This window comes from Ornithodoros turicata, chromosome 4 (assembly GCF_037126465.1).
Source record: "Ornithodoros turicata isolate Travis chromosome 4, ASM3712646v1, whole genome shotgun sequence".
Taxonomy (NCBI): domain Eukaryota; kingdom Metazoa; phylum Arthropoda; class Arachnida; order Ixodida; family Argasidae; genus Ornithodoros; species Ornithodoros turicata.
Window position 1 is genome coordinate 32128995 of NC_088204.1, and position 72089 is coordinate 32201083.

The 72089-nt window shown below is 46.3% G+C and overlaps 1 protein-coding gene and 1 long non-coding RNA gene across 2 annotated transcripts; both read left to right on the forward strand.

Annotated features, from left to right (window-relative positions):
• The first annotated feature begins 12907 nt into the window (after positions 1-12907).
• LOC135392945 (uncharacterized) lies at positions 12908-13241 on the forward strand. The gene is made up of 3 exons (XR_010422325.1): positions 12908-12997; positions 13077-13135; positions 13213-13241. It is a non-coding gene; the product is annotated as an uncharacterized LOC135392945 (long non-coding RNA).
• A 9661-nt stretch (positions 13242-22902) lies between these two features.
• On the forward strand, positions 22903-46915 carry LOC135392946 (organic cation/carnitine transporter 2-like). Its single transcript, XM_064623582.1, has 10 exons — positions 22903-23380; positions 23773-23876; positions 24999-25153; positions 27919-28087; positions 38143-38314; positions 38955-39070; positions 39130-39350; positions 44173-44357; positions 44615-44754; positions 46712-46915. The coding sequence occupies exons 1-10, from the start codon at positions 23018-23020 to the stop codon at positions 46887-46889; spliced, it is 1803 nt and encodes a 600-aa protein (XP_064479652.1). The 5' UTR covers positions 22903-23017; the 3' UTR covers positions 46890-46915.
• Positions 46916-72089: the final 25174 nt, after the last annotated feature.

Consider the following 72089-nt stretch of genomic DNA (forward strand, 5'->3'; position numbering starts at 1 on the left):
AGCCAGTCGTTCCAAGCACCGTATCCGAGGCCAGCCGCTCCAGGCTCTGATCTCGGTCACACGCGCTCACGGTTTTTGATCTGTCCAAGCCAAGGCCCCTCCCACAGCGCGTGAGGCTAACATCTGACCTAGACACAGGTTTTGCCTGGTGCCATCTATGTGTGGTGGCCGGATTCACCACAACTACCCCCCCCTCTAATAGAAGTCACAATATGTTGAAAAAATACATCAAGAAAATACAAAGTCAATACGTTAACAAGTAATTGCTTGCAAATGCAACTCTGATAGTTTAAAACAAGGAAAAATGTCACACATCCCCAGCAGCTCACACCCTTACAGTTTCATCAGGCATGTCGAGAACCGTATCGTCCATGTGATCGTCAGCCGGGCCTCGAGGTACGGAGGAGCCGGGTGTTGGGAAAGTGGTAGGCACCTGCGGGCGCATGAGGGGAGAGGTTCCCGTTTCCCTCAGAAGGTCAGGACGGTGACGTCGTAGAGTGGCGAGGGCAGCTGAGACGTCAGTGGTTGCACGGGCGGTTGATCGGGAGGCTTCAAGTTTAGACTGATGGAGCTGGCCTTGGCGGTGTGCACGCCGATGTAGCTCTGGTACATCGCACAGGGGACAGAGTTGTCGATCTTCATCTTCGGACAGCGGAATTGGGGGATCGCAGGGGTGTCTCTCCTCCAAGGTCAGTCCACGGAAGGGGGGTTGTACCCTTGACGGGCTTTCTCCACAGACAGGGCGGGGCTGGGAGCTCCATTTCGTTCGTGACACCCAGCCAACCGGTCTTCCTTGCGAGACCACAGTCCAAGTGGCTACCGATCGCCTCGTGGACGTCCCCGAAGTGGCTCCGAGCGGGGAACGGGACCGGCGTGGGGGTCCACCTCCTTCGGGCGAGGACCGTGTCGGAGGGGGAGCCCTCCTGCTGTAGTGCTTCCCACGGGGAGGCATCGTAGTCTGCCAGGGAAGAAAAGGGGAATCCGGTGAGAAAGCAATTTCAAACCGTGAGAACCTGAAAAGGCTCTCCCCCAGAAGATTATAGCTGAAGACTGCGAAACAGAAATCACACTAAGAAAAACCAACTATACAAGAGCACTAGGATTTAGCGACTAGGATAGTGGCAGCTACGTGCGCCGCCTGCGGGGACGCAAACTGTAGCGACTGGGAGCTGGTCCGGAAGCGGAATCCTGGTCCAGGTCCTGGGGAGGAGACGGCTGATGATCGGTCTCCTCTCCGTCGGGGTCACGAAGGTGGTAAGCTTTCAGATCCGAGATGTGTACTGGCCCAGTTTCTTCGCCCGTGTCACAGCGACGAAGCCTGTAAGTGAGGCCGGAGGAGCACGCACTTACCTCGAAGGGGCCGTCCCACCTATCTGCGAGCGAAGCTGCAAAGCCGCGTGACGCATCACTAAGCGGGTGAGTCCGTCGAAGGACAAGGTCACCGACGCTGTAGGTGAGATTCCGTCCTCCACGGTTGTACTGGCGAGCCTGGTCCAACCTTGCGACGTCCAAGTTCTCCCGAGCCGTCCGAGCTGCGACGTCCAGTCGGCTCTGGAGGTCCTCAGCGTACCTTGAATAAGGAGGCTGGGTACTGCCATCCCGGAGGCCCAGAGCATTCTCTACTGGAAAAGGAGCCTCTCGTCCCAAGTTCAGGAACGCCGGGGTGAAGCCTGTAGATCTGTTGACCGTCGTCCGTGTAGCGAACGCCAGCTCAGTCAGGCGAAGATCCCAATCACGGTGGTGCTGACTAGTAAAAGCAACCAACATCATCTTCAGCTTCTGATTAACACGTTCGGTAATATTAGCCTGAGGGTGATACGGGGAAGTCTTCTTGTGCTGAATGCCTAAGACAGCGCAAGAATCTGAGAACACCTTACTTGTAAAGTAGGTTGCGTTTCAGTGATCAGCTGAGCGGGAAACCCGAACCGGCAAAAGGTGTCGAGTAGTCGTTCCCATACTCTTTGGGAAGTCAGCGTCCTGAGAGGAAACAGCTCAACCCACTTTGTGAAATGATCAGTAACCACAAACAGGTACTGGTTACCTCTAGGACTACGAGGAAAAGGTCCCATCACATCACAAGCAACTATCTGCCAGGGCATATTGCTCTGAACCGGCTGTAAGCGCCCGGGGGGTAAACCACAACGAGGTTTTGCTCTCTGGCATATCGGACAAGTACGAACATACTTAGTTACGTCCTGCCTCATTCCTGGCCATGTCGCAACACGACATAACTTTTCATAAGTTTTCCTGCCACTGCTGTGACCTGCCAAGGCCGAGTCATGAAAGTAACGTATGAAAGACTTACGCAGCTTCCGTGGCACTACGACTCTGAATGGGGATGTACCGTCATCGTCATCCGCCTGGGGTATGTACCTGAACAGGATGCCATCCTCGCCCAGCAGATAGGAGTCGTGCCGTCCGCCAGACGTTCCGGTGTCTGCCGAGACCTGCTCAGCTAACCATTGAGACACCCGCTGACAAAGGCCGTCCGCTCTCTGAGCGTGTAGGAGCTGCTCTCTGCTCACGACCGTGCCCCAGGACGAGGATCCGTCCCGTGCCACTTGTGCTGCTGCCAGGAGTTGAGAAGGCGCCTCGGTGCCTACCTCTTCCCCCTCCGGTAGAGGCGCACGGGATAGTGCGTCCGCTACCACGTTCGTGGAGCCCCGCCTGTACTCCACGTTGAAGGAGTAGCCTTGTAGCTTCAGGGCCCACCTGGCGAGACGTCCAGCTGGGTTGTGGAGCCGCTGCAGCCATGAGAGTGCCTGGTGGTCAGTCTGGACGGTGAAAGTGCTGCCATCCAGGTAGAGATCAAACTTCCTGAGAGCGAAGATGATCGCCAGGCACTCCTTTTCCGTGACGGAATAGTTCCGTTCTGCCGGATTCAGCGTGCGACTTGCAAAAGCCACTGGACAGAGAATAGCGTCATGCTCCTGCAAGAGAACTGCGCCAACACCATAATCGCTAGCATCTGTTTGCACAACAAACGGTTTATTTAGGTCGGGCAAATATAGCCTGGCCGTATTAGCAATTGCATGAGATAGAGCTCGGAAGGATTGTTCCTGCTGTTCTCCCCAGTGTCTTTGCGCAACAACTGGCTAAGCGGCTGCGCTAACTGAGCAAAATTAGGAATGAATTGCCGGTAAAAGCCAACCATACCTAGAAAACGCTGCAAGGCTTTTACGTTACCGGGAACCGGAAACTCCATGATCGCCTTTAGCTTGTCATCGCTAGGACTGATGGTGCCTCCGTCCACCACGAAGCCGAGAAGGCTGATCCTAGGCGATGCCAGCTGTACCTTGCGGGGGTTAATGGTTAGCCCCGCCTGCTTCATCCTTGCAAGGACGATTGACTGGTGTTCCAAGTGTTCCTGAAAATTTCTGGAAAACACTACGACATCATCCATGTACGCCATCGCGAAATTGTACTTCGCATCTCCTAATACGGTGTCCATCAACTGCTGGAAACTGGCTGGTGAGTTAGACAGACCGAAAGGCATCCGTACGAACTCGAACAGACCCCTATGACAGGTAAAGGCTGTCTTTGGGACATCCTCCGGGGCAACTTGGATCTGCAAGAACCCTCTGCTACAATCAAGTGTTGAAAACACCGCAGCGTTGCCCAGGGAATACATGATTGATTCGATGGACGGGAAGGGATAAGAGTCCCTTACAGTTACTGCGTTAAGTCGACGATAGTCGACGCATAACCTTGCCGTACCATCACGTTTCGGAGCCAGGACGACAGGAAACGCCCAAGGGCTCTGGGATCTCTGAACTGCACCGGTTTGGAGCATTTCTTCTAGAGCAGCGTCTAACAAAGCACGCTTATGTACGCTAAAAGGTCTTGGATTACAACGCCAGGGCCTAGCGTTACCCGTGTCTATGCTATGCTGTAACAGAGACGTCTTACCGGGGTTTTCCGTAAGGATACCGTCGTACTGCCGCAATACTTGTTGAAGCTGACGGCGCTCCTCCTCAGGACCATGGAATGACCCCAAGACAGTCGGGAGTGCAGACGGTTCGGTGGAGACTGCTGCAGCTTGCTGTGCTGCGCAATCGTCCGCTGCCGTGGCGAAGGGGAAGAACCCTGTCGAGCCGTGGTATACGTATCCTCCATTGGGCAGGTCCAGCGCCAACTTGTGCCGGATGATGAAATCCCTGCCCAGGATAACGGGCACTGCCAAGCCAGGAAGGCGAACGAAGCGCTGCTTTCGCCGTCTCCCATCGAAACGGAGCCACAGCACAACTGCAGATTGTGCTGGAATGACGTCATTGGAAGCAAGACGAAGGGTGACCTCAGTAGTCTGCAGAACTACTTGTCTTTGCAGGCAGTGCTCGTAAACACAGTCGCCGATGAGAGAGAGTGTAGCTCTCGTGTCTGTAAGGGCGATGTAGTTTCTGCCCAAAATGCGAACTGCGATATTTGGTTCTCTGTCCTGAATGCCATTCCGAACAGAGAGAGCAAAAGGAGCTAATGCCTCTCCTTTTGTTGTCTTGCTGCTTGCAGAGCCAGCTTTTGCATGATCGAGGCCGCTGCTAGCGACCGCTCGTTCGCTCTTTCGGCAGATAGCCGACGTCGTTAAGCGAGCGTTCATGGACGTCGGCTGCGGCCGTTTCCCGTTGGCACATTACGGGTATTCGGCCCTCGGTGCGTACAGTCCCGACGGAAATGTTCGGGGCTGCCGCAATTCCAACAACCGGCGCACCTTTGCGGCTGCGGGCGCGGTAGACGCTGCCGTTCCCGCTGCCTGTCCGTAGTTTCGCCAGCTGTGTTGCCGGGTTGACCACGATAATTAGGCAGGACGGGTCTGTCATGGCTCGTTCCTGCGGGGATCGCCCTCTGTCCATGACGGAAGGGATCAATTGCTCGGCGGGATGGCTCCGCATAAGGATTGCGGTGGTGCTCATCCTGTCCCACTGCAGGTAGGCGTTCGACCGAGGCTGCTCCCGCTGACCACGCACAGCGTGGTTCTAACGCCCATTCAGGCGGCGGCGGGGGCCGATATTCGAGTTCGGCTAGGAGATCGCCCTGTATGGTACGAGCCTCCTGCGCCAACGCTTCAAGACTATCAAAGCGATGGGCTCGAAGGTAGGGCCGGAAGCGGGGGTGGCACTGACGGATAGCCCGTGCTACTCGCTGCTGCTCTGTTGCAGTTGGTTCTGCTCTGCTGTACAGCTCTTGCAGGGCCCGTACGAATTCTGCCAACGTCTCATCTGGATGCTGAGTACGTTTGTGCAGCTCCTCCAGGATACGATATTCGTAATCCGGGGGAAGGAATTCGTTTTTAAACCACTGCTTGAAGTCCTGCAAGGACGTGAACCTCGACTGCAGTCGAAGCCAGCAGGCGGCGTCTCCTACCAAAGCAACCTGCAGGATGCGTAGGATCAGGACTTCCTCTGAGACTCCCATTCCGGTCTGATAGGCCGTAAGGTCATCTAAGAAGTCTGCGACTGACTTTCTATCGGTATACCCTGAGAACGTAGGAACAGGGATTGTCAGTCGGACGGGCGCTTGTGCCTGCGGCGGTGAAACCAACCCGGCATCAAGGCGTCGCGTCATCAACGAGCACAGCTCTGTCATACGTGACAGAAGCTCTGCCGTTGCTGTGGTGTCTGACTGCGGCACTGCAGATACCGTAGTCGACGTACCTTCGGATGGAGGCACGGCAGGTGCTTTCACATCGTCGGCCGGTCCTCTCGGCTCCGTAGGCGCCGGGGCGACGTGTACCGGCCGCTCCTCCGAGTGGGACCGTTGGGGTACCGGAGCTTTTGCTCCGCTCCGGAGGTTGTACCCGCGTGGAGGCGTACGGTCCATCCGCTGTACGGGTCAGGCACCGGACACAACTAGAATACTCAGACAAAACGAGCAGCAAAAATGCTGCCCCAACAAAGCGAGATACAAAGAAAAAAATGAAAGAACACGAAGTAATTGAAGTACCACAATCCGGCGGTATAACAGTGAAACAAAACTTGACACACTAAAATGGAACGAAAAAAATAGAACGTGCAACGTCCTCCACCTCATCGAACGAACGACCTCGGGCCCCACGTCTGGGCGCCATTTGTGGGAGCCTATTCCCACTCTCGGGGGCAAAGCCCGTCCATTCGACTCCCGTGGAAAGCGAGGCACAGAGACAAAGTCAAAATACAGGAAGAAACGTGATATTTAATAACTCACATAATCTTTACACCGAGAATGTTCTCCTAAGCCAGTCGTTCCAAGCACCGTATCCGAGGCCAGCCGCTCCAGGCTCTGATCTCGCTCACACGCGCTCACGGTTTTTGATCTGTCCAAGCCAAGGCCCCTCCCACAGCGCGTGAGGCTAACATCTGACCTAGACACAGGTTTTGCCTGGTGCCATCTATGTGTGGTGGCCGGATTCACCACAGCCTTTAACAAATGCTGTGACAGAGGGTTGTGAGATCTTAGCAGATGACAGAGAATTCCATCCTTCGACTGTTCGAGGAAAGAATGAATATTTCAAGAAGTTACTACACTTTAACGCTTTGTGTGTGCGCTAGTGGATACCCGTGTTAATTTGGGTACGTGTGGAGTGGTGTTGTCCTGATGATAGATTCGAAGTTGACCGTTCAGTAATTGAGAAAAGCACTGGAGCGTATGGGGTTTTCTGCACTCTTCAAGCTGTATTAACGCATTCCGTGCTTAGAGGGGGAACTCCGGTGTGACGATGGTACGCCCTGAAAATAAAACGTAACGCTCTCCTTTGAATGGATTCAAGAAGTCGGATATTGTGGTGTAAAGGCCCAAAACAATATCAGTATATTCCAAAATAGGTCGGACTAATGTTCTGAATGCCGTTAACATACCATGTGTCGTACATTCACAAAAATGACGTTTTAGCAGTGCGTCCGTCCTGTTTCGTTCTTAGTGTTTTTAGCTCCGGTTTTAGCAATTTGATGACGTTTTAGAGACCATAATTTCTTGATAGCCATCTTTGTTAAGTATTGGTTCCGTTTATTCCTCCACAGGTCTGACGTAAGTAAGGCGCCCACGTATTTGCACTCCTTTGAGAGATTCATTGAATTAATATAATAATCAAAGGTGACCGTTTTCCGTTTTCGAGTGACACTGATAACCACACGCTTATTTGTGTTAAGACGTAACTGCCATGTCTCACACCAGTCAGACATCTTCTGCAAATAATTATTAAACCTGCATAGCTATAACCATCATTGATATCTCTATACAATACACAGTCATCGGCAATACCCATACTAACGTCATTTATGAAAATTAAAATGAACAACGGACCCAGAACCTGGCCGTGGGGAATACCGGTTCTAACCGAACCGGCCGAAGGACGAATCGGTGTTATTCGCGTGAACAAATTGTTTCCTTTTAAATTTCGTTCTTCCAAGGAGGCGTTGTATTTCTCGGTCGCTTCTTCGATGGTCGGGTGAATACTGGCAAATATACATATGTAGCACGTATAGCCCACCTGCAAAAACCGACTCTTGTGCATTGTCTGCGCGTTTTCTTGAGTTTAGCTGGACATTTTGACACTTTCATAAATGATTTTGCTAAAAGAGCTAGGCGTCTGACGGCCCTCAAATCTGGTTATCAGGCTTCCAAATACTGCCTCGTCATTTGAATTAACACCGATGATCCCTACTTTAGAACGGGAGCAACGGCATGACACAGAACCAGGCAAGACGGATGAGAGTAATTGAAGACTGCTACAATACATTCAGGAAGAGTGAAGAGGAACTATTCCATCACGATGAAGGGATCACTAACTGTCTCGATGGCGCTCAGGTACTTCAGAGCTGACTTTGAGGGCAAGCCGATCAGTCTCTTCATTGGCCAGGCGCTTACATACATTCTCAGCCGATCAGAGCAATAAGGGTAATTAATCCGATGGATTGTAGACTTACTGCACTTTGTGTTTGAGGCTTCACTCAGGCCAGACACTCATTTAACCGACGCCGATGCACTTTCGCGAGTGCCCCATGTGTGTTCACCACAAGCAGTTCAGTCAAATTGTCTCAAGTTATAGAAAGGCACCGATGACCTTCGAAAAGTTTGATAAATATTCCTTGTCCTGAGACCCTACTACAGAAAATACTACACCTATATCACGGCGCTGTCCGTGTCGACTCCACAGATCTAAAGAAAGAGGCGGAGGGAATAGGAAGAACGCAATCATTCCTATAGTGGTCATTGACGAGTGCATAGGATGGTCGCAGCAAAGCCGGGGAATGAAGGCACGAATAACGCCGTAGCATTTATGGGACATGTTCTGTACGCGTTCCGTGAAAGAAAGTGTGGTGTCACACAACGGAGCCATCATTCAGAAGTTAGCGCTTCCAATCATGGGATTTGCTGCGAGGCACCACCTTGAGGACCGGCGACCATATCATCCATCTGGCAATGGGCGAGGAGAACGGGATACCCGGGATCTCAAGCTGTATGAGGCAATGTATCCTGATTTCACGGGTGGATGGATCTGTTGTCTTCAAGCAGCTGTGAATCCCCACAACAGGTCATTCACAGCTGATCTTGGGTGCAGTCCAGAAATGCATGGTGGATCTGTCGGTTGGAATTTAATAGCATGATGGCAGAACGCAGGAAGGGGACACAGAGCAACTTCCTCTAACAATTGGCTTTAGTTTTCACGCAAACAAGAATTCATACATGAGGTCCTTCCTTTACGATTGTACATTGATAGTACGGTCTGTTTCGAAACTCCAGATTTGCTCGAGTACATTAGAGAAATTAGTCAATGGAAGTATGGAAGGCCTTACAATTTCCTCCAGAAACGTGCAGATGCCACAGTTCTCTCAGATCCCTAAAAAATGTGATCTACGACGGTCTTGAGCCCTTTGACACTACATCAGCTTTTTTCCCGAAACCGGGTATTTGGTGTAGCTGACAACCATTTTGGTGTGGTAAGATCACACATCTATATGCTTACTACGTGTGTGACCCATTTTAAATGCCGATAACGTGCTTTAGTCAAGTTTTCTCTTCCTCCGATGAACGCTTTCCCCGAAAAGCAACGAAGCTAGAAGAGTATTCTCCATTTTTCTTGTGCGTGGTCTATGAAACCGATGCCTTGAATTTTACGTGCGAAAAATGCCACTGGGGAAAATTTGTAATGGAAGCTCCGAATATCGTTGCTAAAACTGACTGGAAAATAGTGTCTCGAAAACAGTCGACTGGAACACCGATGACCATACATATTTTCAGGGAGGTGTCCTTCATTTGTCTTACTCATTTTTAGGTACAGCTGTTGACTACATACCGCTATCGTTGTCTTCGTCTTCAACCACCTTCACCCCAATGATCTCTGAAAGGGAATGTTAATTTCCTCTGGTCATGCGTGAAAGACAAAATCGGCAAGCGTTAACCGTTCCCTCATCGAGTTTTCTCACGTGAAACTAATTAACTTAACGTTCTCACAGTAACAGTTCTTGGGGATGAAACCCTTCCACTCGATTGTGAACATCGTCCCAACAACGCAGGATAGAACGGTAACGCAGACAGAAACGGTACATTACCCATAACTTAACTTTACATACCTTAAGTTGGTAACGATAACGGAAACTAATATTCCGTTCGTCCGTTGCCGCAAATAGAAGCGGAAACAAAATGGTCGGCTGGTGTCGAATTCGGGTAACTGCTACGTATTGGTATGCGACAACATGAGTGATTTTTGTTCTTGTTTCATGTTCATGTGCACTCTCTTTTCTTCACTATACAGGATGGTCCACCAACTGTGATATGAGTTCATAGTAAATGTCGTTGCCAATTGTTTTTGTTTTTTTCTGCCAGGAACATTTGTCACATATTGGTACCATTTTTATTTCATTTCATTTGATGGGAATTTAATTTCTTCAAGTGAACGTTTTCTTTGTGGAAATGGGTTCCTCGTAGTCATTTTACTGAGTACAGTACCTGTAACGTTCACATAAATGACGACAATTGGTGAAATAAATTGATCGAAAATCCACGGCGAGTACTTGGCTCCGCGCCTTTTTGTCATCTCTAGTTCTTTTTTACTCCGTGTTAGCGCCGGGAAGCAACTGTGGCTATGAGCGGCGTACAGGCGTGGACAGGTGGAGAGAGGTCAGCAGGAGGAAGTGGGGGACAGAGAAACGGCTCTAGTTTGAGCGGCAAAGTATGACCAACGAAGGTTACATTGATACATGATGAAGGTTACATGTCATATGACGCGGCCACACGTTTTCGGGTGGTACGAATGCGATAATTTCTCACAAGCCAGACTTAATTTCTCCATCTTCGGCCATCCTTTAATGCGAGGTTCTTTTGACCAGCTACACATGTAAAAAAGCTTACCGTTTGGTCGTACCATAACAAGGACACAGATGGCCACTACTAAAAGGACCAGGATGAACATGATCACCATCCCAACCATGCGGAAAGACGATCGCTCCATCTCGTCAGTGTTCATAGAACTGCAAAAGGAAGAGGAATTACGGTATTCATGCGGACAAAATAGTTCTGTCTGAAGCATAATCATCTTGGTTCCTCTGTGGTTCACCCGAGAGAACGTGTAGGAAAGAGAGTAACAGTTCACCTGGTTGCCGAAGCTGCAGAACACACGTGTAGCGCTGCAACTGGCAAATGAGGCAAAACAGTTTTGTTGGTGCTTGACCAGGATAACCAAAAGCTGCTAAGCACTGGGTTACCATTTTGCAGTTTGTCGGCAAGTACTGATGAAGCTTGTGACCGGTATGGTGAAGGCATCGCGATACCTTCCGAAGAAGTGGCATATCGCATGAAGGAATAACTGCCAAAAGAACCAAGAACGTACAGCATCAAGAAATGGCACTCGAAAGAAAAAAAAATACCGAGCTGATAAACGCAGCTCATACAAGGAATAGCTATTGTGAAGCAATGCTGGGGGATGTTGCCCCTTAAACGCTGTAAGTCATTTAGCAAAACAAATTAGTGACACATTTCTGTTGGGAAAGCCAGCCGTACATAGCCAATAAGCCTGCTGGGAATGTGCTTTTGTCAGCTGCCATTCTATTCAGTGGAGCCAGCCCAATACCAACACTGCGTATGCTTCAAGGATAAATGTCAAGGTATGTCCATACTCTGCCCCTAGGAACTAGATGTATCTAGACAAAGTTTAGCGGTTATTTTTACCCTTTACTCCATCTGTGACAACATATTTTTCTACTACCAGCGAGGCTACCTTCTTCCCGCAATAACAGAGGTAAGCGCTGTTAGTATTTGTTCTTTCACGGATTTTGTAGATCATGAAAAGTAGCCCCATTACTAATGTGCTTTCTACCTGCTGCAGGTATGGATACAACACCAAGCCACACTCCTGGTTGAGATGCAGGGCAGGAGAATCAACTTAACTGCTGACGGATGTGATTCACCTGGACATAATGCAAAATACCTTTCCTACAACTTCTACAACTGGGAGTTGAACAAAGTCATCCACACTGTCCAGGTCCAGGTGTGTGGCTGCTTTGTAAATATCTGTCTGGAGTATTTGGTGTGATCAGTAGCTAATGTCAAAAAAATCAACAGTCAAATGAAGTGGCGTCAAGCTACCACATGGAGCTGGAAGCATTGAAACGTGGGCTGGAAGAGCTGAAAGACTTCAATGTTGCGGTAGACACCCTAACAACAGATAGGCATGCCAGTGTGAGAAAATACATGCGCACATCATATCCAACTGTGAAGCATCAGTTTGATGTTTGGCATGTCTCCAAAGGTAGGTGCTTAGGGTACTGGTGTACTGAAATGGTGCTGAGAGATCAGTTTATTTTCTGTTAATTTTGAAATATAGGCATCCGCAAGAAGCTCATGAGTGCGAGCAAGACAAAGGGGTGTGAAGCACTTGAGCTGTGGACAAAGCCTGTTGTCAACCACCTTTACTTCTGTGTCACTCACTGTGAAGGGGACACAGAGCAAGCTCTCTCAATGTGGAAGAGCCTCAACAATCATGTTTGCAATGTCCATGAGGGTCACGAGGGTTCTTATACGCGCTGTTTGCACCCTCTCCTCGACGACACGAAGCGACCATGGCTCATTCCTGGTGAGTATTTTGCTGTCAAATTACTGCGCATTGGCACTATTTATTCCTTTCTGCAGTAGCCATAATATAGTGTATGCTCTTTTGAAGGATCACAGCCGCAGAAAAAGCTAGCCAGTATAACATTGTCAAAGTACCTCCTCAAGGACATCCCGAGCCTTTCCCCTGATGTGCAGACTTCAAGCTTGGAGGCATTCCACAGCCTCCTCATCAGGTTTGCTCCAAAGTCTGTTGGGTATGGCCCCACAACCATGAAGTGCAGGTATGTAGGCATCATCAGAGAATGTTTATTGGTTGTTAATTGGTTGTTAATGTGTAGGACATATCTCGCAATCCTGCATTTCAATGAGAACTCTGCCAGGGCGCATGCTTTCACGGAGGACGGGGAACTACGCTATCTTCTGAAACGGTCCAAGGTGTACTCTGGAGAGTACGTTGCACTGCCCATCAAGGAGGAGCCTACCTTCAGTATGTAAACCATACATAAGTCAGACATCACTATTAGTTAAGTCAGTGCCATAATATCCAGCTTAACTCTTGCATTCTTGTTGCTTTCAGACTATGTGCACAAGCTTCTCAAGAAAGTGGTAGAGCTGTGCGATAGGTGGCCTACGTTTGATGCAGCATGGGCTGCAAACCCTCCTGAGGAGCTCCCCAGCCTGACAAGCAGCCAGCCCCCCATGGATAAGCAGGCACTGATAGAGGCCAGGCAACACCGCTTACGGCCTTGTGCATGCTGCCTGTGCTGCAAAACTCCAGGTATGAGACAAAAACAAGCAACATTGTACTGAATAGGTTAGAGTATATATTTATATATACATCGTACTACTATTGTGCAGGTTTTAACCCTGTATAAAACGTAGGCGGAAACTTGTCCCGGATGGCCCACACTACGCAGGATGGCAGCACACGCCTATCTCCCTCTTCGAGGCGCCCCCAAAGCCACGATGCACATTGTTTGTAGGCAACATGGCGGTATTTCCTGTAATGGAGAAAAAGCCATATCATTAGGTGAACAACAAATTTGTTTCCTTTATAGCAAGGAAAGTGTTTGACGATCACACAAGAAGCAGCACAATTTGAGATAAGACATGTAAGGTGAGTGATTGCTTCGGTAGTCGGATACTCAGTGAAGAGGGAAATTGTACTTCATGCTGACACACTCATTCTTCAAGAACAAACTCAAGAAAAAGAATGCATAGTGACAACTCAAAGAATAAATACAGTCACCAATGAGGAGCAAAGAGCAAACTTTACTCAAAGGTAACTCAATGGCATTTCCTCCCTCAGGCAAATATTGGAAACTGCTAATTTTGTTTTCCACTTTCCTCGAGCGTAAGAGCCCCAGAATTCCAGCAAGGCATCAGTACGAAATTTGTGCCAAATTATTTTGGGGTAGGCACTTTTCAACCACGTTGCTTGTTACACTTCGCCTTCGCAGTGCAACTGTATGTCCGTAGACTTATGATTATCAATACCAGATTTTATCAGGTGTCACTGCAACTAAGGAACAGCATTTCATTGCCTGGAGAAAAGCATACAGCCACCGATGAGGAACAAAGAGCAAACTTTACTCAAAGGTAACTCAATGGCATTTCCTCCCTCAGGCAAATATTGGAAACTGCTCATTTTGTTTTCCACTTTCCTCGAGCGTAAGAGCCCCAGAATTCCAGCAAGGCATCAGTACCAAATTTGTGCCAAATTATTTTGGGGTAGGCACTTTTCAACCACGTTGCTTGTTACACTTCCCCTTCGCAGTGCAACTATATGTCCCTAGACTTATGATTATCAATACCAGATTTCATCAGGTGTCACTGCAACTAAGGAATAGCATTTCATTGCCTGGAGAAAGGCATACAGCCACCGATGAGGTTACAGCAACACGCCGTTCAGGTGCAAACAGGAAGTCCGGCACGAGAGGGAATGAATGGGGAGAGGAGGGTTACCATGTATTTAAAGGAGCAGTGTAGAGGCACACAACTTTGTTCCTGTTTTTGGTCGGTATGGAATGTTAGTTGCCCGAAAACAGCTTTCCCACAATTAGTGCAACCGTAGCGAAGTTGGGACGCCTGCCGTAGCCCGATGAATCTCCCGTGCGCGAAACACCCTCCTTCGCGTTCGCGATCGACACGTGATGAACGCCGCCACGCGCGTCCCTATGTGACGTGAGTGGTAGGGACGCTCCTCATTGGACGTGGGGTCACATGATCGAGGTGAGCAGCACCGCGCAGGCCGAGGCGTCTGCTACCGCTTAGGAGACGCCAGGCGATCTCCGGCTGCGTAATATCCGAAACGGAGGATTTGAAGGATGTCAGCGACACGACCTTGATTTTTTTGAATCGCTGACACCACGGGAAGAACGAGTGGTGCAGCACGAATCTAACTCTGTCTTGTCCAGCGGTACCCCAGTCCTTCCCGACAGTGTGCAGCCTGTCTGACCGTTTTCACCGCACAGTTGGTTCAGTGTCTAACAGGTGGAGCCACAGTAGCGCCGTGATTTAGGGAGCCTCCATGTGCGTCCCCTTTTCGAGGAGGCGACAACTCCGTCGTCTGCTACAAACGCCGCTATCTTGACTCCCACATCGTCAGCGGCGGGGTTGCGTTTGTCCCGATTTTTCGCGACAGGAAGAGGGTAAGAGCGGAATGAAGGATACTGGCGTGGTAAAACTGTCATATATGCTAGTAGAGCTGGTCATGGGTTGTGAAATATGTTGTGAATGCTTTGTAACGTTTGTCTAAAACATCACTGCACCTGCACACGCAGTCGTGTCACGACCAATGATTTACAATAGTAAACGTGGGAATGTGTATAGTCAACAGAAATATGTTAATTGCAAGCAGATTTTATTACAGCATCTCATTCAATACAGCAGAATAGAAATAGAAAGAAAAAATGGAAACGTAGGTCGCACTGGTGCCGCTTTGCATGAAAACGATGTTGTTTTACCGACATGCTCCTGTCGCAAGTGCACCCTCAATCGCAGTTGTACAAATTGATCTACGATCACATGATATGGTTCTTCTTTGTGTTGGTCACAAGCCGGAGGACTATTGTCCACGTTATTATGAATAAAAGTCGACACAGTCATGAAAGGTGAGTGCATCGCATAAATGTGTTTCGAAGCAGATATCGCCCTGAGTGCCTCTTCACATTGTATGCTGCACGCTGCCCGAAATATACCGAAGATTCATTGCACCACGTACGTGTTGTAGGACTTTATCTGTTTCCACGTTTCGCCGGGCTGAACTTTGTTATCGTCGTTGGTTGTTATCATTATTTGCTGGCGTTATCTACTGTTGTGGCTGCGAACTGTTGTAGGGGGCGCGTACGCCGTAAACAGGATCAAAGGCATCGAGATTGATGCGGGGGTCTCTTTCTGGCTGTGGCAATTGGGACGGCAAGTGCTGTGAATAAACCCGGTGTGTTCTGATTGAATCTGTTGTGCTGCTTGTTCCTTCGCGCACGGAACGGACGGGCTGACGCCCCGAGGTTGTGGGAACTTAGGTTTCCACAACTGGCGCCCAACGTGGGGCCCGAGCTCGCCTGTTCCGTGGCGGGGAACACGCGGCACTGTTTGTAGTTTTTGAGCAGTTTTTTGTAGTTTGCAGTTTTTGCTGTTAGTTTTTTTGTGCGTGTGTTTTTTGTTTTGTTTTCGAGTTTTTCGGCCCCCACCCGGTGGACGAGCCCTCGGAGCTGATGGCTGACAAGGCGAAGGTGCCCACGCCGCAGTCAGACGCCATCGCAACGGCAGAACTCCTGTCACGCATGACGGAGTTGTGCTCGTTGGTGGTTCAACGCCTGGATGCCGGGTCAGTTTCGCCGCCGCAGGCACAAGCACCTCTACGACTCAACTTACCGGTGCCTACCTTCTCAGGCTACACCGATAAGACGTCTGTTGCCGATTTCCTGGATGACCTCACCGCCTATCAGACGGGTATGGGAATTTCGGACGAAGTCCTAATCCAACGCATCCTGCAGGTTGCTTTGGTCGGAGACGCCGCCCGCTGGCTTCGGTTGCAATCGGAGTTTACGTCCTTGCAGGACTTCCAGGAGCGGTTCAAAAGCGAATTTCTTCCCCCGGATTGCGAATATCGTATCCTAGAGGAGCTGCATAAGCGTACTCAGCATCCAGATGAGACCTTAGCAGAATTCGTTCGGGCCTTGCAAGACCTGTACAGCAGAGCTGAACCTACTGCCCTGATACCCTGATAATTCAGAAGCTGGCTTTGCAAGCAGCAAGATAAAAGGAGACGCTTTGGCTCCTTTTGCTTTTTCTGTCCGAGATAACATCGAGGACAAGGAACCAAACATCGCTGTTCGAATTTTGGGGAGAGATTACATCGCCCTTATCGACACGGGAGCTACAGTCTCCCTTATCGGCGATTGTGTTTACGAGCACTGCGCATCACGGAATGTGGAATTGCAATCCACAGATGTCACTCTACGTCTTGCTTCCAACGATGTGATTCCAGCACAAACTGCAGTTGTGATCTGGCTTCGCTTTGATGGGAGACGACGAAAGCAGCGCTTCGTCCACCTTCCTGGCCTGGCAGTGCCCGTTATCCTGGGCAGAGACTTCATCATCCGGCAGAAATTTGTGCTGGACCTGCCCAATGGAGGATACGTCTATCACGGATCGTCAGGATTTTTTCCTTTCGCCGTGCCACAGGACAGCATTCAGCTAAGCAAGCTGCAGCAACGTCCGTCGAACCGTCCCCGCTCCCGACTGTCTTGAGGTCATTCCATGGTCCCGAGGAGGAGCGCCGTCAGCTTGAACAAGTACTGCGGCAGTTTGACGGTGTCTTCACGGAAAAACCCGGTAGGTCGTCTGTGTTACAGCATAGCATAGACACGGGTAACGCTAGGCCCTGGCGTTGTAATCCGAGACCATTGAGTGTGCATAAGCGTGCTTTGTTAGACGCTGCTCTTGATGAAATGCTCCAAACCGGTGCAGTTCAAAGGTCCCAGAGCCCTTGGGCGTTTCCTGTCGTCCTGGCTCCGAAACGTGATGGTACGGCTAGGTTATGCGTCGACTACCGTCGACTTAACGCAGTAGCTGTAAGGGACTCTTACCCCTTTCCGTCCCTCGAGTCTGTTATGTATTCCCTGGGCAACGCTACAGTGTTTTCAACTCTTGATTGTAGTAGAGGGTTTTTTCAAATCCAAGTTGCCCCAGAGGATGTCCCGAAAACAGCCTTTACCTGTCATAGGGGTTTGTTTGAGTTTGTACGGATGCCTTTCGGTCTGTCTAACTCTCCCGCCAGTTTCCAACGGCTAATGGATACCGTATTGGGAGATGCGAAGTATAACTTCGCGATGGCGTACATGGATGATGTCGTAGTGTTTTCCAGAAATTTTCAGGAACACTTGGAACACCTGTCAATCGTCCTTGCAAGGATGAAGCAGGCGGGGCTAGCCATAAACCCCCGCAAGGTGCAGCTGGCATCGCCTAGGATCAGCCTTCTCGGCTTCATGGTGGACAGAGGAACCATCAGTCCTATTGATGACAAACGAAAGGCGGTCATGGAGTATCCGGTTCCCGGTAACGTAAATGCCTTGCAGCGTTTCTTGGGTATGGTTGGTTTCTACAGACAATTCATCCCTAATTGCGCTGAGTTAGCGCAGCCGCTTAACCGGTTGTTGCGCAACGATACACCCTGGCAATGGGGAGAGGAGCAGAACGATCATTGCGAGCTCTTTCTCACGCAATCGCTAATACAGCCAGGCTATATTTGCCTGACCTGAACAAACCGTTTGTAGTATAAACAGATGCTAGCGATTATGGGGTTGGCGCAGTTCTCTTGCAGGAGCATGACGCTATTCTCTGTCCAGTGGCTTTTGCAAGTCGCACGCTGAATCCGGCAGAACGGAATTACTCCGTCACGGAAAAGGAATGCTTGGCGATCATCTTCGCTCTCAGGAAGTTTGATCTGTACCTGGACGGCACCACTTTCACCGTCCAGACTGACCACCAGGCACTTTCCTGGCTGCAGCGGCTCCACAACCCATCTGGACGCCTTGCCAGGTGGGCCCTGACGCTACAAGGCTACTCCTTCAACGTGGAGTACAGGCGGGGCTCGACAAACGTGGTAGCAGACGGGCTTTCCCGTGCGCCTCTCCCGGAGGGGGGAGAGGAAGGCACCGAGGCGCCTTCCCAGCTCCTGGCAGCAGCACAAGTGGCACGAGACGTATCTTCGTCATCTTGGGGCACGGTCGTGAGCAGAGAGCAGCTCCTAGACACTCAGAGAGCGGACAGCCTTTGTCAGCGGGTGTCTCAATGGTTAGCTGAGCAGGACTCGGCAGGCACCGGAACGACTGACGGACGGCACGACTCCTATCTGCTGGGCGAGGATGGCATCCTGTTCAGATACATACCCCAGGCGGATGACGATGACGGCTCATCCCCATTCCGAGTCGTGGTGCCACGGAAGTTGCGTAAGTCTTTCATACGTTACTTTCATGATTCGGCCTTGGCAGGTCACAGCAGTGGCAGGAAAACTTATGAAAAGTTATGTGGTGTTGCGACATGGCCAGGAATGAGGCAGGATGTAACAAAGTATGTTCGTACTTGTCCCGTATGCCAGAGAGCAAAACCTCGTGGTGGTTTACCCCCTGGGTGCTTACAGCCTATTCAGAGTAATAGGCCCTGGCAGATAGTTGCGTGTGATGTGATGGGACCGTTTCCACGTAGTCCTAGAGGTAACCAGTATTTGTTTGTGGTTACTGATCATTTCACGAAATGGGTTGAGCTGTTTCCTTTCAGGACGCTGACTTCCCAGAGAGTGTGGGAAAGACTACTCGGCATTCAGCGCAAGAAGACTTCCCCATATCACCCTCAGGCTAACATTACCGAACGTGTTAATCGGAACCTGAAAATGATGTTGGTTGCTTTTACTAGTCAGCACCACCGTGATTGGGATCTTCGCCTGGCTGAACTGGCGTTCGCTACACGGACAACAGTAAACAGATCTACAGGCTTCACCCCGGCGTTCCTGAACTTGGGACGAGAGGCCCTTTTTCCAGTGGAGAATGATCTGGGCCTCCGGGATGGTGCTACCCGGTCTCCTTATTCAAGGTTTGCTGAGGACCTCCGGAGTCGACTGGACGATGCAGCCCGGATGGCTCGGGAGAACCTGGACGTCGCAAGGTTGGACCAGGCTCGCCAGTACAACCGTGGACGTCGGAACCTCACTTACAGCGTCGTTGACCTCGTCCTTCGACGGACTCACCCGCTAAGTGATGCGTCACGAGGCTTTGCAGCTTCACTCGCAGATAGGTGGGATGGCCCCTTCGAGGTAAGTGCGTGCTCCTCCCGCCTCACTTACAGGCTTCGTCGCTGCAACACCGGCGAAGAGACTGGGCCAGTTCACATCTCGGACTCGAAGTCTTACCATCTCCGAGACCCGGACGGAGACGAGACCGACCTTCCGCCTCCTCCCCTGCAGGACTCGGACCAGGGAGCCCCTCCCGGACCTGCAAGACGTCGCTACAACCTACGTCCCCGTAGACAGCGCACGTGACGCCATCTGATCGACCGCTAGTTTCTAGTGCTCTCGATTTGGTGTGGCCTTTTCGCTAATTATCTGTCTGTCTTTCGTTTTCACGACTGTTTACGATAATTAGTGTTGTGCGAGGGCTGGACAGACCCTCTCGGCTGGGAGTTCCCTCCTGACCGTACCCTGCTTTTATCATTTTTTAAAGATGGCTCCATGTCACAACCAGACCCGCTGGAGCAGTAGCCGAGGGTGCTCCCGCCAGAGGACACAGAGGCCCGCCAACACCCCACCCGCGACTCCTCCTTCGGCCAGGCCGCCCCAGCCTCGACGAAGCCTGCCTCCGAGGACCATTGCTACATGGACCGTGGTTGCGGATGGGTACCCGGTGGCACGGGCCTCCCAGCACCAACCCCTGCGCGGCGATGACCTCAACGAAGTGCCTCGGCCCCTCAGGGGCCTTACGTTGGAGGAGAGGCATCCGGCGGACCCTCTCTCCCCCTTGTCCGAAGAGGAACGGCGGGCACTCTGCCCTTCGTGTGCGGTGCCGGAGATCCACCGATCCGCTCATCGCCGAGGACGCCTACATCAGTCCCGGCTCGATGCAGCACGCACAGCACGCAGGGAGCGTGCGGCGGCGAACGACATCGCGGCGGCTGTCGCACTCCTCCAGCGCCAACGCCCAGACCTTCTGAACGTTCCGGCCGCCTCTCCACCCCGTCTTCCCGAGGACTGCGTCATTGATATGCCGGACGACGTGTGAGGACCGCTCGACTACCTAACCCTGGTCGCCGCTTGGTGCGGCGTTGGGACCTCCGGGGCGTGGCCCCACGGACTTTCCGGTGGCTACTGCCATTTGTAGACGTCAGGTCGACCTCTCGTCCTTCGTCACATGAACTTTTCATTTCTTCATCTTCTGTTTGTGAGCGGGTCGCCCAGTCTTGTGTGTGTGTGTGGGGGGGATTGTAGGACTTTATCTGTTTCCACGTTTCGCCGGGCTGAACTTTGTTATCGTCGTTGGTTGTTATCATTATTTGCTGGCGTTATCTACTGTTGTGGCTGCGGAACTGTTGTAGGGGGCGCGTACGCCGTAAACAGGATAAAAGGCATCGAGACTGATGCGGGGGTCTCTTTCTGGCGATGGCGATGGCAAGTGCTGTGAATAAACCCGGTATGTCTTCTGATTGAATCTGTTGTGCTGCTTGTTCCTTCGCGCACGGAACGGACGGGCTGATGCCCCGAGGTTGTGGGAACTTAGGTTTCCACAGTGTTCACGAAGCTCAATGAGCTTCTTGTGACTTTCCGGAGATTTAACGTAATTTAATTTAATTTAACGTAAATAACCACTGAGCAACCGGAATACACGGTACACACTGCACGCTGCGAAGGTGCTTGCTTACCTCGCACACGTACGAGCTCCTTGTTGGTTCCCATTCTGCTCTTTTTACTTGCGCCAGCCAAACCTTTTTCCGCTTTTTTGATGCTGGGAAGCGATACACACGCGCACCTTTCCGAGAGTGATTGGCACACTTGGGCACACAGTACCCTGGCATTTTGCTACACGACGTATCATGCGAGCAACGCGCATTGCAGACCTCCACGCACGCTTGTCTTCGTCCACAAACCAAACGTATTTGCTCAATCAAATAGGAACTGCTCAAACAAGAGCGAACGCTGGTTCGCGACCTAGCTTTTGAGCCGACAGATCAACGACTTCATACTAACAATGCGGAGATGAACTGACCCCTAACAGTGGTGCTCAAAGAAATAGAGAAAAGAAAGTAGGAGCACTTTCACGCGTAAAGTCCAATGCAAAAGAACTGTGACCCGAACGTGGTACACGCAGAAAAAATGGGACGGAACACTGGCATTACCCGAGCAAATGACTCGTGGTACGACCGATTTCCGCAGTAATAGAGGCAGTTCTGACACGCTTGTTGCACGCTGGATCTAAAATTCCAGAGGGATGAGTTGCGATATTTGTTCCCAAACGTACAATGATGCTAAGATACAGAAGAAATGCAATCACTTGCGTGTACATGTGCCGGATGGCCGCTCGAACGCGCAAAATGCACAACAGGCAATGAGCAGCGCGTAGCAAGTTGGGAGTCAAAATGTGCGCTCCGCGCGAGGGCGAGCAGGAAAGGCGGCGTTGGCACGGTTCCGCGGCGGCGGCACGGCACGGCACGCGGTGTCTCCTTCCTGAAAAGCGGAGAGGCCGCAGCAACCCATGGAGGCTCCCTAGCCGTGATTGCTTGCTTTCTGCTACTGTGAGTTCTGACATTGCACAAAAGCCACGGATATTATTCTTGTGATCGCAATCCTACTTTCTGGGGCCGCATATATGCTCTGTTTTTCAGAAAATGTGTCATAAATCCAGTGGCGTAGCCAGACCTCCAAGGTAGGGGGGGCTCTATACGAAAACACGCCCCACTCCCCCCCCCACCATCCCCGCGCTGATCCTGGATGCGACAACACACAATACTTGCGCACACCGCAGCATGCAGTTGAAAAAAAAAAAAGAACGAAAATAATTGATTTGAACATTCACAATACGATTATACTGTGATGTCCAATTAGGTGGTGTCACGAGATTGGAAGGATTTTGAAAAGCTCATACTTTGGAAACCATTCAAGTGTGCCGCTTAGATAGACGCCATGAACTGCAAGAACTTTCACGATCGTCACACTGGTCCCCCCCATATATTATTTTCTTCTCGGATTTGCACGATTTGCGTGGGTCGGTCACTGGCAGGTAGGGGGGGCTCGGGCCCCCCCCCCTAGCCCCCCCGTGGCTACGCTACTGCATAAATCATATAGCGAATAGAAGTTAACAAGAAACAGCTCGCACTGTTCGTAGCAAACGGTCTTTCCTACCAAGGAATGACGGGGCTCTCTGCCATCATCACACAAGAGTGTGTGTGGTCTGCAGTTGGAGGGCTCCGACCTGTCACGGCGGCAGCGATTTTGCAAATTAATGGCGCCGTGGTGAATAAACTTCGGACAGAAATATTTTGTGGGAGTGCTTTTCACATACTGCTTTACAAGCTGACAGCAGTTTTTGGCCATGTTGGATACCCTTTAATGCTCATTTAAGGTCTCCTTTCAGGAAACAAAAATTATCTGGTTTGCAGTTCAGTACCGTGTCCTCGTCTTTTTATTCTTGTGTGTGTGTGTGTGAGTGTGTGCGTTTCCTCCTCGTCTTTCCCTGCACTGATAGTTTTCTACTCATTTGAATGTCGCCAATTACGACACGGAGATAACCCTTTTTTTTCTTTTTGTGATGGCCCGTATCAACTTACTTACGAATTGCAAATCACTACGTGGACGGGCATCCACACGCTGATTGAAGAGGAAGCTGATGTGTCAGCAGTCCATTGCACGTGAACACGGTAATAGAGAACACCCGTAGTTGTACTGTGGCAACGACGGAATCTTGCACCATAGCAGGAACGTCATCCAGAACCATCGATCTATTTAGGAGCCATGCCACACGAGAGTGACTCGACACCTCAACACGCCTACAACCAAGCCAAAATTGACTTCGGTTTCGTGTACGGCTATTCCGGCAACGTCCAGCGTCGTTACTTCTACTTCATGCTTCTCGTGGTCTTTGTCACTTCCCTTCACACTACAGTCACTTCTAAGTTGCTGCAAGAGGTGGAACACTGGTGCGCTAAACCCGACGAGATAAACATGACAATGATGCAATGGCTCAACGTTGGAATACCCATCAGAGAGGACGGTAGCCGCGATCCTTGCAAGATGCGACTGGAGGACGGGTCAGAGGTCACCTGCACTTCGTGGGTATATAGGAAGGAGGGTTCCATGCGTGGTCTACGAGATGAGGTAAGGCGAGCTCCTTTTAACCCAAGTGTGTATCGCTGGATAATTCCTTCTAAGATTCTCCTGTCTGTAGGGAATTGTTCATATTTTCCCTGCAATGATATGTATATATCTGGATATGTGTATGATATGTATATGCAATATGTCCCGCCTACGGCAAGAATGAATCTAAGAAAACGCTGATTCGATGAAGTGGCAATGAATATGATGCGCAAACATTTCTTCAAAACTACATGCGTGTGATGTGCCATATGTACTTTTGTTCTATGCCGCATGCTATAGAACGCCACACGCGCTTACAAAGAAGACGGGAAGTACTTGTGTGATTTTCCTGATACAACGTCAATTTGGTACTGTAAAAACTTCTGTATCATTCTGGTTTTGGCATATTTCAGTTCGACCTGGTCTGCCATAGGAGGTGGATGACCTCAGTCATCGACGCGGTCTACTTTATTGGCTGCATCACATCGGACCCAATCATGGGAAATGCGGCGGACTCGTACGTGTGTCTATATTTTGTGCTGAGATCTCTGAGGCTAGTTCTAGACACTATTTTTACTAGTGTTGCAGAGAAATCTGAGCTGCCGAACGATATCGATGGTTGCTGCCAGCGTTACTTACCTACAATGCAATGACAGTTGAACATCAAGTTCACCTGATCTCCTAGAAATTTGAACGTCATCTCAATTAATTCATCTTAAAGGATAATTTGCTCTAAAGCATCGGATCGTTTACTTCTGTTGCATACTGTTGTGTATTTCGAACTTCATCAGGCCCGTGCATTAGTTTCCCGCAGCTCGAGCGGTATGATTTGTTGTAGACATCTGAAAGCAACGAGGTACACGCGAGTACGGTTTTCGGCATAGAAGGGCGCGCCCGGGAGAAAAGTGTAACGTGAAGAGCTAGGTCAGTGTTCAGGGATTGAGCCCGACCCCTCTTATGTCACTAGAGAGAGGAGCGGCCCCCTCCATGATATGCTCCTCCCCCACGAAAAACATCGATTACGAACGAAAGATATTGACGGGGAGTTCTTCATTGTCTATTGCGCACGTCCAGCATGTATTTTTTTAGTTTCGTAAGGGAGCGAACTGTACCTTTAAGCTGAAGTCGGACCGTGAATAAAACTTGAGTAACTCCAAAATTCGACACTGTGATGGGCGGTATTGTCCGACGTAACAAATAGCCTGCGGCGCTTGTGTAATGAAGCCTGATAACTGAATAACTTTTGTTCCTCAGCTCAGCTTGTAAAAGCGTTAAAAGTCAGCTGTTACATACGAGAATACAGTTCTTCGCGGGAATGAATGCTACGCCACGAAAGCCTCCGCCGTTATAGCATAGGTTTGATGCTCTATCCAAATCCGACAAAGTTATGCACGAAAATGCTGTTTGCGAGTCACATGTTCTCTAGAAGCTTCGGACTTGGAATGACACAAAGATTAGCAGGCACACTTATTTTGTGCACGCCGCAGGGGTATTGCGAGAAAAGGACGCTGTTGTAACTCAGTCCTTGCTTTTGTGTTCAGACACCCACTCCGACATGTGGTGATTTTCGAGGTCTTTAGACAAAAGTATTAGTGTAGCGTGCTGAAAAATCCCCAGTTGAAGTAACATATTATTGCAGGTATGGCCGTCACATTGTTATGTTTACGGGGACACTTATGGCTGTGGTAGCTGGCTTCGCGCTCCTCTTCGTTCGAGAACTTTCGAACTTCCTTCTATGCCGTTTCGTCATCGCCATTGGTATTGAGGGCGTCTACACCATTGGGAGCGTGCTGTGTAAGGCATTTCATTTTTCGTCTCATGCAATTCAACATAGGTGATGTATAATCGGTAGCTTTTAATATCGTACAGAACTCTTCTGTCTAGTTAACTTAGTAAGAGAATTCCGTAACGGCAAGTCTGAGCCTGGCAAAAACACAGACAACACAACACAGCAGCTCAAAACCAGCAAAATGAGAGAGAGAATCTTAGCTAATAAAATGTTCTATTCCGTGCTGGCTGGTTTTGCCGTAACGCGAGCATGGTGGTGCTCACAGGTTGTGGGGCACAGCCGGGGATACGCCGCATAGCGATCGACTTTTACCTCAGATAAACCTCATGATGTGTACATACTAATTCCGTGTCTAGGGTGGTGTAGCCAGTGGGGCTTGGGGTTCAAACCCTCACCGAAACGGTATCTTTTGTGAGGAGGAAACGAGGGGAAAATCTTCCTCCCCCATGTAAAGTTTACAAAGAAACCCTCCCGAAATATTTTTCTGATGTAGCCAGTGTGTGACTCTTATGAAAAGAAGAAGAAAAAAAAAGAAAGACAAAGAAATGATATCTGCATTGCGTCGCATGGTCGTGCGACTCATGGAGATATCGATAACATTCCTTCCCGGAGTTACTGAAGCTGCGTGACTTGGTTTGCCATTTCTAAGGTTGCTAGCGCACTTGAAGGCGCACTGTAAAGATGCGCGCCGCGAGATACATAGACCAAGACGCGTATAGTCTACCTCTCGTAGTTATGTGAAGGGAAGAAACCCGCCGATATTTCGAACACAGGCTGCCCTTCTTCTGGGCAATTGTTATTCTTCCGTTGTAAGTAAAACTAGAGGATTACCTGTATTAGGGATGTATTTTTGTAAGCTGGGACATATAAATAGATGTGTGTACCCTGATACCAGCTGTCTCAGATATAAATAGATGTGTGTACCCTGATACCAGCTGTCTCAGAAGTGTCCCCCAGCTGAATATGTAATTCAGATATGGTTGACGCTATAGATAACTTTTTTGGTAAGCGTCCTTGAGACATCAACCAACGGCTAACCAGTGAATAACTCATATGCACATGCCTAATTCACTGAATAAAATCGTACCTTTTCAGTTCAGAAAAAGACCCACGACGACACATAACGAATTTTTGAAGAATGGATTTGTTTCAATTGGCCTATATCTTGCGAGAAGTAGCGCAGGAATGAGCTCTGCAGCTCAGCAGTCACTCGCGTTTCCTTGCTTAGGTATTCCTTCTCTGCCCGACAGGTACAGAGCGCTCGCAGTTGTCTTTGGGTATAGGCGAGATGGTAATTAGTTAGCGTGATTATGACGAATGCACAGCGAGTGGTGTACCAGGCGGTAGAAAAGGAAGTCAGTCTCCTCCGTCAGCCCCGTGTGTGATCACACAAGTGACAGATGGGTAGGTGAGCGAATGAACGCATTGGTGCGGTACTCTGCGCTGGTAATATGGAGCCAGTTACTCGAGAAAATCGCCATAAGTATCGACGCCGTTTTTTCTGCTAGAATATTGTTCACTGAACGTACCGATTGCTACGGTACATATGCTGAACGCGTCCGACGTAAAACTTAAAACCGTTACAGTAATCGATACTTTTTCGGTATCGGAGTGCGCATCGCGATACTTGTTTAAATTGGTACCGAAAAAGTATTTCCGATACAATTTTATGGTAACGCGATCTTTGTATCGTTACCGACACCGATACTTTTTAGTACCGCACCCTTTCTTCACCGCCCATATTTCTCACTCTTATTCATTGTCAATGGCCCGCCTAGCCCTCGACAAGAAGCCTGTGGATGGCCCGCTCTACGTGCTCCGTAACCGGAATTATGGAATTATACCAAACACACCTTCACTGTTTTTCTTTGAAACCGGTGGAAATACCCATGCCGTGTTCAACAAAAGAGTTGAGGTCAACGAACAGAAGTCAAGTCTTTGACAGTGCGCTCTGGATTCAACTGCTAAGCAGTCGTGTCGCACTGATTCACGCTCACATATACTGTGGCATTGTTAACGTCGGATAGGATTCCTTGGTCATTGGACTCCACGGTATGTGTGGGCCTGACACTGACGTAATTGTCATACTGGCCTCTGTCAGCTGCCGGAGAGACCTAGAAGACGATTTCGAGAACCAGCTATTGATAAAAGTCAAGCGTAACGTGTCAGAGCTCCATATGAAATATGCTGTCTTTTTACTGCAAAACTGCTCATGTGAGTGATATTTCTATGTTGCATCAGCTTCGTATTTCAAACAAAAGTATCGCGTAAAGTATCGCGTTACTTTTTTTAGTAACGGTAGCGGCACTTCGTTACTTTAAAAAAGAAGTATCCATATCGCACAAGTGTACGAAGTTGGGTGTAGTACTCGTGCTTCAAACCTGTTCATCGTAAATGCTTTATTTTCCTTGCCCGTCTCGAAATAAATTTTCTGTCAGTTGAGAGTAAGCAGCCGTGGTGTCAACTTCGTTCTTCCTTGTGTGTTTCTTGCTGCATTCAACAGTATATCCATATCGGTATCTCGATATTTTTTACGCAGGTAACGAGTATCGGTATCGCGATACCATCCCTATGGAAACAAGGCACACTTGGTGAGCTCTTGGTCGACCTCTCGAGGATGTTTCCCAAATATAAAGTTTTCCATAGCGTCGTTCATTTCTTAATTTTTGAGCTGGGGGATTCACGTGAAACGGCCGACTAAAGAGTGGCATAGTGCCGCGTGACGGTTTCATGATCATGGTCTGTCTAACAACCAGTATACTATGTGCAGTGATTGAAGTGGCGGACGCTTCTGACCGCACGCTTGTCATGGTCGCTTCGATGCTCTCCTGGGGAATAGGCTATCTCTACCTGTGGTTCGTCGGAGCGCTTGTCGACAACTGGATCTTGATACATGGAACTGTTATGATCCCTACGCTATTTCTCTGCGTTGGACTGCAGTGAGTAATATTCCGTAAATTTACAACTTCGTTTCCACGAATGGGACTGTCTGTTCACGACAACTCATCCACTGTTGTTTTTTTTAGAAATATCAGAAGAGTCGCTTGAGCTCTAACTCCAGATATGTACACGTACCGTACCAAAGTAGCCTCCAAAGTGCAAGGTTACTCCCATTGGCGTTGTCAGGTACCATGTACATTCATAGCTAGTAGACTTAACCCTTTCCAGTCTATAGGAGCCCTGATACTGACTCGACTTCACCCGTCGATCGTATTCCCTTCAGTCAAACACTCGTTGGTGACGATAGGAATGCGAAGTGTTGTTGTCTTCTGCATAGAGAGCAATTCAGTCTTGGAACTTTACATTGGAATAGCCTGCGGGAATTCGTGCGAACTCCAGTACTCGCTGATGAAAAAAGCAGAGACCGCGTCGAGCAAACATTTCTAAGTCAATATGCCTCTGCCTCTGCTCCCGTATTCTTATGTCATTGTGCATACCCTGTGCGTGTGTTGTTTACTGACGCCTTGGTTTCCTCGTATATATTAATACCTGAGTTAAGGAAGTGACGTGGGTAAGTCGGTACATCTTCAACAGGGATAAACGGCGCGAAAAGGTAGAGGATAATAGAAGAGAGAGGAACGGAGAAGAGACGCGTGTACACAACTTCTTTATACGTCTTAAAGGCGAAGATGGGAAGAACCAGCGAGGAAAGGGAAATAGTCACAAGACAGATCAGGTCAAAAGGGAGGTGCAGTCGTCTAGATATGCGACCTCTTTATTGAGGAGTCCAACTGAAGTGGTGGTGACGCATGTCCTCCACAACTGTGAATATTGTAGGTCTCGAAAATTTACGTGGAACGCAGAGAACATGCTAACCCCCTTACATCAGGCACTAGGAGCAATCTCGCGCTGAATTGTCGTGATTGCGGATGTTCGCCGAAACTTCTGTCCCTAAAAAATGTAGAAACCAGCGTTCCAGAGAAATTTTCGAGCCTTGGACCTCCGTTTCTTGCAGGCCTCGCAGACACGGTTTGACATATCAATCAATCATTGTGACTGCGTTTCCCGTGTGTTTCCAATGCAGCCACCAATAGACGGATTATCTCCGATGAATAGGATTAGCCATTGTGTAGGGTACACCACTAGAGGGCGCTACCAGCGACGCTTCGCCACTGGAGGCCGCTGCTGTCGCATTCCGCGGATGACGTCATTGCTCCTTCGGGGAGCATGATGAGAGATAGCGGGAGGCATGGGATGGCGGTGCGAAATAGAGCGCCCTTGTGCAAGGCTGTGGGGGCGCTGCGAGCGATAGGACAGCCACTCTCGGTGGCGGCTCTCCACAGGGTTGTTATGGCCTCGTGACCGCGATACGGGGCATCGGCGGCAAAGGGTTTTGGGTCCAGCGTTGTGTACCAGTCTTTGAGCGAGTTTATATTAATCTCACTCCGTTTATTGTTCAACTGATGGTTGTTGTTTGAGAGCTCAATTGCTATGCTGTGAGATTGGTGTGTACGGCAAGCATATGGCATACGACAATATAGATAAATTAATATAAACAAAAGGACGTGCACGATAAATTACGCCATATTATTCTTCCCGTGTTGCTACACTTTACATTGTAAACGCACTTTCGCGAACCAGTCCGTTCACAAACAGCCGTGTGCATCCCGTCGTGTATATAGACTTAGATAATTTCCTTTTAATTGCCTAATAACGCTTTTGCGGCTCGAGTGCGTATGTTAGAAGGCTCCAGACTTGCGCAATATTATTTTGGTGATGGTGCATATGTTCAGACGAGAGTGGAGGAAAGTTGTTCCCTATTTGCTTTATGTATTTATATCATTCTCACATACTAGTTTAAATTTAATTAGCGGTTAGTAATACTACAGTATAAGCAATTTAGAACACTACAGTGCTGTAAGATATATTGTAAGCACCTCATGGCTGCAGAATCACTGGGTGGATATCAGTAAAATTTTAGTGCCTTCCTTTCTGTGGTGGTCACTGTCACTAATAGGGATTCAGTTAAGCGTCGTGGCAATTCCAATATAAACAGTCATCTGCTATATTGGAAAGTGAGTAATTATACTAAAAGGAGTCTCACTAAACATGATACCTTCTAAAGTACCATCTGTGATTCCTAAATGTCAGTATGACAAGGTATGAAGAAATGTTAAAGTGCATGTTATCCAAAGCAAGTTCTTCCACATCCCCCTATGTACACACACTCCGGAACAAAAAAAAAACGGGTCATGGGTTTGCCTCTGGTAATATAATTTAACTACACAAATGAAGATATGTGCAATCAAACACATTTGAAAGGAAAGCATGACGATTATTGCAGTTGCAACAGTCATGTCAGTAGGTCATGCACATCTTGGTATTTTTGAAATTTCTCAAACATAAGGCAGATGACATGTCAAAAGGTTGCAAATCTCTGTTCCATCTTGCACATTTTTCATGCTCATCTAGGTATTTTTGAAATTTCTGAAACATCTCCACATCTTTTATATTCAACGTGCTGGACAACTATTGTGCAACACCAGATAGAAGTCTAAATCTGAGCCGGTATGGGTCATTCACACACCGGTGTAACATGAGCAACAATAAGGCAGATATGTCAACAAGTTGCAAACCGCTGTTCCATCTTGCACATTTGTCATGTTCATCTAGGTATTTTTGAAATTTCTTAAACATTTCCACATCTTTTATATTCAATGTGCTGGACAACTAGTGTGCAACACCGGATATCGAGTATAAATCTGAGCCAGTATGAGGTCATGGACACACCGGTGTAACATGAGCAACAATAAGGCAGATGACATGTCGACAAGTTGCAAACCGCTGTTCTATCTCCCACATTTGTCATGTTCATCTAGGTGTTTTTGAAATTTCTTAAACATTTCCACATCTTTTATATTCAATGTGCTGGACAACTAGTGTGCAACACCGGATATCGAGTATAAATCTGAGCCAGTATGAGGTCATGGACACACCGGTGTAACATGAGCAACAATAAGGCAGATGACATGTCGACAAGTTGCAAACCGCTGTTCTATCTCCCACATTTGTCATGTTCATATAGGTGTTTTTGAAATTTCTTAAACATTTCCACATCTTTTATATTCAATGTGCTGGACAACTAGTGTGCAACACCGGATATCGAGTATAAATCTGAGCCAATATGAGGTCATGGAGACGCCGGTGTAACATGAGCAACAATAAGGCAGATGACATGTCGACAAGTTGCAAACCGCTGTTCTATCTCCCACATTTGTCATGTTCATCTAGGTATTTTTGAAATTTCTTAAACATTTCCACATCTTTTATATTCAATGTGCTGGACAACTAGTGTGCAACACCGGATATCGAGTATAAATCTGAGCCAATATGAGGTCATGGAGACACCGGTGTAACATGAGCAACAATAAGGCAGATGACATGTCGACAAGTTGCAAACCGCTGTTCTATCTCCCACATTTGTCATGTTCATCTAGGTGTTTTTGAAATTTCTTAAACATTTCCACATCTTTTATATTCAATGTGCTGGACAACTAGTGTGCAACACCGGATATCGAGTATAAATCTGAGCCAATATGAGGTCATGGAGACGCCGGTGTAACATGAGCAACAATAAGGCAGATGACATGTCGACAAGTTGCAAACCGCTGTTCTATCTCCCACATTTGTCATGTTCATCTAGGTGTTTTTGAAATTTCTTAAACATTTCCACATCTTTTATATTCAATGTGCTGGACAACTAGTGTGCAACACCGGATATCGAGTATAAATCTGAGCCAATATGAGGTCATGGAGACGCCGGTGTAACATGAGCAACAATAAGGCAGATGACATGTCGACAAGTTGCAAACCGCTGTTCTATCTCCCACATTTGTCATGTTCATCTAGGTATTTTTGAAATTTCTTAAACATTTCCACATCTTTTATATTCAATGTGCTGGACAACTAGTGTGCAACACCGGATATCGAGTATAAATCTGAGCCAATATGAGGTCATGGAGACACCGGTGTAACATGAGCAACAATAAGGCAGATGACATGTCGACAAGTTGCAAACCGCTGTTCTATCTCCCACATTTGTCATGTTCATCTAGGTATTTTTGAAATTTTTTAAACATTTCCACATCTTTTATATTCAATGTGCTGGACAACTAGTGTGCAACACCGGATATCGAGTATAAATCTGAGCCAGTATGAGGTCATGGACACACCGGTGTAACATGAGCAACAATAAGGCAGATGACATGTCGACAAGTTGCAAACCGCTGTTCTATCTCCCACATTTGTCATGTTCATCTAGGTATTTTTGAAATTTCTTAAACATTTCCACATCTTTTATATTCAATGTGCTGGACAACTAGTGTGCAACACCGGATATCGAGTATAAATCTGAGCCAATATGAGGTCATGGAGACACCGGTGTAACATGAGCAACAATAAGGCAGATGACATGTCGACAAGTTGCAAACCGCTGTTCTATCTCCCACATTTGTCATGTTCATCTAGGTATTTTTGAAATTTTTTAAACATTTCCACATCTTTTATATTCAATGTGCTGGACAACTAGTGTGCAACACCGGATATCGAGTATAAATCTGAGCCAATATGAGGTCATGAAGACACCGGTGTAACATGAGCAACAATAAGGCAGATGACATGTCGACAAGTTGCAAACCGCTGTTCTATCTCCCACATTTGTCATGTTCATCTAGGTATTTTTGAAATTTCTTAAACATTTCCACATCTTTTATATTCAATGTGCTGGACAACTAGTGTGCAACACCGGATATCGAGTATAAATCTGAGCCAATATGAGGTCATGGAGACACCGGTGTAACATGAGCAACAATAAGGCAGATGACATGTCGACAAGTTGCAAACCGCTGTTCTATCTCCCACATTTGTCATGCTCATCTAGGTGTTTTTGAAATTATTTAAACATCTCCACATCTTTTATATTCAACGTGCTGGACAACTAGTGTGCAACACCAGATATCGAGTCGAAATCTGAGTCAGTATAAGGTCATGAACACACCGGTGCAACATGAGCAACAATAAGGCAGACGGCATGTCAACAAGTCGCAAACTGCTGCACCATCTTGCACATTTGTCATGCACATAGGTATTTTAGAAATTTCTTAAACATTTCCACATCTTTTATATTCAATGTGCTGGACAACTAGTGTGCAACACCGGATATCGAGTATAAATCTGAGCCAATATGAGGTCATGGAGACACCGGTGTAACATGAGCAACAATAAGGCAGATGACATGTCGACAAGTTGCAAACCGCTGTTCTATCTCCCACATTTGTCATGCTCATCTAGGTGTTTTTGAAATTATTTAAACATCTCCACATCTTTTATATTCAACGTGCTGGACAACTAGTGTGCAACACCAGATATCGAGTCGAAATCTGAGTCAGTATAAGGTCATGAACACACCGGTGCAACATGAGCAACAATAAGGCAGACGGCATGTCAACAAGTCGCAAACTGCTGCACCATCTTGCACATTTGTCATGCACATAGGTATTTTAGAAATTTCTTAAACATTTCCACATCTTTTATATTCAATGTGCTGGACAACTAGTGTGCAACACCGGATATCGAGTATAAATCTGAGCCAATATGAGGTCATGGAGACACCGGTGTAACATGAGCAACAATAAGGCAGATGACATGTCGACAAGTTGCAAACCGCTGTTCTATCTCCCACATTTGTCATGCTCATCTAGGTGTTTTTGAAATTATTTAAACATCTCCACATCTTTTATATTCAACGTGCTGGACAACTAGTGTGCAACACCAGATATCGAGTCGAAATCTGAGTCAGTATAAGGTCATGAACACACCGGTGCAACATGAGCAACAATAAGGCAGACGGCATGTCAACAAGTCGCAAACTGCTGCACCATCTTGCACATTTGTCATGCACATAGGTATTTTAGAAATTTCTTAAACATTTCCACATCTTTTATATTCAATGTGCTGGACAACTAGTGTGCAACACCGGATATCGAGTATAAATCTGAGCCAATATGAGGTCATGGAGACACCGGTGTAACATGAGCAACAATAAGGCAGATGACATGTCGACAAGTTGCAAACCGCTGTTCTATCTCCCACATTTGTCATGCTCATCTAGGTGTTTTTGAAATTATTTAAACATCTCCACATCTTTTATATTCAACGTGCTGGACAACTAGTGTGCAACACCAGATATCGAGTCGAAATCTGAGTCAGTATAAGGTCATGAACACACCGGTGCAACATGAGCAACAATAAGGCAGACGGCATGTCAACAAGTCGCAAACTGCTGCACCATCTTGCACATTTGTCATGCACATAGGTATTTTAGAAATTTCTTAAACATTTCCACATCTTTTATATTCAATGTGCTGGACAACTAGTGTGCAACACCGGATATCGAGTATAAATCTGAGCCAATATGAGGTCATGGAGACACCGGTGTAACATGAGCAACAATAAGGCAGATGACATGTCGACAAGTTGCAAACCGCTGTTCTATCTCCCACATTTGTCATGCTCATCTAGGTGTTTTTGAAATTATTTAAACATCTCCACATCTTTTATATTCAACGTGCTGGACAACTAGTGTGCAACACCAGATATCGAGTCGAAATCTGAGTCAGTATAAGGTCATGAACACACCGGTGCAACATGAGCAACAATAAGGCAGACGGCATGTCAACAAGTCGCAAACTGCTGCACCATCTTGCACATTTGTCATGCACATAGGTATTTTAGAAATTTGGAATATGAATAGGATGAATCAAGGTTAACATAGTGCGTGCTATCCGGAGCAAGTTCTTCCATATCCCCCCGCCCCCAACACACATACACACACACTCAGAAAAAAAGGTCTTCGGTTCGCCTCTGCGCATGTAGCGTCGCTGAAGAAATTACCTAATATTGATATAAACAGTTCGCAGGATGCACACTAAGATGTTCAGCACGTTGAATATAAAAGATGTGGAGATGTTTAAGAAAGTTTAAAAATACCTAGATGAGCATGACAAATGTGCAAGATGGAACAGCGGTTTGCAATTTGTTGACATGTCATCTGCCTTATTGTTGCTCATGTTACACCGGTGTGTCCATGACCCCATACTGGCTCAGATTTAGACTCGATATCTAGTGTTGCACACTAGTTGTCCAGCACGTTGAATATAAAAGATGTGGAGATGTTTAAGGAATTTTAAAAATACCTAGATGAGCATGACAAATGTGCAAGATGGAACAGCGGTTTGCAATTTGTTGACATGTCATCTGCCTTATTGTTGCTCATGTTACAGCGATGTGTCCATGACCCCATACTGGCTCAGATTTAGACTCGATATCTAGTGTTGCACACTAGTTGTCCAGCACGTTGAATATAAAAGATGTGGATATGTTTAAGAAATTTTAAAAATACCTAGATGAGCATGACAAATGTGCAAGATGGAACAGCGGTTTGCAATTTGTTGACATGTCATCTGCCTTATTGTTGCTCATGTTACACCGGTGTGTTCATGACCCCATACTGGCTCAGATTTAGACTCGATATCTAGTGTTGCACACTAGTTGTCCAGCACGTTGAATATAAAAGATGTGGAGATGTTTAAGAAATTTCAAAAACACCTAGATGAGCATGACAAATGTGCAACATGGAACAGCGGTTTGCAACTTGTTGCCATGTCATCTGCCTTATTGTTGCTCATGTTACACCGGTGTGTCCATGACCCCATACTGGCTCAGATTTAGACTCAATATCTAGTGTTGCACACTAGTTGTCCAGCACGTTGAATATAAAAGATGTGGAGATGTTTAAGAAATTTCAAAAACACCTAGATGAGCATGACAAATGTGCAAGATGGAACAGATTTGCAACCTATTGACATGTCACGTGCCTTATGTTTGAGAAATTTCTAAAATACCAAGGTGTGCATGACCTACTGACATGACTGTTGCAACTGCAATAGTCGTCATGCTTTCCTTGCAAATGTATTTGATTGCACATATCTGCGTTTGTGTAGTTATTACCAGAGGCAAACCCAAGACCCTTTTTTTTCCTAAGTGTGTGTACATAGGGGGATGTGGAAGAACTTGCTTTGGATAACGTGCACTTTGTTAACATTTCTTCATACCTTGTCATACTGACATTTAGGAATCACGGATGGTATTGTAGAAGGCGTCATGTTTATTGAGACGTTTTTTACTATAATCACTCACTTTCCAATATAGCAGACGACTGTTTACATTGGAATTGCCACAACGCTTAACTGAATCCCTATTAGTGACAGTGACTACCACAGAAAGGAAGGCACTAAATTTTTACTGATATCCACCCAGTGATTCTGCAACCATAAGGTTCTTACAATATATCTTACAGCACTGTAGTGTCCTAAAATGCTTATACTGCAGTATTACTAACCGCTAATTAAATTTAAACTAGTATGTGAGAATGATATAATGAGGCGAATAAATATATAAAGCAAATATGAACAACTTTCCTCCACTCTTGTCTGAACATATGCACCATCACCAAAATAATAATGCGCAAGTCTGGAGCATTCTAATATACGCGCTCGTGTCGCAAAAGCGTTATTAGGGAATTAAAAGGAAAGTATGTCTATATGCACGACGGGATGTACACGGCTGTTTGTGAACGGACTGGTTCGCAAAAGTGTGTTTATAATGTAAAGTGTAGCAACACGGGAACAACAATGCGGCGTAATTTATCGTGCACGTCATACGTCCTTTTGTTTATATTAAACGGAGTGAGATTAATATAAACTCGCTCATAGACCGGTACACAACGCTGGACCCAAAGTGTAGCAACACGGGAAGAATAATGTGGCGTAATTTATCGTGCACGTCCTTTTGTTTATATTATTTATTTATATTGTCGTATGCCGTATGCTTGCCGTACACAGCAATCTCACGGAATAGCCATTGAACTCTCAAACAACAACCATCTGTTGAACAATAAACGGAGTGAGATTAATATAAACTCCCTCGAAGAGTACTACACAACGCTGGACCCAGAACCCTTTGCCGCCGACGTCGCGTATCGCGGTCACGAGGTCAGATCAACGCTGTGGAGAGCCGCCGCCGCGAGTGGCTGTCCTATCGCTCGCAGCGTCCCCACAGCCTTGCACAAGGGCACTCTATTTCGCATCGCCATCCCATGCCTCCCGCTATCTCTCACCATGCTCCCCGAAGGAGCAATGACATCATCCGCGGAATGCGATAGCAGCGGCCTCCATGGTGAAGTCTCGCTGGTAGCGCCCACTACCCTACACAATGGCTAATCCTTCTATTCATCGGAGGTAATCCGTCTATTGGGGGCTGCATTGGAAACAATACCCCGTTTCCCTTTCCTCCTTTGTTCTTCCCGTCTCCGGCTTTGGAGATGAATAAAGGTAGTGAGTTAGTGCGCGTGTCTTCTATCCTGCCAGTTTTTCGCGCTGTGTTTCTCTATTCGCGAGTACGGCATACACACGCATATTGGGGTCATTTGGTAGAGCGATGTTCGCCAGAAAAATATTATATATAAAGTAAAGTATTATATATATAAAAATTAAATATATAAAGTGCTTCTACGGGGACTTTAAGTGGGAGAGGAAGGTTTCCCCTCGTTTCCCGCTCCCAAATGCTCTACCAACAATATCATCTCAGGGTAGGGTTGAACACTCAGAACCCCCCTCATGCTATGCCTGTGACTCAGAAGGGCTGCGGCATCATGTCCGTGAGCTCTGAACAAATTGCCAGACGAACATTTGGACAACGATTCACACCGAATCAAAGGGCTAGCGTTTGGAGAACACTGATCGCACCGAATTTTATTTGACGCAGAAGTTTGTAGACCCTTTGTTTCCTTTCGCCGTGGTCAGTGAGGAGAAGTGCTCTACTAAAAGAGACTAGACTATATTAGATGAACACCTGCATGCAGAAAAAAGTTTGCAACATATTTCGGACGCTTGAATTCGTATCGACACGGGTATCACATTTTTTTTTCTTTCTGCAGGACAGTTATCGAGTCTCCACGTTGGTTATTAGCCCTCGACTCTTTCGACTACCTGGAATTGGTTGTCTTTGTGGCGGCCAGAAAGAACGCAACGAACCTCGAAGTGGCGAGAGAGCGATGGAATCTGGTTCTTCAATATTTGAAGGAACCGGTGTACGGCGCGGAAAGAATGGTACGCTTTAGTGTTGAGAAATTAGCACAACGCCTTATCTATTGTAATTCGATGAAGCACATTTTTCATAATGTTCAGTTGAAATAGTTATGGGGGAGTAAAAATTTTATTCCATACCTTCTTTCCCCGGTCTTGCGATCCTCCGACTCTTGCACTGTCTTGGACGTCGCGAGAAAACAGGCTTGAATACATGACACTTCCGCCTCCGCTGTGGCAGAATGTTTCAAGAAGTTTTTCAACCTAGTCTTTTTAGTTCCCTTAACACGACTGGGTTGGTTGCTTCTTCGATACCGTCCACATCAAAGATGGCCAGCCAACGCCATTCAGATACAGAAAGCCTGCCTGCCTTTCACTGAATTCGATATACTTCCGTGGCTTTCGCCGTGAAAAGGAGCTGAGCAGGCAGCCAGAACTAATTGGAAGCGTTTCGCTTTCTGGGAGACGTCTTAGTCGATGTAGACGACTTCTGGACTTTTTTGTCCATGTCACATCAGCGAAACAGGAAGCGCCGAGCAGAAGTTCTTTGTTCTGGACGCCGTTGGTACAGGCTTGGTCAGGGTAGAAGAACGGTTGGACGGGATTGACTTTAGAAGGTACTAGGAGCATCGGGTAATACCAATGTACCTGTTCTGGTGTTCAGAAACACCGTTTATCACGTCAACCACGACTCCTGGTAGTTGATGGATACCTGACTATGCTGCTTCGACAGAAGAACCAAAAGATGCTGAAAGCTATGGCCATCTTATGGCTTTCCTGGTGAGAGTTCTACTAAAGAAAAAACAAACAAACAAAAGTTATCCTAACTTTCTTTGCAGCTTGGTGAATGTATACCTATTTTTTGTGCTGTGGCTGAGCCTGCAGGAGGCGACCCAGGAGTGGAAGGTTCTCAATAACGACATGTGCGCATTCTTCGCCGACTTTGGCTCTTTTTTCGTTACCTGTCTGACAATCAACCGCTTTGGCCGACCGCGCTCCTCTGCTGCGCTTACTTTTCTTGCCGGAAGCCTAGCTCTGCCAATAATGCTTCTCGAAGGGGGTAGGTAATATAACACACCATCATATATGACTACACACATAATGACATCACCATAAGTTGGTTGTTAGAGAGTAGTTTGGAGAGGTCTCTTATGAAGCTATCTTATCCTTTTTTTTCCTTTCTTGAGTACATGCGTGTTACCAACACTAATATACGGCGACATACATATTGTCAGTACGGGATAATGATACCGTGAAAAGCTGCGTGACGTAACGCAGAGCACGGGAGAGGATATATACGGACGCAGTCCTGGAGTCAAACGCGGGTTGAGAGGGTCCCCAGCACGTCTGGCCCCGTGTAGCATACTATCAGAGAACGCACCGCAGCTGGAAGATAACACTTGTGATGTACTTGTAGAAGGATAGCACATTCCTCTAGAAGCATACATCACAGAGGTTGCTTTCAAACTAACTATATATGGCGTCCAGCCCCACGTAACGCATGAAACTGCTTGTCGGCATTTGTTGTATTAGCTGAGTGGGATAGTGACGCACTCCATTCGATGCGGTGAACGAACAACAAAACATCACACTTATAAAACTTCGTTCCTAGATAAAGCACCAGTTTTGACGTATTCCACACACGTTTGTCCTGTAGCAGGAATGAGCCACTCCCACACATTTTAACACCCTTAGGTCTGATTACACCTGCGCCGATTAACATTTGAAACAAGATCAATGGTCCCTTAATTTGAATTTAAAGCAAAACTCTGCGTCACCAACTAACGTTTGTAAAAAATAATTGAATGCTAACTGCTAAGTTTTAGCAACCCTAGATCTAGGTTCAAAGTTAACCAGAGCTCGTGAAACCAGGCCTTAATGATTTAGAAATGTGGGCATCGCCTTACCCTTACCCTTGGCCTTGAGCTTGATACATAGATCATCCCCAAGCATAAAAGTGCAATGTTTGGCGTTTTTACGGTAATCCATATGCTGCTCGATGTGCGCTTGCCGAGTACGCAACCTTTCCGAATTATTCGTGTCGGAGGGCAGAAATACTGGCATCCCCACAACGTGCAACATGGTCCTTGGCATTCGCTCATGAAAAAAGAACAGCTGGAGCACGTCCCGTTATCGCGTGTGGTGTGCATCGAAAAATCAGCTCACTCTGCTCTAGCACTTCTTTTAGTGCTCTCCTTAGCAGTAGCACTCGCTGAACTTGTTTGAATACCAGATTGAACCTTTCAACTAGACCACTGGCATGTGGATAATACACAGATGAGAACAGGTGCATGATTCATCTCTACTTCAATAACATACTGAATACCGTTTAAATACCGTCCGTGGTCGGAGAGCAACCCATAACCGTCCTTCCCGACTGAACACTACAGAAGAACTACATGCGATGTAACAATTCCCAGGAACACAACTTTAAGCCGTGTACTGTAGCAGTCGATCAATGTGATAGCGAATCTGAATCCTTGCGGCGCATGATCAAATGAACCCACAATATTGAGAGCTACCTTCTGCCGAGGCCCATTTGGTAACTGTACGGGTTGCAGAAGTGCAGGTGGTGTTTTTGTCGACTTATCTGCCGCCTGGCAAATTTCATAGCTCTTGACGTCAGTTCCCACCTTCCGATCCATTCGTTGCCATCAATGCAGTTCCCTTATTTGCAAACTGACGACGAGGGTTCCGGACTGCACACCCTCTTGCCTGCAATGAGTCTTGCCGGACTACAGTCTTCGTTGCCGTTCCTGGCTTTACCAGGGGCAACAGAATTACCGTGGGAACAATGGCGTCGACTCTTCTTGACAAACTTGGAAGCAGCCACCGACGCTGCGGCGTTAACGTCAGCTCGCAAGAAGGCAATACTACATCACTACTTGAGAGCGGAAGGACAACGTATTTTCCAAGGCTTGGATACCACAGCAACAGCGTCATCAGACGGAAAGGAAAAGATGAACAGCCAGCCACCAAATATGCTGGAAGAGCCGTTAAGCGTTTTCGACAAAGACTTCGAAAGAGCAGCTAATGTCTCCCTACTGCGTCATCGGTTCCGTTCACGTAAGCAAAGCCTTGACGAATCTACCCAAGCGTTTATTGGGAACTCAGATGTTTAGAACCGAAAACTTTGCTTCGGAAACTTTGAGGAAGACGTCATTAAGGAGAAGGGACGGCGGTGCCTGCATTGCGTGAAAGGTTTCTGGTGGAAGGCGCACGGATTTCGCTCAACGCGGCTACATCTCTAGGTACTGCGTTCGAAGAGGGTATTCAGGCTGCAAGGGAGACGGCCCGACATACAGAAAATCGACGGGGAACGAGGCAGAAGCGAGCTACTAAAAGGACAAAAAAGTCAGCAGGGAATTGCAAAGCCAACTTAGATGCGCTGGTATACTGATAATCTTGCCAATTATGGTACATATAAGGCAACATGTAAGGCTGACACCTTTTACTCCTTGCAACAACGACAACAACAACGAATAAGAAATGCAGATATTGTGGTAAAATAGGAAGTCTGAAACCACTAGTTAGAAACGTCGACAACGAAGTATTAAAGCATGCAGACTCAAGGGGATGACCATGTACGTGCACATGTGAGCGTGGAAGGTGTTTCCATGAGCATACCAGTTGATACGAGATCAGTTGTTTCCCTGACTTCTTGAAATGTTTACAATGATGAGCTACAAAGAAAGTTTCGGTTATCACAATACTCAGGTACTCTTGTGACCCACAGCAGCAAGACGGTAGCAGTAGACGGGTGTTTCTGTGGCAAAGTAAGCTTCAAGGACAGATGCAACGTTCCTCTTCTATATTTTTCTCCAGCGAGTAGCTTTATTGGAACGAGATGCGGTACACAAGTTAGATATTTGCATCCAAGGGAGGTTGTCGCTGTTTAGTCAAAGAATAGAATTGTTCAAAGGATTTAACCACAACGTACAAGTAAAAGCTGATGTAAAACCAGTGGCGTCAAAGCTACTTCGATTAGCACTTACACTGAATGACGGTGTATCGGAAGAACTGAAGAGATTGGAGCGTGAAGGTATTATCGAGGAAGTAGGTGCCTCATCGTGAATTTCACCAGTTGTTGTCATACAGAAGGAAGATGGCAGCATCAGCCTATGTTGATTTGCACGAACCGAAAGAGGTCGTATAGAGGCAGATGCGTATCCACTATACCGTGTAACGTGCAACGTATTTTGCCGACCTGGATTTTGCCTCTGCCTAGTATGACATCGAGATACATCCTGATACTGGGCAACTTACAACGTTCATTACGCAAGGGGTTGTTCCAGTTTTGTGGCGTATATTTCGGATTTGCATCAGCACCGGGTTCCAAAAGCTATTGTCAGAGCTGTTGAAATACTGCAGAGGGATCGTTGTATGCTTCGACGACATCGTAGTGTCCGGAGCAACACAGGAATAATATCGTGAAAATCTTCGAACCGTCCTGAGGAGATTGGCCGACGCAGGATTAACGCTAAACAAAAAGTGCGTGTTTGACACTCGAGGGATTACTTTTATTGGAAGGAAGCTGACAGCAGGAGGAACTCTACCACTTCAGCCTAAAACAGATGCAATTGTAATTGCGACGGTGCCAAGTAACGTTGATACCCTTCGCTCTTGGTTTAGCAGAGTACTACGCGAGGTTTGTGTCAGGGTATGCGCGTGCCGTGCAAGCTTTTACATCGCAACCTTTACGCAAGCATCGTGGAGGTTCGTTACGGTAAGATGACGAGGCAGACAGTGCTTTCACAGACATCAGCGGCTACGAAGCGCGGCAAGCTTGCTGCGGCCTTTCGACCCTCCGCTGCCAGTCATCGTGACTACTGATGCGTCAGACTATGGAGGTGGTGGTGTACTCCAGCAGACAGAAAAAGACAACTAGCATACAGTAGCATTTGCGTCTAGAACTTTGTCCGCCGTAAAAAGAGGATATTCATTCAACGGGAGAGCGGGAAACGTTGGCATGCGTTGCATGTGAAAGTTGGGATATTTACCTGTGGGGTAGACATTGCACACTAAGGACAGACCATCAACCATTGGTGTCGCTCCTGTCAACACGAGAATTGAGGAAACGTTTATTGCTGATCGTGCGTTGGGCTGCAGGTTTGCTAAACTGCAATTATTCGGTTAAGCATGCATAGGAAAGGTTCCCAAAACGTTATTCCATAATGCTCTCTCAAGACTGTCACTCTCGTGTGATGAAACAACGGAATTTGAAGAAGAGGTATTGTCCTAGGTGTCCACCTGTTTAACTAAAGATCATTAAGCTATGCAAGACGACAAAACTTTACAAGATGTCATGGAATAAATGCGAGCAGCATCGCCATTAAAAGGGTGCGTGACGGAGCTCTTTGTGACTTAAGGGACGTAAGTAGGGAACGAACTTTCTACGACTAAACGTCTTTTCCTGGTCGGGAGACTGGGTGTGCCGAGGGAATTATCGGATATAATTATTGATAAAGCACATGATTGATAAAGCACCCGGGATTGTGATGAAAAGCAGAGAATAAGGGAACTGTAGCGGTGGCAAGTAATGTATTGAGAGATGGATAGTTACGTCAGGAGCTGTTAAATTTGTTTTGCGACAGAGAAGTATGCAAAAACATCAGGCTCATAAACCTCCGTCAACACACCCACCTAGCGGCGAGCGATAACCAAGAAAACATGCATTCGACGAGATTCGGAACTTATCTACATCTCAGTACAACGACACAACATCATTAGACCAGCGTAGAAATCCTACCAGCAGTGAGATTTCCGACTAGGCTGTGTGTCGACTTTCAGGTTTTCTTAAAGCAGCGAACAATATTTTAATGTTCTCTCAATGGACCGCTCAATGGACCGTTCTCTCATGTGTCACTGTAATTTGCTTGCAGCGTCCAGCATACTGTACGTCGTGGTGGTCCTGATGTGCACGATGTTTCTCGGATCAGCCAATTGTATTCTACGTATTCACACCTTGGAGCTAAACCCTACGGTTGTGCGAGGACAAGGCTACAATTATTCTGCCTGCTTCGGGAGACTAGGAGCCATATTGGCCGCCATAACCAGAAGTACCACTGTGAGTTGTACGAGTGGTTCGCTGATTGGCTCTGCGGTAGTGAGTTGGACAAGGGTTGGGTAATAGTATATGGTACCTTGAGCGGAAGTTTCGATGGCTACGCTTGCTTGTCGGACGAGGTCAATGGCGATGCGACTTGTAGAGTCGTGCCTGTGTCCAAGAAAAAGGAACATTCGTACGACATCACTGCTGATATACGAAAAATATCTAGCAGTTTGCGAAGTTTACTTACTCTTACGTCCTCATAATCCTTGCAGATCGGCGTGCCAGCAGCAATACTTTCTCGCTTGTTCATCTCTGGCCTATGTCTACTAAATGCAGCTCTCCTGCTTTGGTTGCCGGATACCCATGGCAGAAATCTGCCAGATAATTTTGATGACGTCGAAGATATTCTCGGGTGAGCCGCACACGATACACCAGACTTGCTTGAATGCTCATGCAGCAGAACATACGAAGTGCTCTTATTTCATAGAAGAAGCTTCTAGGTGCTACATGAGTAGACCCCGGATCTTTAGGCACGAAAAAGTATTGTTGTAGGTCCCTATTAATTGCCCTAAAAATCCCGATTTAGGCACTAAAAAGGGCACTATAAGCACTATAAATTGTCGATTTTTCGGAGTGAATAAATCAGTTCTATCCGCAAGAACAATAGCGTAGATGGGAATTGTGGCTGTTTCGCTATTTTTGCTGCACGAAATGCAAGACTTATCCATCCTAGTACGATCACAAGGCTTCTAGCCATTGCCACCGTTCCACGACACTTCAGCACTTGTCGCGGCCAGCATACTGGCGATATTCGAGATGGGCGAAAGCTTTAGTCACAAATGTTAGCCCCGGCTTCTAGATTTCGTTCTCGGCATTACCACAAGGCTCACAACAGCTAGCAAATCTACTCACACTGGACGGGACATCGTTTTCGCTCGTGTGTCTCTCTGGCAGTGACTGCAGGGAAGGGGGCATCATCCTCAAAGGTTGCCAAAGTGCAGAGATTGTACCTACCTTCGCACGTCACATCCCCTCCCTTGCATTTTTCCGTGTGTCAAATTAGTTGTCAAAGAAGGGAACTACTAGGAAACATGTAAACTAAAAAGCTCTTTTACATGTAAGCACTCCATAGCGCTCAGAGATCTAGATTTCGACAAACCTGTTCGAAACCTGCCCATATTTTATAATAGCGACCCCCGCGACAATAATACAATTAGGGAAGGGAGAGAAAGAACCAGTAAGCGATTTTCATTTCCCAGCTTACATTCCTGTACCCTTGAAATAATTGCTTCATTGAAGCGATATCGATGGTTTCAAAATGTCGTGCGATGTGACCGATATCAATTTCGCCTGCAGGACGGAGTGCCGGCACTTCTTACGAGCCATTATATGCATTTTTCGGTGTTTAATCGGAGTTTTAGGCCTTCCTTGCATTCTTCTTCCATCCTTTGCGTAGGTGGATCAGCACTTTTCTTCTGTTTGTTCAATGTGCCGTGCAAACTCCTCGTTAATGTGAAACTTAGAAACTGCATTAGAACTCAACACTAACAATGTGGCGAATCCAGGGGATGGGGCGGTTTGGCGATCGCTCCCCTCAAAGCAGCAGGTATAGCAGCGGCGTCCCTATCTCCCCACCCCACTTTCGGGCTTCGACGACGAAACCGCCTCCCCCAAACAACAACAACAAGAGCGACACGGTCTCACACACTCTCACCCTGCGCAGACAACACTTGTCGTCGGCGGGATACACAAGAATGAAGATATATAGAACGGCTGTAATATCTACCGCATTGAAACTTATCAATGCAGGGTACCTCCTTACCACAACCTGCTTAGTTGGCTCCGTAGTGCGTTCCATCAGCGTCTCCTTGGTGATGAGGCGATAATCTCCTTTAGCAGAGCAAAGCATTTCTTATGGATTGTTTGTAGAGATGTATAGTAAATTATTCCATAAACAATATTGTTCTATTACCGCATCTCTCGTCTTGTGTACCTCTTTTGATATCGTTGTACTGTACCTTATCACAGTCACTGTCAACTTCTAGGACCTGATGCCTCGTGTTTTTGTCCCATGCGCCCGCACTGTATATACATATGTATATAAAAATAAATGAAACATATATAACTAAAGCCATGCCTCATGCCATCAGAGACCCTTGAGCAGGCTATGTATTCTAGGCTACCTGGCTGACATTGCGAGAAATACGCCGTATCTACCTAAGACGATTATCGATTTTCAATCAATGATCGATACATACATTTAGTCAAGAACTGTAAACTGTGGTGTAGTTAGATTTCTCAAAGGTTTTGTGACTCAGCCATTATGAGTGTTGTGTTGAGTACGTTATGTGTATGTTTTCTTGTTCCAGGTCGTTCCTGGCAGCGAAGGGCGGCCATACCCAAATGGAAATGTTTACGGATACCATTACGGTGTTGCCCAAAACGCCAGAGTCTGCCAGAAGGAGTCGCGGCATTTCGAGCGAACCCCGGGCGTTGAAGGAAAGCTCCCACAGGAGACATTCCAGAGCCGATAAGATGAACAAATAACGCATAATAAATATCCACATACGTTGCATTCTTTTCTTCGGCGGCACCGGTAGGTTTTTGCGATGTACTGAACAGTGTTGGCACTGTACCTTTTTCGCCGACGTGTATGGGCCTAGTTGGATGCGATTACGCGGATAAGATCGACTACAACCGCTCATTCCGAACACCGCAATGTGTTTCACACACTGCAAGTGAAAATTTTATTGAGAAACGTCGTAGTCTGAAGCCCCCCGCCCTCCAAGAAGAAAAAAAAAACGCAAAAACTCATTTGAAGTGGTCGTAAAGCGCGGCATCAAGAACCTCGCGCTCATGCGCTAATTGCCTTCATGTCCTAAAGTACTATCCGCACCTCTGCAATGGCCGCTTTAAGCAGCTCTTCGTTACAGTTTTCGGAAACGTGGGGTAAGTTAGACAGAAACGAGCTTAGCCGCAGAGGAGAGGGTATTCCTCTACATGAGTCCTGACCGGCGATGATGGAATGTCCGAGCGGGCAGATGGTCGTGGCCTCACGCTAGGACTGTGCCGGTAGAACTGGCTGGCAGGCACAGGGCCGCGCCAACAGAGGTACATCAAGGTAAATATAAGTGGTAGCGAAGGCGGGAAAAAATACGAAATTTGTGTTAGCAACCCTGCGCCCTTCATGATACACAGGCGAGCGTGGTTGTTGAGGGGCAAACTACCAAGATAAACAAAAATAATACTCCAAAAGCCGGGAGACGACATAACTGGACAAAAAAAAACTCCGACATCAGTGCCAAACTGAATTAGAGATTACACAACCGGTCGCTATTTAAGGAGATGGGAGTATTGTTCGGGAAGGGGGCCACGGTTTTTGTTACAAACAGAGGGGTCACCGCGTATGTGCCGATACTCTAGAAGCTTTCTGGGTCCCCATCTTTGTTCTCGAGCCAAGGCCACTGCGTTGTCGAAGTCAAAACAATGTCCCGTGTCCCAACAATGTTCTGTAAGCTCCGTCCTAAACCGTGTGGCGTGCGTAGCGCTCTTTATGTCCCGCTTATGTTCTTTTAAAACGGGTGTTCCGTTTCCTGTCTGTCTCGCCAATGTAGCACGTGTCACAGTCTAGGCATTGTAGTTTGTAGACTACTCCAGACTGGTCTTCCGGGGGGACGGGGTCCTTCGGTTTTTATATGAGACTTCGGAGTCTAACATGCGGTTTGAACGTAGTTCTGATATCCAACGGAAGCAAAGCCCGGCGGATACATTCCGAAACGCCTTTGGCATAGGGGATGACAACGCGTGTGTGACGGGTGCGGTTCCCGTCCTGCGGTCCAGATGCTTGCATGCGTTTGCGAGTGTCCTCAATAAACCCGCCTCGATAGGCACGTTTGTCCAAGTAATCGGCGATCATCGCATCCCCAGAAGCCCATAACTCGGTGCAAGATGATAATTGTTCAGATCGGTGAAATAATGTTCGTACCACACTCCGTTTGTGCTCCGTGGGGCGGGGTGAGTCAAAACCAAGGAAACTGCCGGTGTCACAAGGCTTTCGGTAGACACACGTTTGAATGGCTCCCGAGCTACATCGGCGCGCACACACATTTAAGAAAGGAAGCTTGCCATTTTGCTCCATCTCGTAAGTGAAATTGATCGATGGCTCAATGCTGTTTAGAACCGAGTGGAACTCATTAACGTGGTCATTGTTGAGAATCACGAACGTGTCGTCGACGTAGCGGCGATAGAACTTGACCGGGTGGCAAAATCGTTCCATGGCAGTTTCTTCAATATGCTCCATGACAAGATTAGCTAACGTGACTGACAGGGGGCTACCCATCGGGCAATCTTCGATCTGGTGGTAAGACCTGCCGTTGAAGGTGAAGCGCGTCTGATTGAGGCAAAACCTCAAAAGAATAACCACCTCTTCAACTGTGACCGACGTTCAAGCTGGCAGGCTGCTGTGCTGGCGTAGTCGTGCCTCTGCCACCTGTACCGCGAGATCTTTAGGAACTTTGGTGAACAGAGACACCACATCAAAGGATACTGTAGAGGACGATGGTCTTCTTCTACACGAGCCCTGACCGGCGATGATGGAATGTCCCAGCGGGCAGATGTGCGTGGGCTCACGCTAGGACGGTGCCGGTAGAACTGACTGCCCGGCGCAGTGGCGCGCGCCAGCAGAGGCACGTCGTTGTCATCGTCGTCCACGGGCCGCCGCCACATCACTCCCCCCTCAGACGCGGAGCGGTGCATGCGGTTGAGGTTCGCGTCGATACCATGAAGAGGAGAATGATGGCGGCTCGTAGACGGTGGACGACTGGGCACACGGGTTGTGGCTGTTGATGCAGCAGCAGCGGGATGGTGGGAACAAGAGCGCTGCGATCCGGGCGGGTTCCAGTGATGAGATGTGAATGTTGAGTGCTTGGATGCTTGAGTGGTTGCTGATTGTGTTGAGTGTCTGCTGAGTGCGTTGAGCCCTTGTTGAGTGCGCTGAATGCTTGTTGAGTGATTGCTGCCGAGCGTTGATTGTTGCTGAGTGAGTGAGTTGCTGAGTGCCGATTGTTGCTGGGTGAGTGCGTTGCTGAGTGGGCGACAGTACAGCGACCGGTACGACAGCGTGAATGGCGGTTGCCGCCAGAGAAGTGCCGGGGAGGACCATCATGAAGCAGGTGGAGGCCGGAAAGTCAGCTTACTGTGGTCTCCCTGCGGGTCCCCGGTGGAACAGTGGTCCCGGTGCGCCTTGCCTGCTAGAGGGTGGTTCGCTGCTGGTCTGCCAAAAAAATTAGGATGTTGCATGGCCGAATTACGCCGAACATGGTGTTCGTTGTTCGGGTCACCAAATGTAGAGGACGACGGTCTTCTTCTACACGAGCCCTGACCGGCGATGATGGAATGTCCCAGCGGGCAGATGTGCGTGGGCTCACGCTAGGACGGTGCCGGTAGAACTGGCTGCCCGGCGCTGTGGCGCGCGCCAGCAGAGGCACGTCGTGTCATTGTCGTCCACGGGCCGCCACAATACCATAACCTCATTTTCGTTGAGAACTTGCGTCCGGACCAACTCTACAAACTCCTTCGAGTTGCGGACCATCAGGCTGTTGTTACCGGTGACCGGAGCCATGAGTTCCACCAAGTATTTGGATAGGTTGTATGTCGGTGACCCAACGAACGAGACAATAGGCCTCAAGTGGCACCCTGGCTTGTGTATCTTGGGGAGACCGTAGAGCTTGGGGGCGGCTCCGTCCGAGGAGAGAAGGCGACGACAGGTAGCATCATCATCTGGTACTACTTTAAATTACGTAGGTGATCAACCAACGAGTGTTCCAGTTTCGGAGTTGGGTCACGCGGCAAGGCGACAAAATGCGTATAATCGTCAAGTATCTCCTTCAGCTTTGCATCGTAGTGCTCTCTGTCTAGTACAACCGTTCCTATAGGCCTCCGGGACTAACCAGGCGGCGCCACCGTTTTTGTCCCCTATCGGCCGGTCGCTGCAAATCTTGATAGATGCCTAGCAGACGCTCGCATCCCGTTGCTTATGGAGGATGGATGTTGTCGTTTTGCGCGCGGGATTTAAAGAAGTTGATTGCAATGGATTTTTTAGGAACAGTACCATTAAGAAAGGAAGCGCTTTTGCAGATGCGCGACATGTATATGGCGTTGAGGAGAGGCTGTGGGGGAGTTCCTCAGACGTCATTGCAAGATGAACGGCAGAAACGAAACTCAACTGCTCCTACGACATCCTGATAGAAGTAAGGACGTGAAAATAGCTTTTTTTCGTCGGATAATAGATTGCCATATGAAGTTTAATTTGTCAATTCCGTAAAAGCTGCCGGAATCTCGCCAAATCAAGGAAGCCCGATGCACCTGCAAGGCGGGGATTGACGAACGCTGCAAGCACGTAGCTGCAGTGGTTTTCCGCATGAATGGAGCTGATGACGCCACTTGCACCAGCTTGCCAGAGCGTTGGGGTAGGCCAGCAAAAAACGCCCTGAAAAAATCTGCGACAACCGAGGAGCTTTTCCCAGGCAAGTGACGGATAAATCTAAGCCCTACATACTTGCAGTTATCGATGGTGCACTAACGATATCAATGCTTACGTGTTCGAATGTTCGAACCAGCGACAATCTCACACAAACTCTCATCTCTATTACATCAGGTGGTGAAACATTTCCAACTCAACGGTCACTTGAGCCGGCTTCCCAGGAGGATGTACAGGAGAAGTTTCCAGACATCAAGTGCTCTATTCGTGACCTGTTGCAAGCGGAAGCTAAAAAAGAAGTTGATCTTCAAGTGTGCAGTGTGCTGGACGACCTGTTGAATGCAGTGTCGCAGAATGTTCAACATCATGAGATAGAAACTTTGTTGCACGTAATTTACAGCAGGGAGAGGCAGTGCTGCGAAGTTATGCATCACACGTGCTCTGATCTGAGTATCAAGCACTACACGGCAAATGTAGCCAAAGACAAGTCACATTTAATTGAAATTTGCTGCCAAACTGCACAGCAGCACTTGTCGGAGGAATGGCACCGCGAAAGAGCTTGCAGAATTTCTAGCACTCAGGCTCACGTCATTTTGAAGAGCAGGGCCCAAAATGCAACTACAATATTAGAAAGACTAAGGAAAAAGTCGAAGCCCCTGCTTGTCCTTTCTGTGCAGTATGGCAGCAAAATGGAAGAAGCTGCGCGGCTATGTTTCCAGGAAATATTGAGCGTTCACGTAACATGCTGTGGCCTTGTTGTCTGCCTAGACCAGCCCTGGTTGTGCAGTAGCCCAGATGGCATTTTCATGTTTGGTGAGGATCCGGTGTTGCTTGAAATTAAATGTCCCTACTCGAGAAAGGACCTCCCTATTGTAGATTACGAAACGCGAACCAGTCATGTGAACTACCTTATTTTTGATGATGGACTGAATCTGAAGAAAAGCCATCAATATTACACGCAAATTCAAATATCGATGTACGTGTTGAATGTGGAGTCCTGCTACTTTTTTGTTTACTCATCAAGGCAACAAGTTTTGGTGATCGTCGAAAGGGACAGCGAGATGCTGTAAAATGCCGTTCCAAAGCTAGAAACTTTTTATTTTAATAGCTTCTTGCCAGCCCTGCTCCAGCAGTCTTGAGATGCTGTCCTGCAGATGGCATTCTCCTACTCTGCGTTTACATAAACCAGCAATGTTTCTTTATTATATATACCATCCCACTGCTGTACATATTATCCCCATCCCAAATGCTACAAATGTCTGTATTATAGAGTTACTTCAGATTATTGAAACAGTTTTATTCACAAGTTGGTGATATTGGCTGCTAGACTAGTACTGTACTATTAAAGTTTATTTACAAGACAATAAAAGGGACAATGCAATAGAAGACACATGGTCATACAGTTCGATTAATCACACTCCAACAGGCACTAACGTCAGGCATATCAGCCAGCAGGAATGGGAACCAATATTTTTTTTCGGTCCTGGTTCAGTTCGGGTTCAGCTCCGCTGAACAGAAATTATCAGCTTGAACCAGGTGAGGTATATCGGTTCGGCTCGGAGAGATAAAAAAAAAAAAGAAAAGAGAAACGTGGTCAGCAGTTGGGACACAATTGTGGGACAATGAATTGGAACTGTTTTTTCAGTCTGCTTTCACCGGTTCACCCACAGTAATTTTGCTACATGAAATCGGGCCTACAGTCGCCGTACACAGTTGCAAGAGAAAGGTGTGAAATTACCGTAGCGGGTAAAAACGCAATAAAAGTAACAGACACGTTTATTATTGACGTGCTGCTCCTGCTTTCCAAATGACAATGCTGAACGAATAGTAAGGATGTCTTCGAGAATATATCAGAAGAAAGGCGGGCGCACTGGTCGGAGAGAATGTGCTTGAGCGCTGAGAAACAAGATTAATAAATAAATGACACATAAATGAACAAATTAAAAAAGGACGGTAGTACAATTATTTCAGCTCTGAACCGGTAACCATATCAATTTGTTGCGGTTCAGAGGAGGGCAGCCAAACATTTATTCCGTCTCAGTTCGGTTTTGACAGAAACTAACACTTTTCCCAGTTCTGGGTTCAGGTTCAATCTTGGTTCCGATCCCTGTCAGCGGTGTCCTACGCTTCCTCAGGCCTTATAATGTATGGCTGGTAGTTTGCAGTCACACAACAAACATGGAGAACTTTCTGCATATAAGGTATGAGCGTCACTGGCACCCTATAATTCAATATGTTAAATATTTTGATCCTTTGAATCACACGTTCTACGTGGATACGACACTTGGCAATTGCATACGTTTCATTCATTTCAGCAGAACTGAACTGACCGTCACCTTTGGAGAATGGTGGCATCACAAGTACAGCATTTTTTTCTGCCAGGACTGTTCTGATGCTTGGGAAACCTTTGTCTGCTAAAACGCACTCACCAGGCTGAAGAAGATCTAGGAATCCAGACTCAACTGTGATACTGCTATCGGATGTCCGTCCTCCAAAGGCCTTGGAAAGGAATGTCACAGCACCATTTGGGGAAATACCAACTAGGAACTTCAGTGTGTAAGCACCTTTGTAGTTTGAGTACATAAGATTACGTTGGTCAAGCTTTGGCGGCGTTTCAGTCTTGATTTGTGTGCAGTCTATAATAAACCGACAGTTCGGGTAGTGATCCTTAAAGCACTGTGGCATTGTCTCTTTTACAGCCAACATGGACGGGGGGGAAATCCAGTTTTTAGTACGGGCATAAATGATGTTGAGGACATCATAAAATGTACGTGAAATGGTGCGTTGGTCAACACTGAACAGTACACTGAGCGCTACAACGCTGAGACCAAGCTTTAGCTTCATGAGGAAGCACAGCAGCTTATTTTGAACAGTCATGTCTGTTGTCCTCACCCTTAACTCTGGCATCAGACTGAGGAGAAGTGCGAACATGTTCATTCATCTTCATTCCTTTCCGCAGATTCGAAACCAAGGAAGGCGCATCTTCGTGAATCTGGTCCGACATGCCTTGACACCTTTTGAGCCTCCTCGGAATGTGTCACCTGGCACTCTGCGTTGTTGCTGCTTGTAGTAGAAAGGAACAAGTGAAGTTGGCCATGACACTCATCGACTGCATCCGTTTCGGTCGAAACCTGCACCAACACATGGCATGCCACAAGAGAGTGAAATGGTAGTCTATTATAGTGTGCTAGATGTCGCACCAGAGTGTAATAGTGAAATATAGGAAATAACAGGTTCAAAGAGAATGCAAACGTTCTCTCCAAAAGTAAATAAAGCATCCACTGAGCAAACTTTCACGCTGTGGTGTCAAGCCTAGTTCATGCTTTTACTAAACAAACCAAGATAGGTTATACATTTCCTTGAACTTGAGGAAAAGATGAAGGACAAGCACGCAAGCAACTTGCTTGCCTTCTATTACTATGTTCAAACGAATGAAATGCCTACTGTCTTTTTGTCACAATCTTCCATCCATTTATCGTCTTCATACACAGGAGGTTCAGGGCTTGACGTAACATTGTCAGCAGAGAACTGCAAAAATTGCTATTAGTAAAGTCAATTAGTAAATTACCAAACTCAGATAGCAAACTTACAGCATGCAGGCTATCCGTGTGAACCGTGCTGCTAGAAACCTTAACCTTTTTCTGGTTCCGTGCGTGATACCTAAAACGGAGAAAAACACGCATGCAGGCACCTTTGTACAGTTTGGTCATCTCTTTTCCGGCTATAATTATGGTCACACATTACCTGTTGAAATTATCCACTGCCCCTGCTGAAGACTGACTCCTCTTGTACACGTCAGGGAATATCGTTGGGACATAGGCCGGACTGCTCTCGATATTAGATGGCTTGCCTGAGACAAAGTGCAGGCTACAGATCCGTGAATTCTTGCTTGGCTCCCACGGCTTTCCGTCTTCCCTGTCGATTGTAAAAAAACTTACTTTACTTGCATGCATTGCTTGACGATCACTAGTTCCACGATGAGATAACAAAGAAACGAAAGGGACAACCATGCATATTTACCCTATTCGGCGGACAGCTAAGCTCCACTTTTGTCGTCGCTCCACTTCGTGTGGTCTCGAGGGAAAGGAATGGAAGCGCACATGAGCCAAATCTCCGACTGCTTTTTTATAGTTCATCGTGCATCCCACGACACAACAGCCAGCACCAGTCCATCTTTTCCTCTTTACGTTCGAGGCGTCACACTGAACCGCAGTAACTATCCATTGAATCGCGCTGAGCCAATGATGGGCGGATGTGAGGTGTGATTTCGCTGTTTATGTCAACGTTACAATATCTAAACACTGGCACACGAAAGGTCTCGATACAGTCGATCAGTCGGTCAAATCAAACGCCAAAACAGTCACACGTACAGCCACAAACATGTGCGTCGTCTACTAGCTTTCTATCGAGAGTTGCGGTCTCCCTCCGCTTGGGGGCCGGGAAACTTTAGTGCCGGAGGCCTATACCTTTGCCAGTTGGAAGGACGATGACGGATTTATCTGAGCGTAGGTCACGCAATGCCGACGGTTCCTGTTCGGAAAGATTGGAAGGGAGTCCTTTCACGTTGTTCAGTGTGGTCGCGATGCGGCTACGTGCCAGATTGACATCAGTTGAGTCCTTGACGTGGCGGAGCATGTCTTCGATATCCACCACGATCTCCCTTATCCGACAGAGGGGCGCAAAATACAAAAATACTCCAAAAGCCCTCTGAGTGAACTTTGTTATTTTGTTAGGTTAAGTCGGAGTTCGCTACTTTTTGTCTAGTTATGTCGTCTCTCGGCTTTTGGAGTATTTTTGCATATATCCGATACAACCACGGTTCAGCTACCTTAGGCAGTGTGAGAGAGTACTGCAACCAGGCCACACAGATTATTCGCTTGGAATGCCATCAACGCTTCAACCAGGAGTGCCTCAAATATAAAGTCATCCCTCAAGCTCTCCGTTGTCGGCCGCCTGTGGATACACCGTACGGCCAGAAGCTGGCCCGGAACCTCGGCATCGACTGTTTGAAAGCCCGGGTCCTCGAGAACAAGTCCAAACTCAACGACTCCCGTCATCGCGACTTGATTTAGCCGAGACTACGTTGTTGCGGACCCTTCAACCCGACGAGATGCGCCAGATTTTCAGCGCCCGGAAACAGGTCGAGCTGCTTGAGAGACAGAAACGGACCGATATTCATGACAGGAAGCTGTCCCTGCTCCTGCCGAAGAAACCCCTCGTTCGGGACTGCAACAATGTATTCAACTTGCCATCGAAGACACTTTCCGACGATCATGTGAGTCTGCTCTCGAAGGGCTTAGACTTCGCCCTCGCACGATGCAAAGATCTAGGGGATACTTGACGATGCTACGCATTTTGTCGCCTTGCCGCGTCACCCAACTCCAAAATCAGAACACTCGTTGGTTGACCACATACGTAATTTAAAGAAGAAGTACCAGATAGATGATGCTACCTATCGTCGCCTTTTCTCCTCGGACGGAGCCACCCCCAAGCTCTACGGTCTCCCCTTATTGATCATAAGGTTTTCTTAAGAAAGCTACAACATTACGGAATCCGTGGTGCGCCACTCGAATTTTTAAAAAGCTACTTGACAGATAGAAAGCAGTATGTCGCAATAAATAATTAACACTCTTCCTTGCGCTACATCACGTGTGGCGTACCACAGGCTCCATACTAGGTCCGTTTTTATTTTTGCTGTACGTGAATGATCTCCCCGAGCTCTTAGGTTCTAGTCTTGTGCTCTACGCTGACGACACAAACATTTTTGATTGATGGTACTTCTATAAACGAAATATATAGGAGGGCAAACTGTATTTTGCAGAAACTTTCGGAATGGATCTCAGCAAATAAGCTGAAAATAAACTTAACGCAATCCTGGTATATGATCTGTCATCCCCGGCAGAGGGCAATTACTCATCATAACTTTGAAATCATCTGTTGTGGTGAGAAGTTGAAGCAGGCAGAGGAAGTAAAATTTTTGGGCATGTACCTTGATTCTAATCTGACTTATCTGCCTCACATCACACACGTCAGGAAGAAAATCTCGCGTGGCATATTTGCTTTATCACGATTAAAGCATCTTGCTCCTGTAAGTGTGTTATTGCATGTTTATTTTGCTTTCATCCACAGTCATATATCGTATTGCTTGGAAGTATATGGCAACACATATAGGTCAAATCTTATGCCCTCTTCTGCAAAAAAGGCACTACGGGTATTGCTGGGTCTTTCAACTACTGATTCGGCTACTTTTGCCTTTTTAACTCTTGGTGATAAAGATATTTTCACGCTAGTCCGATACAAGTCTCTTATTCTTATGTATAAACTATTGCACAATATGGTTCATTCTTCACTGATATGAATAACTTTCTTTGCTGGGATGTACTCCTTAAGGAATAATGATTTCTGTGTTCAATTACCGCAGCCACGTACTCATTACGGTCTCTTTTCCTTTCGATATGGTGCAGCAAAATACTGGAATGAGCTGTCAGTAGGAATTAGGGGGGCAGGTAGCCTCGGAATGTTTAAACGCATGCTTTCATGAATTATGACTTTTTCTTCTGTTCTACTTGGTATTGTGTAATTTATCTTTATGAGGACGATTATGTCTTTGTTGGGGGAACATGATGATGACTCTGCTTTTCTTCTATTTTTGGTATTGTGCAAGTTTTTGACGATGATGAGGTTTGTGTCAGTCTCTGTATACCTTGTATATAAAATAGGACCGCATAACAGGTTTCACCTCGCGGTCCTATCACAATGCCATGTATGAGAATTGTGTGGTAATTAAAAGAAATCCAAATCCAAGATACACAAGCCAGGATACCCCTTGAGGCATATTGTCTCGTTCGTTGGGTCACCGACATACTCGTACAGCCTATCCAAATACTTGGTGGAACTCATAGCTCCGGTCACCGGTAACAACAGCCTGACGGTCCGCAACTCGAATGAGTTTGTAGAGTTGGTTTGTAGAGTTTGTAGACGCAAGTTCTCAACGAAAATGAAGCTATGGTATCCTTTGATGTGGTGTCTCTGTTCACCAACGTTCCATAAGATCTCGCGGTACAGGTGGCAGAGGCACGACCTCGCCAGGACAGCAGCCTGCCAGCTCGAACGTCGCCCACAATTGAAGAGGTGGTTATTCTTTTGAGGTTTTGCCTCAATCAGACGCACTTCACCTTCAACGGCAGGACTTACCACCAGATCGAAGGTTGCCCGATAGGTAGCCCCGTGTCAGTCACGTTAGCTAATCTTGTCATGGAGCATACTGAAGAAACTGCCATGGAACGATTTTGCCACCCGGTCAAGTTCTATCGCCGCTACGTCGACGACTCGTTCGTGATTCTCAACAGTGACCACGTTAATGAGTTCCACTCGGTTCTAAACAGCATTGAGCCATCGATCAATTTCACTTACGAGATGGAACAGAATGGCAAGCTTCCTTTCTTGGATGTGTGTGCGCGAGTAGTAAGTACTGGACTCTCATAGTGCACAACGCTCAACTGTCCTGAACACGATTTAACTAGCAATTAGAGCTCATTGGGACCCCCCACATTAATCAGCACCCTCCAGGGAGTCACCACACTAATTGGGGATCGTCTAACTCATGTCCAGACCAGCTGAGCGTTGTGCACTACCAGAGTCCATAAAAAAGAAAAAATAGATAGAGAGAGTGGAGAGAAAGAGTTTAGTTGAAGATCAACGACGCCATCTTGAAGAAAGCGGCCCAGAACGGCCGCTGACCGTCGCTGGGCGACGGAACACAGAGGCAGGTTGCAAAGCATCGCAGCTATGACCACCAGTTCCGGACATCCTGTGACGTCAGCTGTGACGTCATCATGGCATGTCTGGGCAAGTTAGGACATGGTTTAATGGTTTTTTTCTCCTGTATAAAGCCCCACAGCTGCACCCCCTAGCGGTTACTTTCTCAACTAATCTCACAACAAAATTGTTAAGAATCATGCCAGCGCTACTCCCGTTCCCAAGGCAGAAGAAGATAGAAAATGGCGGGGATGCCCGGACAACAGCAACCAGCACCCGACGTGCACTGGCACGAAAATCGCAAACAAAGCGGGAACAAAGTTGGTGAAAACATTACTTACGCAACAAATCAGCTCACCAGGGCAGGAGCGCAGATCGATGCGACTGCTCTCCGCGACAGCCAGCGAGAAACTGACTGGGACGACGCTCCGCGGCCGCTACGCTTGCGCGCTCCTAGCGCCCTCTGGGGCGACCACCTCCGAGAGGCTAAGAGAGAAGAGCATTCCTGCGCCCCCTGCTGGCCGTTCTCATTGGTCGTGACGTCATCCTATTGTCTCAGGGCTACACTGTTTTTTTTTCCACTAATGCTCCTTTGGACAAGGTCAATCTACAATGAAGCCATGGCATGACATCATCATGCACCTGCGTGGCTCAAGGACGCGTGCGCTCTAGACAGGGGACCTATTATTTATTGAATCACTATCCCAAGATTATTTCATTTATTCTTCTATAACGATTGAATAGGAAACTATTGCAGAAGAGCACCATGCATGAAAGCTGATCATAGGAATTCCAGTCTTACTAAATGAGACTTGCAAAAGAAAAAAATATCCTAACACATAACTCCCTCAATGGCTAATAAGAAGACTAGGCACTCATCAAGTCGTCATAGAGTACGGGTAACAAGGAGCACAGAACGAGGCGTCTACTCCATCCGACAGCCAGGCACGGAACTGAATCGTAATGCTTTTTCTCCTCTATAAAGTCATGCATCTGTCCCTCTTGCGGTTGATTTCTGAACTAATTTAATCGCAAAATTATTAAGAATTGTTCTAGCACTATCCCATTCAGGGCAGCACTATCGACATCATCAAGACAAGAATGTTCCTTCCTCTGAATAAAAAAAAATAATACAATGCGTCAACAACGGAAAGCATGCATGTCAGGGCATGTCAGGACATGTCAGGACAAATCCCATGAATGCTGGGCAACAGAGGAAAATAAACACAGAGACACTTGAACAAAGTGAAAAGACACTCACCATCATCGGACACGTACACTACATTCCTTCATTGTAAATCCGCTCGTCACAAAATCCACCTGCATCGTCGAACACCATTCACCATTGACGAACCACACATCCGCACCCCATCAGAGGCAGACAGAACCGCATCTAAGCTACGCTCTTCCACTGACGGCCAACGCAATTGCTAGGAGCAGAATTAACATGTCCACACCCGCCAGTGTCCAAGAGAGAAGTGAATCCTTGTGCCCCCTGCAGGCCGTTCTCATTGCTCGTGACGTCATCCTATTGTCTCAGGGCTACACTGTTTTTTTCCACTAATGCTCCTCTGGACAATGTCTACCTGAAACAATAGTGTCGCAGTATGACGTCATCATGCAGCTGCGTGGCTCAAGGACGCGTACGCCCTAGACAGGGGACCTGTTAATTATTGAATCACTATCCCAAGATTATTTCGTTTATTCTACTATAATGATTGCATAGGGAACAGTTGTAGAAAAACACCATACATTCGAGGAGATTGTAGGAATTAAGCATTTCATTCCCAAAGTCTTACTGTACAGGAAAAAACAAAATAATGACTCAGCAAGGCATGTTCATCCCATCCGAGAGCCAGGGAGATAACTGAATAATGACGCTTTGTTCCTCGGCTGGATAAAGCCATGCACCTGTCCCCCTTGCGGTTACTCTCTGAATTAAATGAATCGCAAAATTATTAAGAATAGCTCTACTCCCATTCAAGGCAGCACTATCGACATCGTCAAGAATGTTTCTTTTCAAAAAGAAAAAAACTACATGAAGAAGGAAAGCATGTCAGAACAGGTCAGGGCATGTCAGCGCATGTTTGTCAGACAACAAGGGGGGGAAAAGTGAAAAGAAACACTTGAACAAAGCAGAAAACCAACATCAAACTATTTCTAAACACACGCACTCTTCTTATTCAAAAACAGTGCTCATCATAAATCCGTCCAGGACAATACACACCATTTTTCTATTGCTACACTTTTTTCCAGTAACGGTCAATCCATTGCAACAGACTGCGTGACGTCATCACATCCTGCCTGAAGAAGACAGCGGCAAAGACAAAGACTCCTATTATTTATTGAATCGCAAGTATGAGTATTTCTTTTGTCCGACTCTTAATGACGTTCACTTTTACAATAAAATTCAACAAAGAAAGCACCGAGTATATTAGCGATTTTCACCCCAAAGGCTCATCATGGTCATTAGAATCACAACACCAGTAAACTACCACAGCTCTTTTAAAATAATAAGTGAGACCACTCAACATCATCACCAGGCTTATGTAATACATGACCCTTTCTATTCTCGTATACTCATTGTCTGAGGCTACACCTACGAGCAAAAAGGCGCGAAAGCCGGAGGGCAAAGTTCGCGCTCGACGGAGGACTAGACAGAACGCCTTTACGGGAACATGATTGCATTCCTATACTATATTAATGATTATTGTATTGCAGTTTAGAAAGACTATCACAAAAAGTCAGCACTATGCTCAACTATAATTTAGGAGCCTATTAAAATTCTACTTTCTATGGAAACTATAATAACCCTGTTACTATTAATCAAGTGCTCCAATTTTTTCTCTCTTCCCACTTCAGCCTTGTCATTCAGTGAAGCAGACTCACATCCAAAAATTAATTGACACTGAGGGTGCCGTGCTTCAGGAATTCCTATCCTGCGCTCAGATGCAAGCATTTCTGCACGGATACCTATAACAGCTCACTTCTCCAACATACCGAGCTCCTAACAACATCTAACAAACAAGCAGAGAAACCCTCTTCTCAGCTGTACCATGCGACTTTCTTCTGCACAAAAGCAGTGATTTGAGGAAAGAGCAGCAAAAATTGTGCGCACTTGTGCTTGACTTTAAAAACTGAAGCATATGCTAATAAACTAAGAAGAAGACACTCATGTCTGGTATCAGATAATGCTAGATGCACAGCCGCATTGCCCTTGCGTAAAGAAAGCACAGGACAAGGGCACACAAATTCCTTTAAGCGAGAAGGGAAAACGGAGTGCTCAGGAATAATCGCAGAGTCACCACACATCGCTACGCGGCTAACGCAAGATAACAACAATATAATAGCGGCGGGTAACATTGCCATACTGCAAAACAAGCCCCAACATGCCATGATGACGTCACAAACCAGGAAAAAGCACGGACACACAGTCATCAGCACAGGATTGCACAAGGAGAGGTGCTATATTGTAATTTCTCCTCCACGCTCACATACCAGCATTTCTGCGCAAATACTTATAACTGCATACAGCTTACTCCATCAACATATCAAGGAAAGTGAATACTTACACTCAACAACATATTACAAAAAACAAACAAATTACATTCTCATGAACTCTCTATGCCGAGCGGCCTTCTCCTGCTGTACCTGGATGCTGACTTTTTGCCCCTCACCTACATTCTGAGTAAAAGGGGTGAAAGAAGAAAAGAACCGCGAAAAATTACACGCTTTTGTGTCCCAATAGCTGTAATTGCAACAAACCGTAGCGCACCCTAATATAAACTGAGAAAAAGACACCCATTTCTGTCACCAGATAATTCTTGCATAATGTCACATACACAGTCGCATTGCCCTTGCGTAAAGAAAGCACAGGACAGAGATACACAAATTTCCTTAAGTGAGCAGGGAAAATGCTTAAGTCAAATCGCTCAGGAATAATCGGAGAATCACCGCCTATCGCTACGCGGCTAGCATAACATGACAGCAACAAGATATTAGGGAAGGGTAAAAATGGCAACACTACTGAACAAGTCCAGACATGCGACATCGCATACAAAATACTACTCATCGGGGAAAAGGCCTAAGCCTGCGACAGAAAATCATAGAGCATACACAACTTCATTTTTCTATTTCGCGTAAGCTATACGCTGTCTGCTTGGAAAACGACGTACAAAGGTTCTTAGGGAGCAGAGAAATATTGCAATCTCTACTCCGTGCTCAGATGCCAGCATTTCTGCTCCAAAACCCATGACTGCAAAATTAAGCACTGCTTACTTCATCAAGATATCGAACACCCAACAAAATCAAACAAACCCCACTTCCACTGATAGAACACTATTCAGCTTTTACCATGAGGCTTTCTTGTGTGTAAAATAGAGAAAATAAGAAAAGAGCAGCGAAAATTACACGCACTTTTGCTCGCATAGCTATAAGAGGAAAAAATAAAATAACGAGGCACACGCCAATAAACTGTGACAAAGACACCCATTTCTGCTATCAGATAATTATTGCATAATGCTAAATACTCATTTGCATTGTCCCTGCGTGAAGAAAGCACAGAAAAAGGACACACAGTTTATCTTAAGCGAGCAGGGAAATTCACTTCTACTCGGACAGCTTAATACCATAAAGTCTGATTTTTTACAAAGAAAACAAAGCTTGAGCAGCGCTACGAACGTGACAGAGACATACTAACAAACAAACAACAACATGGCCGGCGTCAGGCACTCATAAAATACCCTGCCCAAAACAAAGACTTCACCAGGTTCGCGAGGCAATTCCATTAAAAACGCTCGCTCTATCCGACAGATAGCAATGCAAACGCGACTAATATCCTTATTCTTTAAATCAGTATTTCACGCAATAGTACATAAATGTATCACTCGTGTCACACGAAAAGGCAAACACTTACTTGTCAAGTGGGGTCCCAGCGCGCGCACACACACACAGACACACACTCAGAGTTTCACACTCACAAAGTCACTCACTCAAGTCTATTCACAGCCACATAAATTCATATTATTCCTCACGCCAATAATTAACCAACCAGCGTCAAAACGGGGTGAACGCACACATGCGCGTACGCAATACAATAGGCCTTCGTTCCGGATGTAATAGGATATCACCAGTCGGCCGTCACAAAGCAAAAAAGAAACACAGCATCGCAGGAATGTATGTTCGCTATACATCCACCAAGAAAACGGTGCCGTGCTTCTGCGCAGCGATCATTATACAGGAGTGAATTCACTTCGTTTTCCTTGCACCCGTATATTTTGCTAGAATATTCTAGCAAAATATACGGGTAAATGTGAAGATCATTCGCTACACACTGTAGCTCTCATCATTTTTAAACCAAACCACTTAACATCTGTAGAGAATCTGTAGAGATAGCCACACGAGGCAATTGTGTTAGTCAACCCTCTCTCGTTCCTCTTGTTTGTTTGTTTGTTATTATTAAACATATCCCCCCCCTCTCATTCCTCTTCCTCCCCTTCGGAGGTTTTTGAATATATAGTGGGTTGTTGTCAATAAAATCTTTGCTGTGTTTGAGAATTGTTGTGTCCGTCCCAATCTCCTCCGTGTCTCTGGTTCCTCCTTCTTCAAGTATGCATCAGCTTGTCAGCGTCCTCTCTCTTTTATCAGTCACTTAACATGTGTTCATAGGTCTTCACTAAATAGGTGAGCCGATAATGACTCAAAATAAAAAAAAATAAAATAATTATTCAAGCATCGCTGGCTGGAAGCTTGCGTACCCAACAGAGCAGTGCGCTCCCATCAACACGCCTTGGGCTGACTTTACACACCCGAAGCCTTTTCTGAATACATTCTGCTGTCGCCGGAATAAAATATTTATCGCGAGGGTACTACAATGTCAGCTCTGTCCGGTTTAAGCTTAGAGTAGGGAAACTAAGGAGATGCCCTAAGCGCCTCTCCCAATGCAAGCGGCCGTGCTGACCCGGCGCAAGGCATTGTGGTTAGTTGCCCACACACGTGACCCATAAACGTCACTGCAAAACGTCATTAAACATGGCGTCCTCCATGCCCCTGGCGTATCGATACCTGAATAGGGAGACGAGCAGCGGCCCAATAACTAGCTTTCGCTTTCATAATCTCTTTAGAGATAGAAGTCGAAACACAAAATAGAACATCTCACCGTGGAAGCAATGGATCACTAAACTGCTAGAAGAAGTACTACGTACGTCATCGTGACCTGCATGGCTTCTCTTCTGTTCTGGAGAACCTTCGCTGTGATTTATTACGTGGCAAATGTCTAAATATCCCATACCCTTCAAAATGTTGTGAAAATTGACTCGTTGAAGGCCAGTGGTGTGCTGAAGATGGATTGTAATATATATATTGTATCGGCGAGTAGCCGTCAACGTTCATAGGTATGCAAAATGTCACGGTAAATAGTCAAATTAGATGACATAACGTTATAACGTTGTTGCAAACAATACAACTCTAAGATATTGCAAAAAAAAGACATTCTTACCCGCTCATATGGGGCAGTAGCATTGATTATATGTAAAATGAATGAGTATAATGGGGCTGCAGAATAGATGATGATTAGAGAGAAACAAGAGCATTTTGCAGGATGATACCTTCTCCCCTTCTGAGAGGGAACAGACGACACTGAATATAGATTAATATGTGTAGTGTGCCTGCAACCCTTGCAAAGCAACTGTATTGCATCCTACAAAAATGCTGCAAAAACAAAAACACACTCTTACTGTCCTTTGAATAACGTCAGCTTAGTGTACATCTGACGACACCTCTGTGTATGATGGTCAGCTGCTAAAGTTTTTGCAGCATGATGGAGACGTACATCTAGATATTTGTGTGCAATACTCTTGATCAGATGGAAAAAATGGTTCTCTAAGGGACCTTGTTCAAGCATGTGGGATGCTCGAAGTGTTGAAAATATGTTAGTGGAAACAGTAACGTCGAGCACATCCACTAGCATCTTCTGCATGAGTGCTTCAGTTGACAGTCTGGATGCTAGCATAGTTGATCTATATACTTTTTCAGTCTTTTTGCATACTTAGATGACATCCTCTGATGTATACACAAGCCACCCCAGACTTTTTAGACGGATCAGTGAATGCTGAGGAAGGCAGGATGCTGGGGTAGATAGTGCACTTACACACACTTCACACTTCAAGCGGTTTCGCAGATAACGCACACCAAATCCTGCTATGTACGCCACGACTGTGTCGGCATACGATGACAAGTCTGTGGGGTCCGGTATGTAGTCGTGGTCCAAATTGGGTTCAAGTTCCAGATCTTCCTCACCTAGAGTTAGCTGCCGCCGGTCTGCAGAGCAGTTGATGATGTCCTCAGATCTCGGCGGTGCTGCACATGGACACAGTATGTATGCTGATACGTTCCAGCGGTAGGCAGTTACCAGTGGTCGTATCACCGACTTCATTGTGAACTATCAGTGCCTTAAATGCCGATGCTAACTGTCTGGCTGTTGGGTTGTTGTTACATGATCCATGGGCACGGATTGCTCCGAGGAATAATTCTAAATGATCCTGACTTACTTTGTAACAGGGTAGATATCGCAGCTTCGATGTCCTTTCAATGAGATTTTCATACAGTTGTAGTGCACTTTGGTGACAAATGAGGAAGCCAATAAATCCTGTTCTTCGGTTGCTATCTAGCAGCAGTTGCCCATTATTGGCGAGTCGCAGTGCCGCCAGATAGAATGATGCATCAGTAAAGAATGACAGGACTTCTATAATGTTTTCTGAACACAGTGGCTTTTCCCATGAGTACTGCCTGATATTTCTGGAGTTCAAAATGTCAAAACAGTTATTCACAACACGAATGAACTTTTCTGTTGGCTCCGTATCGTTGAAGCCTGGAATATCAAGTTCGCGGCAATGCTGTAGTGCATCTGCAACTGGTAGCTGAGCAGTTGGGGAGCAAGTTTGACTTTCATTGGCTGTTTCTGCCAGTGGAGATGTGCGGTACGTAACCTGTTGCCGGCATGAATTCCTTCTTTCTGCTGGAGAAGGTGCAGCTTGTTAATGTGATCCCAGCATATCCTACCGCCGTTCTCATCCACAAAACTTTGTTTGTGACAAAGGGCATTCCGGACAAGTTTTAACATGTGGCACGGATCGAGAAAGACTGCAACTGGGTTCATGGTCACTGGATGTGGAAATGTAGTCTAGAGCCCAGCATCGACATCCAGACAGCACCCAAGGATTCGTAGCATTGCTACGTTTGAAGATGCTCCGTCACATGTGAGCGACACAACCTCTGCCCCAGCCTCGTGGGCAAGTGAAAGCCCTTCTTTTACCAAATTTGCCTTCTGTTCTCCAGACAGTCCACCAACGAGAAAATAACCCAAGGGAAGCTTCCACCTGCCATTTACAGAGACGACCATCAGAACCAGAGCCTCTTTAGCTATTGTGCCATCACTGCTGGAACCCATTCCAATGTCAACATAACCATGTGATTTTTTCCCATCTCATCCAACATGTTGACGAATTGCCATCTCATCGGGCATTGCACTGCAGAGAGTTGGAATCTCCTTCATTTGATTCTCTGCTACCTTCATTCTAAGTGCATTCAGGGCTTCTTTGGAAAATCCTGGTTGACCATCAATTGACTGATACCATTTTTTGAGTGCACGAGGATGGGGCAGACAAGTGCCAAAGGTCCTTCTCACATATCTGTACGCCCTTGCAGAATAAAAGTAAAGTGTAAGTGGAAAAGCACGGAGCTCTGGGCTGTACTTTCTAAGGAGTGGTCGCCTTGTCTTTTTAGCTGTCTGTCTAAGCAGTAGATCTTTGTTAGCTCCTGCTATATTTGATAACACATCCGCATTGTCTTGCAACATAATATTTTTAGCCGTCAAGTCCTGGATGACATTTTCTAGATTTCCCATTTTCCGCTTCATACGTCGCTGTTTTTCTTGTAGGGCCCTGATTCTTTTTTTGCTCGCAGTATGAAGATTTCCAATCCGTCTCACTTCTTGCTTCAAAAAAACTTTAACTGGTGCGTCTTCCATTGGGGATGTTTCCTAGTGCAGTAGACAATTCTGTATGGGCATGACCAATAGGTAGGCAGATTGCTAGTAAATATGAGGCTCTTCGTAACTCTAACAATTAAAACACATTAGTCAGTCCATTTTACGTGGACCTTACTAACACTCAAATGTGTATTTTCATATATGCTTTGAGCTGTTCTTATATGAAAGACGTTATACCCACTTGTTTTAAATGTTGAACTTGCAAACAACATTGATCCTCAAAAACTAACTCAACTATGCCAATTGCCGCTCGTGAAGCAACATTGAAGGCAAGACTATGCCACTTTTTAATCACCCAGTGAGCCTCTTCATGCGTACATTTAGGTCGTATGTTAACAGCCTCTGCTTTCGAACTGAGTCACTTACCCACCAGTAGAATACATGGGCAGGGAGATATCAACACACCTGCTGATTGTCAAAATTTTATTTGTATTCACCTGCAGAAATTCATTGAATTGTCAATGTGGCATAAGGTTATGCAGAGTAATCACATCGAAACATGCCAAAAATGAACACATGCAACTCATGAAGGGCATCATATAAAACTTTATTTCCACATAATTGCAGGAATTCATCAAACTCTCAGTGCCATGCGGGGTTAGTTGAAATAATCATACTGCGCCAGTTGAACATACACAAATCACAGCATGCAAATTATGATTCACGTAATATAAAAATTTATTTTCATACCACTGCAGAAATTCATCAAATTTTCAGCAAGACACATGGTTAGTCAGAGTGATGACACTGCTCCTGTCTATATAGAAAATCACAGCATGCAAGTCATTACTTACATCATGTATGACATGCTTGCACAACCCCTGCTTTTATTCACTCATAAGTGTTGGGCCTTAGGTTATTTGTATTTACAAAAAGTCACGGATAAATATATGACCGTCAAATATTTAGGTGGTTGTTATCACATGTTTGATGGTAATTACCAGCACTGTTGAAATTTCAAATACGCCACCTCACTGATTGTCTTCTTACTCGTTACCATAACTGTGTAATAATGAACTATTAGTGCAGCAACAAGTGTCAGTAACTACATGTGTTACGCTAAGTAATGATGTCAAGGCACGAGTGACTGTAACGGGGAAGCGAGTTGGCACCAGTGAAGAAACAAGGAACCCAGTGAGAACTTATTTAAAAAAAGGAGAGTGGTAGCTATTTTACAGAGGTGCTCTACATATTGCCATGATGAAAAGATGTCTACATAAGGACAGTATAATGCTGAGGTCAATGTGAGGGAGCCTCATCCCCACCCCGTAGAACAAACTAAGTACGCCCAGATTGAGAACCCCTGCTGTATGCTGTATGCAACTATGTCTATTGCATCTGTTAATGTGCCTGTATCTGGGTTATATCTTACCACTGCCACGCCCATACTTGTGCTTGATGTGGAGAGCCTTGTATCCTGAATGTAAAAGATTATAGTTTTTATGTGATGATTCATTTCAGTAACTGGGTCATGAACTGCTACAAAATTTGAATTATTCCTGACTGGCAATTACAAATATGTCACACATCAACACATGTACAGATAAAGAAAATATCAATTTAGATGATATATTGCTTCTGTTATATTACTTCACATGCTCATATATTGCAGTGACAAGAAAGAAAATATATTATTATTTCTACATAATGTATTTCTAAACTATAATCCCACTGCACTGTTGTGACTACTGAAATTATTATAGATTAATATAACCATGCACACCATCCATGAGAGACAAATGTATACACACCACTGCTGTTCCAACAGTCGATGAAGGAAACAGATGCTTAGGTTCGCACGAGGTACACTGTAATCATGCATAAATAAACAAACCATTTTGGTTACCACTGTCTTGCAATTTAAAGAAGCCATCACATCAGGTATCTACTTACAAACCCCTCAAACGGATTCTGGGCAATGTTGTTTGTGTCGAATCCTGTACTACCCTATGTAGGTAGAAATAATGAAGATACTTTGTTACTGGTGTTTTCTATAGAGGAGAGAGTTGTAGAATTTATTTCAAATATTGCTGTGGAGTGCCTACGCAAATGAGCATGACACTCACATTAGGGTATTCTTCATGGGCCATATAGGAAGTGCTCACATTTTCTGTGCACAAGCTGAACTGGTCCACTGAGCCTAGAGTTTCCTGCCGTGTTGTGATGAAATTACAAGTAGATTAAGTACTTTCAATTGCACCAAGTCAAATATCTTCCACAATACAACTAGTCTAACAGTTCACCGGAGAGAACGGAGTGACTGATGTGTGTAATGCAAATAGAAAAACCCATAATGTAGCATAAAGTATGGGAAAGGACAACTCACATCAACTTCCATTGCATATGTGGCAGGGACCTGAGCAGCTGTGCGTTCCACACTTGGGCCGGGGTGGCTTGTCCCATGTATCGTCTCCTGAGTGGGCTGTTCTTCCTATTGACAGATGGCACAGGAGAAATATTTCATTTTTTTAATTGTTGCAACCAAATTAACACACAAACAATAAATACTGAGACTAAACTGAGCTCTAAAACTACTTTCAGGACCTTAGCAAAATAATTGAAATCTTGAACGTCTAATTCCTTGAGCAGAAGAAGAAACTTCACATAATGCATGCATTACTTGATGTTTCTTGTTCTGCTGCTCGATTAATGTTAGTAGCGCATGTCACATGATACTTTTCAATAAGCGAGTTAATTCTTTTTTTTTTTTTCAGAAACACAACAGGCAGATTTAAAGAAGGGGGTGTCATATTCCTGCTGCGGACAGAGTCACAAAAATTCAGATTGTATAGTGAACAAATGCGAAAGCGCCATATAGTTTACTTCCGGAGGTTGGAATGGTTAAAAGATTTTCAGATGATGACCACGTCTGAACAAAGTGACGTCATACGTTTGCTCTTAATTTATACGCCGGCACATTTACTTTTTATATTTTTTTTATTTGGTCATACGTTAAAGACCCAAAGGGTACAACATAACGGAGGAGGGAACGGCACCACAGGTGCGCCAGTAAAGAAAAGGAGCAAGCAGAACGTGACATGAATTGTAGTGGTCAACGTCCGTATTCACCAACTTATATATATTATATATATATAACTTATATATACGCTTATATATATATAACAACTTATATATAAGCTTATTTGCATTGCGTCCAATTTTCCACTGCAGACTTCCCCTTACGGTATGATACAGGTCAATATAGAAAGCGAGCAGACAATAATCAGTGCTGCTGTTTGCTGTAGCACTGAGATTTTATGCTAGAATGAGCATCTCTAGGTGTATCTTGCTGTAGTATTCCACTGTGTTGTTTCTCAAGAAATATCACAATCTCTCAGTACAAAGGTGCGCAGTCAAACTGCATAACCACACAGTTCAGAAATGCAGCCTGTCCAATAATTTTTCATAGCTTTACCATCTATGTAAACAAAAATTAGTCGAAGCAGGCCACAAATACGGATGATACGGATGATGATAAACATGTAAGCCTCAAACGCCCAGTTGCTGAGTTGCTTGAATCATCGTCTGTATTTCAGGATGTCTGCAATCCAGTAAAGCATGGAAAACTGGGAATAGTCTATTAATCTAATAGTCTAATAGGGAATAGTCTAATAGTCTAAACTATTGCATGACTGGAAAACTAGAAAAATGTCAAGAAAGCGGTGAAGAGCTGCTGAAGTAAAAATTGCCTAAATAAGTTTACACAATTGTACAATGGCGATTATCTTTCTCATGGCATCACACAGGCCTCTTATGTCATTTCACAGTCAAAGTTGAGTGATCTGTGTAAGAGTGAAGTGATAACTGTAACTGCATCGCTATGCAAATTCTTTTGTAAATTAAAAAAAAAAAGCCTGAATAAGGAGTGATTTCAAAGATTGTAGTGAATGATGCAGTCGTCGTCCTTCTGTCCACGCCTCTTTGCTGCGGAATGAATTCGTACCAACTACCCCGCCTTCATACGCTTGTTTAGTGCATGATGTGCTGTTGGCAGCCGTATTATAGCATGGCATGAGCTGTGGGGAGATTTTAGGCATTGGTGGTGGTGATGGTTTGGCATGTAATGGTGCGGTGATAATGCCAGTGAAATTGCTTACAATGCCAGTATGGAGTCGAGAGAGAAGTTTGTAAAGAATGAGCATGAAAAAATAGATAAGTCCCCAACCAGGTGTGTAAAAGTGTTTCCTGAATAATATATGGCTTTGAACAAATAAGGTCAACACATATTGAACCAAATGATAGCACAGGCTTGTTTGTGGCTGATGTTGCAGCTGTTGTTGTGTGTGTTTTCTTTGGTCCTTTCCTGTTTGCTCCATCCTTGAAACACCACTATTGAAACCGGTATAAGATATCCTTCTTTACGAGGTATTTGGTTCGTTTTAACATCTGTATTTTGTGTACACAGTCTCAATAAACTACAAATTCTGAATGGCTCGGATGCAGTGTAATGGCATTAAAGTGTGGC

What these genes read in the sequence shown, in the direction of transcription:
- LOC135392946 (XM_064623582.1), top strand. Translation starts at nt 23,018, where the DNA reads ATGCCACACGAGAGTGACTCGACACCTCAACACGCCTACAACCAAGCC. An exon ending in CACCATTGGGAGCGTGCTGT is followed by an intron (nt 25,154 to 27,918) that starts GTAAGGCATTTC and finishes TACTATGTGCAG; the next exon opens with TGATTGAAGTGGCGGACGCT. An exon ending in GACGTCGAAGATATTCTCGG is followed by an intron (nt 44,755 to 46,711) that starts GTGAGCCGCACA and finishes TTCTTGTTCCAG; the next exon opens with GTCGTTCCTGGCAGCGAAGG.